We start from the raw sequence: 62,750 nt of genomic DNA on the forward strand, positions 1-62,750 counted from the left end.
ACAAAGTTACATGAGGGCTATCCACAGTCTCCGTCCCTAATTTAGTGGTAAAAGACTAGAGGGAAGGAAACTAGTCATCATCACCTACCACCATAGTTTTGGCTACTTTTCAGCAACGAATAATAGGATTGAATGTAACATTATAACGTCCCTACGGCTGAAAGGACGAGCATGTTTGGTAAGAGGTGGACTCAACCCGCGGTCTGCAGATTGCGAGTCACAAAAAAAACAATGCTCAATTATTACAATGGGCACAGAACATAAGTTCATTCTTAAACTTTATGCTTTGACAACGAACAATTTTATATTAATGTGAGACGTTGTTTATAAACATCTAGTTTAAACGATAAACAAAGGAAAAAAGAATGTATTACTCACTTTAAAACTGTTTAACAAATAGGCCTAAGTAGACAAAGGAAATTTTATGTATTTGTTTCCTGATACCAAAATCAAATTAGGTTATCTACTGTGTCCACCGAGGGGAATCGAATCCCTGATTTTAGTCTTGTAAATCTGAAGACTTACTGCGGTACCAGAGAAGGACGTATGCACTAATAATTTTGTAGAAACATCATATGTAGGAGTTTTTCTACTTATTGATACTACAGACATTATTTATAATTGTTTTCACATTTACCACCATAATGTCAGTACATTTTCAAACAGAAGAATTTATTTCAAACGCTTTTGAAGGAAGTGCATAAAAATCATTATCTCTCAATTGTAATTTATTGCGAGGTCTGTTTTTCATCACAAAGCCACGTAATAGGTTATCTGTGCTGCGCCCTGCACGGGTATCGAAACCAGATTCTTAGAGTATCAAACCTTACGGTTGAGACACTGGGGAGTATCATTGCGAGGCAAATGCGATCGTAAAAAATTGTTAATAATTTTAATGGAATTTTCTAAAACACGACGTATATTTTTAGGAGTAATTAAAAAGATAGTTTTGGGGATTTAAAACGGGTAACTTCAAGATTTCAAGTAGTTGAATAAAATCAATTAAACTAAAAGTGATAAAAATCACTATTTTAATAAATCTTCTTATTGTTGTTGAAATTATTTCATTGTTAGTTTGGTTTGTTTTGAATTTCGGTAGGTCAGCAGTAAATTTATGGACTTACAACGGTAGAATACGAGGTTTGATTCCCTCAGTGGGCAGGGCGCATATAATTCGTTACGTAGCTTTAGACTGAAACATACAAATGAAGTATATAAAAGATAAATCAATTACTCTTATCTTATTCATTATATTCAATTAATTATGTGTAAATAAATAAATATATTTGTGAGAGAACTAGTTTAAAATAAAACAACTCCGAAATTTATTGTTCTGGGACAAACCAGTTTTTCTGAATAAAATTTGGATTATAAATGTTATAATTATTCCAACCCTCTACACATAATATTTATTATTAACATTTATTGGTATCGATTTGAAATAAAATAATATCGTCTTGGCGATCCCTCAAAGTCGAGGATGATACAAGTTCATACATGGGTCCGGAGATGGCTAATGAAGCCAATTCTTGCTGCACAGGTCTTCTGGCGGTGAGGGCAAGGCAGGTCGGTTCAAAGGGTTGGTTGGTTGACTTAGTGTTTTATAGCACAAAGCAGCTAGGCTATCTGTACCAAACGTCAGGTAAAAAGATAAAATTAAATGTAGTAAACTACATAAAAGGAAATGAAGGTAAAACAAAACAGCATTGAAAAACATAAATAGCATAAAACCAATGTTGACATCTAGTCTACAATGTTAAGAGAAAAACCACAGAAAGAGAAGTTATAGAGGACTTTCTGCAGCATAATGGTAATTATCATAACCCACCAGGAAGACTAACAGGTACGTACAAGAACCACCGTCAGTCACCTGAAGTTGGTCTTTCCAGTCCTGGTTCCGGGTTATGTGTCATTATGGCCATTATCAAAGGGTAAAGTAATAAAAGTGTTTCAAAAGACATGCAGCAAAATTGTAAAAACAACTCGCCAGGACGACTAACGGGTAGTTCAAACAGCAGCGTTAGTCACCTGAAGTTGGCCTTTCCAGTCCTGGTATCGAGTTATTTAATGTCATGGCCATTTTCTAGTTTTAAATCGAACTAGAGAGATTGCGACTCTTAAAAGGGAACCACAATAAAAAAGTTTAATGAAGAAATATAAAACACTTAAATGACATTAAAAAGATTAATGACCATTAAAAAACTAAAAGCTATATCAAGGTGGACAGTGTCACCATCACCAATAAATAACACTGTCCAATGTTACAGACAAACCCTGGGACAGAACATGTTTAAAATATTGCCGTCGTTGAGAATTGTAACGATGGCAAGAAAGTAAAATGTGGCTGATAGTGATTTAAGTGTTACACAGACTACACACTGGTGCATCAGTTCCAGATAAAAGAAAACGATGAGTTAAAAAACTGTGACCAATGTGTAGTCTAGTTAGAACAACTTCCCCCTTCCGAACCTTACGGAAGCAAGATGGCCAAAGTCCAATACAGGGTTTTATTTGGAAAAGCTTGTTTTCGCATTGCTCACTCCAAGTCGACTGCCAACTGGCACTGAGCCGAGCCTTGAATACACGACCATAGTCCATGTACGGAACAGGCACAGTGGTGATAGTACCAGAGCAGATAGACTTAGCTACCATGTCTGCAAGCTCGTTCCCGCGAATACCAACGTGGCCTGGTATCCAGAGAAACTGGATAGAAGTAAATGTCAATGATAAATGGGCCAGTCGGTTTTAAATATCAGCGAGAACAGGGTGTGAACCAACGTGAAGCGATTCCAGGGCCAGTAGAGAACTAAGCGAGTCAGTATAAATAGTGCAGACAAGAGGGAAGGCAGCTACTCATCACCACCAACCACCAATTATTGGCTACTTTTTTACCAACGAATAATGGGATTTACCGTAACATTACAACGCCCCCACGGCTGAAAGAGCGAGCATATTTGGTGCAATGGGGATTCGACCCCACGAGTCGAACACCTTAACCCACCTGACCATGCCGGGCCTAATAGTAAAGTTAACGTTATAGAAGTAGAAACGCTGTTTTATGGTGATGACATCAAATATATAATTAAACGTATATTTATAATTATATTTCAGTCATCAACAGAGCTTTTTTTAAATTTGTATCAAAATTACAATGACTTAAATGTGTGTGTTCTTCTTATAGCAAAGCCACATTGGGCTATCTGCTGAGCCCACTTAGGGGAATCAAACCCCTGATTTTAGCATTGAAAGTCCGTAGCTTTACCGCTGTTAACTTGGATTTATAATCAAACTATATACCAGCATAAAATCATTGAAAGTTCAGCTTTAAGAAGTTGATGTACACTTAAGATAATTTAATTTTCCTTCGTTAACAGAACCAATTACAAAATTATGTTATGTTCAAACTGTATTTTTCATTTACTGTCATAAGTGACTTATTACTTGGTGTTCAACCTGCTCATTTTGTGGTATTAATGATTTATTTTCAACAAATGGATCATTGTATCCTGAAAGTGTAACGAAACGCCACCAATTAACGTTCTCACACAAGACTACAGGAGGCTGAACTTACCAATGTCCAGAAGTTGAGTCTTCAAAATCATTTAACATCTGTGTTAAGTCGGATCACTGTGGCAGGGTTGTTGTTGTTTGTTTGAATTTCACGCAAAGCTACACGAGGACTATCTGCGCTGCCCGTCTCTAATTTGAAAGTATAAGACTAAAGAGAAGGCAGCAAGTCTTCACTGCCCACCGCCAGCTCTTGGACTACTTTTTTACCAATGAAAAGTGAGATTGGTTGAACATTATAACGCTCCACGGCTGAAAGAGTGATCATGTTTCTTTGTACAGAGTATTGTGTCAGGAAGCATACCACATCTAAGTACTAGAAAATCAGAAGGAGAAAAAAAAGATATTGAGGCAAAAGTGAAAAGTTGAAGGCAGTTCATTTATGATCAAAACTTTTTTTTTGCATAACTGGAAGTAAAACTCTGTAACCGACGTAATCGCAATAGTAACTAAGATTCTGTCTTCTAAGATATTTCTTTAGAGACAGTGAACAAGGAATGTAACACACTGGACACCAAAGTTAGTAAGTAGACGTAGACTGTTCTAATGACGTGAAGACTAAAAATATTATTTTCCAGTTGCTAACAAGGCTTACAAGGCGCTGGTCATATGTAAGCCTTTATAATAGTCTTGCAAATGTTATTTCAACACTTGCTTCAGTAGAGACTTTTAAAAACTGCAAAACTAGCAACTAGCAGAAAAAATATGACTTGTTTCCCAGATCAAAGGACAACAAGAAGCACTTGTACCTCTTCAGCATTCGACTCTCATATGGTGTTAAATAAATATTCGTGTAATGTACCCACATCTTATCGGGTCTGTTTATCCCAGACTACAATATATTGTTAAAGGCCATCCCGATCACAAAAGTAACAACACTGGTTTAACATAGGAATGATCAGTTATTGTTGTTGTTTTCCTGCGGAAGAATTTTCTACAGCCAACGATCAGTCAAAATAACACCAAAGGAAATGTCTCTGACTAAGTCAGGTGAGAGATACCACGTGGTCTTCACCGTGAAATATAAACATTTGAAATCATTTGTGCTGTGTTCCAAAGTCACTATTAGAAGGCTATAGAAGAATCATCTAGAGCGTAAACTTTGGAGTTCAATGAAATTAACTTGTCTTTTAAAACTGGTCATTAAGATCAAAACTCATTAAGGAGGGACTGTGGAAATTCATAAGGATATTAATAATAGTGAAATCTTGAAACCTAACTTTAATGGAAGAAACTACCAAAGAACTCAGAGAGGTTGATATGGTATACTCTTGAGCAAGTCTCTGATCCAAAGAACTTAGATTGGTATGAGATACTCTCAAGCAACACTTTAATATTAAAAAATTAGAAGGGTTTGTATTTAATATTATTACACAACTCTAATCTACAAGACACGAGTGGGACACATAGACTGCTGAATAATAAGTGAAGTAGCTATGACGTACATATGGCACTGACATTTCATACCAGTTATATGACATCATTGTAAAACTGGCTGCCATCAATAACGTGCCAAAAGGTGATTTTAATGAACAGATATTTTAAGATTTTGTTTCTACTTACATTTAGTATCAGAAAAATTATACTTGTATTTCACTCACACGCTTGTACTTTGTGTTAAGTATTACAATGTTGAATAGCCTAAAAATGAGTGAAATTGTAATTTAGATTTAGAAGTTAAATAAATTTTTATATGTATCTAATTTATGATACTTACGAACCAGACTGATACACGCAGTTTTCTTTTGTAATATAAATGTATTTTAATATACAAACAATTACACAATTTACTCTAACGGTTATTACAAATAATAATCTATGTACAAAGGTGTTAGCGCAGATAGTCCTCGTGTAGCTTTACACGAAGCTATAAAAACAACAACAAAAGTATTACAAGCTAACAAACAGTGTTGAGTATATCTGGTTTGGAACTGGATATCTTATCGAGCGTTTTCGACGAGCAAATTCATCTTGAGTTGATGTGAATAAAATTCACTTAATAGAGAAATAGTTAGCCCTGCATTCTTCGTTGATCACACGTCAAGTTTATCACCGCTGAAGTTATATAATGTCTTCGTAAAAATAGTGATGTTTGAAGTGAATCTGTTGATGTTAAATGATTTGTAATGTTTGAAATTTATAGACGTTCCTGGTCAAATATCTGAAATTCACGATTTCTAACCTTTAATCACTACAACAAACCAGTGATATGTGCTGTCTTTTCCCACGTCACGTGAGCTATATTTATAGACGTGAGAAGAATTTCTAGAAATTTCAGCATGCACAACAATGTAGACGATACACTAGTGTTTACGTATACACACATATATTGTTGATTTTGAAGCTCGAGAATATTGTAAACTTTAGTGAATAGGCGGAAATTTCGCAATACAGATTTAACATTATAAGTTATGTACATTTCTATATGTGGATTAAACTTAAACAAATATTAATAGTAAAATAAAATATATGATAATAAATTCGTCACTTTGTCGTTTAGCGTCTTGATTTTATATACATCTAATTGTTTTTTAAAATTTCTTATTTACTACTTAGATTTTTTGTGATACGTCAACTATATATATATATTTTTTAATGCCTGTCCATTACGTTATTTGTAAAAATTTCTGTTAACTTACTTTCGATGTCTTTTTCACTTACTGTATTAACCTTAACATGGTTAAAAGTGTTGGTTGTATGAAATTTATATAAAACGTAAACGTAATTCCTGTTATAGTTCAACGCGTTTAAAAAACAAAAATATCAAACGAAACGTCAGTATATATAGCTGATATGAAGAAAACTTGTTTTGTGTTCTATTGATTGCAATCTACATTGGTATTAACTCAGCTTCACAAACAGTACACCATCAATTTCTCTTGTGACGACACCCATAACATGCTCTTATCTGACCGACTCGTGAGATTTAAATGTCATTCTTATGTCCACAGTCCCAAATTGCTAAGCTTTATTAGTAAAACTTGTATTTACGTAAAAATTCATTACTCTCTCATTTTTACTGTGTATATTTGTTACTTTATGCTAATCTCTAAATACACCCTCGCGCAAATTAATTGAAACAAATGGTGAATTTACAATATTTTCTGCATGGCGGCCGGTGTAGGCTCGCTGGACCCGCTGATTTCCTTTAATAGTCATTTTTTCACACAGATGGCGTCATTAGCTGTGTTTTGCAGTACGGTCGATCTATTTTTGGTATATATGACGAAATTTTGTGGAATATTATGTCATTCGAAAATGCGTTAAAAGGGCAAGGAGACCAGTCAAAAAATAACTTCTTACCAACTCAATGAAGAAAAAACGGTATCAATAGGGTCTGAAATACAAAAATTGGACGCTATAACAATGGAGGAAGATGTTATTCAGTGATGAGACTCATTTCTTCATACAGGGTCAAAGAAGTCTGCATGTTCGAAGATCTCCAGGTGAAAAACTTCGAGAATCTCGCATCAATCAGTTCATAAAACATCTCTTGAAGATGTTTAGGGGCTTTTTCAGCTACTGTGGCGTCGGAGGCTTACATATCGTAGAAGGTATGATGCGAGGACCACAGTACATTGAAATTTTGCAGAGAAGCGTTATTCCAGAATTGAAAAAGATTTCTAGATGGATCTTGCATTTTTCAGCAAGATCTGGCTCCGTGCCACACATCGAAACTTGTGAAAAATTTTATGACTACAACGCGAATAAAGGTGCTGGACTGACCTGGAAACTCTCTTACGGACTTAAATCCTATTGAAAATCTTTGGGCGATTTGCAAAGAAAGATTTCGGGGAAAAACACTGTACTACGAAAGATCAGCTAATTGAGATCAGAATTGAGGTTTGCCGCGATTTAAAAATTAGTAACAATTGCAGTCAACTCGTGGTCTCGAAGCCAAAGCGGATTAATAATCTTCTGAAAAATAAAGGCGTTCATACTATGTATTAATTTGTGAGTAATTTTTGGATTCTCAGAAATAAAACGCAAAAAATTGAAAAAAATAGTAATTTTCCCGTCTTGTTTCAATTAATTTGCACAAGGGTGTACTGTGGTATAACAAAACGGTGAGTATAGAGAAGCTATTACAACACTCGTTAACGTAAGAAAAAGATACGTGAACCAAACGAAAAAGTGTGTTTTCTTAAAACAAAGCCACATAAGCTATCTGTTGAGCCTACTGAGGGGAATCGAAACCCTGATTTTAGCGCTGTAAATCCGGAGACATACCGCTGTACTAGCGGGAGGCCGAAACGAAGCAAAACTTCAGTTTATAATGATCGAGTTTAATTAGAAGAATAATGCTTGGTTTAACAGTGCTTAATCTTTGGAGGATTAATGTGACCATACAATGCCAATGTTTCTATTCAAAGAAATGTGTCTTGTGTTACTGATGTTTGAGTGAATTTAGAGAAACTGTAATAATAAGAAACTTATTTTTAAATGTAAATCACTGGAATTCATTTGTTGTTCTATAGTCTCAGTATGAAATAAAGCAACTTTTTTTTTCATTTGCTGTGTTTTTATAATTTATTGGCACTCTCCAGTAATTACTGCCAATCACAAATATTTGCTCTGCGAATAGGTATTACTACAGACAAAATAAGAGTTAAGAATTCACCACTGGCTATCTAACATAAAACTCTAGTATCACACTTTTAGTTTATAAAAGCACTTTTAGTAGCGGAAAAAGTGAATAAAACGCAAAATGAACTTTGATTTAGTTATTTTAGTTCGCTGATTTTGCAATATACTTTCCCATTACTTCAGAATCTTTGAAAACATAAATAATCACCGGACTGTTGGAGACAAATTAAAACCGTTTGCATGAGTTTGTGTGTATTTGAAGGGAGAGTGGGCAAGGTTTATTTGCCCAAAAGGAGCGAAAGAATATATGTCAAAGGCACACGCATTACGAAAGTTTCTGAAACTCGCCTTAGGGTCCTGTAAGTTTCTTGGGTTCTGGAATAACTTTTGTGCATTTTCCTTCTTTTCCTAATGTTATGTATCTTACTGGGATAAACTGAAAGGTATGTGCATGTCCATTCTGCTTCCTACGTCACTGAATTAAAAAACATAGATGGCGAATAGGTTGGTCAGCAGCAGTCCATTTCATCCTCCGACCACTTGAGACGCCCATGTATCAGTTGTTGGACAGAAAATGAAACACGGGTATTTGTAACTTAAAAAGCAGATGTTAAGCATATATGGCCAAATTGCGTCTTCATTACAGAATACTTTCAAAACCCCTGGTGGTTCTGTATGTAGTTTTACTAAAGAAAAGCGTCACTTTAAAACACTGTATTCTTCGAACACTGTGAAAAATGGCAGTTCTTCAAACATACGAGTTGTACTTTTCTCACAATTAACCAAAAACTGGATATTCTGTGTTTCAATCTCTTGTCGGCTGAGGCCTGGCATGGCCTAGCGCGTTAAGGCGTGCGCTTCGTAATCTGAGGGTCGTGGGTTCGCGCCCGAATCTCGCCAAACATGCTCGTCCTCCCAGCCGTGGGGGCGTTATAATGTGACAATCAATCCCACTTTTCGTTGGTAAAAGAGTAGCCCAAGAGTTGGCGGTGGGTGGTGATGACTAGCTGCCTTCCCTCTAGTCTTACACTGCTAAATTAGGAACGGCTAGCACAGATAGCCCTCGAGTAGCTTTATGCGAAATTCCAAAACAAACAAACAAACAAAACAAACTTGTCGGCTGACACTTTCGACTCTTCACTGGAGTGCTCTGACGTATTAGCTATTTTTCATTAAAACGTTTATCACCTCACCGAGTTATGGTTGCATTATTCGTGATATCTTCAAGAAGTTGAGGTCTGTTTGATAGCTTCTTTCTCTTCAATAACAGCGTTTATTACTAGTTCCAGAACTTCCTGACTAAATGGATTCTCACTCACTTGTTCTTTACCTATTTCGTTCTTAAGAGTTAACCTCATTACTGACAGCTGAAGTGGACTTCTTGGCGTTACACATTTGGACAGAATTAACCATTATCACATTTCTACACTCCTGAAATACAGTTAATTCACTCGTGTTAAACAGTTTCACATTTGTTTGAAGCCAAATGTCCAACAAATGTTCCACGCGAACACAACCACGTTATACCACAGTAACTAAATACCAACCTGAATTGTTCACCATGGGACAAAATGGATACTAGTTTAAACATATCTATCTTACCATTGCGTACGGTACTGCAGATTTTTGAAGCACTGAGATTTCACAAACAAGATATTCTTGTTTTTGGCCATACAAAGAGAAAGCAGTAAAACAAATTCGTTTGACATTTTGTAAGGAAGTGGCGAAACGTGTACCCATTAAGAATTACTTGTGGCTAAAGTAAATACTCAAATTTGATCCTTAAAATGCATGTAACAAAGTTTCAAGATTGTGTTGGTAAAATTAACAACACTAAAAGTACAAAACATTTTATACATTCTCTCCCCATCTTCCCCCGTGTAGTCACAGATACTCAACTGTCTCTTCAGCCATTTGTTCATGAATGACCTCATAACCGTCGAAAAGTAGAGAGGCCACAGTAATCGTCAAAAAGATGAATATTTTCCGAACAATGTCTGTGCTGCATTACAATGCACAATTGTAGCGAAGGCAGAAGTCAAATTTATATCATTGGTAAACATGATTACTCTCTCGGTGGGTCAGAGGCGAAATAAGAGATTTTCAACGTTAAAGCGCAAATAATGCAACATGTAGCACTTTACTAAAACAAGCAATCTGAATAACGTATACTTAGATAGACCTAACTGCACAATTACAAAAAGTACTTGTGGGTTTAGCAAAGACTGTAAAACTAGTTAATGAAAGACCGATAAATCAAATAAAAAGTCCAAAGTTAACGTTTGTCAGGGTCTAAACCTTTTTGCTTCTTTGTTTTCCAGCACTTTCTTTTGCTGGCTCAGCATGGCCAGGTGGTTAAGGCGCTCGACTCATAATTTGAGGGTCGCAGGTTCGAATCCCCGTCATACCAAGCATGCTCGCCCCTTCAGCCGTGGGGACGTTATAATGTGGCGGTCAGTTCCCCTATTCGTAGGTAAAGGAGTAGCCCAAGAATTGGCGGTGATGACTAGCTGCCTTCCCTCTTGTCTTACACTGCTAAATTAGGGACGGCTAGCGCAGATAGCCCTCGAGTAGCTTTGCGCGAGATACAAAAGAAACCAAACTTTCTTTTGCTTACTTCTATTGCTCTGACACAAATAAAATTGTGTTCTCACTTGCAGAAACCGCAAAACGTAGTATATCTATTGCGACAGCACTTCTTTAAATACAGGATTTCAAGAATGCTTGTTTGTTTGTTTTTGAATTTCGCCTAAAGCTACTCAATGGCTATTTGTGTTAGCCGTTCCTAATTTTACAGTGTAAGATTTCATGTTCAAAACTCCATTTAAGTGGTGCTGAAGAATAACTTGAAATTATGTTGTGTTTATTTGTTAAATACTTTCTGATCAAAGAAAATTACTTATCCAGATATAAACTAAGAATTAAAAATAATTCATCTTTTACGTACAATAAACAGAACGCTTTGTCGTGTGTGAGCGTAGCATTGTTGTGTGATTATTACATATCATACCATCTCTGAAACAATTCCACCGTTTTCTTTACCGGCTAAGTGCACTTGTGTAATTAGGTTCTAAGTAAGTTGGAATTAAACTTTTAGTGTACTTTTATAGAAATGTATTAGGTAAAAAGACTTGAAATACAGTATTTAAGTAATAAATTAATATTTATAGAAAAAGTAAGGTTTACTTTCTTTTCTACGATTCTTAAGTTCAAACAATCGGTCAGGTAAATGCAACTTTAGGCCTAACTCTATAATTTATATTGATTATACATGGGGAACAGTTTACAAATTTGTGTATTTTCTGTTTATACGTAACGCTATTTTGAAAGTTAAATTGAATAATAAGGCAATTAAACAACAACAACAAAAGTTTATGTATACAACAAAGTAACTAGTAGTAGCACATAAATGAGTAACGAAATTCGCGTGCCAAAAATTATTAAATGGGGAATGGGTGAAAACTAAACCAAAGAAAATGTTGCCGGACGGACGACTGAAATAACTCCGATAGAGTTTAAAAATTATAAATTTTTCTCCATTATACTTTATAACAAATATGAGTTCTTTTTTATAAATATATTACCAGACTAACAAAAGTTTCTGGACAGGGTGCTAAAATGTATCTGTTCGTCTAATCTATCTCGCATCATTATTCTTTCTCCAATATGCACAAATTGAAAAGTTATTAACGTATCTCATTGTTTCTTCATAATTATTGTGTGACCAACACAAATTTGACCGAACAGGGTGCTAAAATGTGTCTGTTTCTCTCCCAGTCTATTTCGCATCATTACTCATTTCTTTACGTTTACAAAGGAAAAAATAATTATTTGTCTATATTTTTTCCATTTTTTTAATAATTAAAAATGTTTCAAGATCCACACAAAAGGTGCACAATTTTATGTTGTTTTTGTGGACAGAAGTCGGAAAAGCATTTGGTGTGGTTTACAGTGTGATCAAAGTTGCCAGTCTGGACACTTTTGTGTTTGGCAACATTTTTATAAGGTATAGAAATATAAAATATGTTTTCACAACAATGTTTTGTATGTGTAAGAGAAAGCATTTCGTGTGGTTTTTGCCTTTTCAATGAGGCTGGAACATGTTATCTTTCAGTGTACTGGGAAATATACATTTGAGCTACAGTGAAAGGGTTTAGGTGACTGGAGTTGATTAAATGATTGGTCTGGGTTGTATCAAGTCTCTAAAAATATAAGTTCATTTGGACCAACCGTTTAACCTACAACAGTAAAATAATTAAACTACTGGAGTCTAAGAATAAGATTTCCAATCAAACGTCAAACGTAGCTGTCAAATCCATATGAATATGATGATACGATGTAATTGGTGTATGTGGCTCATAAGTTTTTGGAAATGTTAAATTAATAGAGCTAACTATATGTATATAATTAGTTACTTATTTAGTACTGCAACTAAAAATAATGTTATTAGTGGCCTTTCTTTTAAAGAAATCAAGATATGGCTTTTTAGTTTTATACTTGAAGCTATTACTACCAATATAAGCCATTAACAGTTTTAAAAGTCTGAATCAGGTTTTAAGTCAAGGGAATTTTGTATTTTAAGAACAAGAAGTCAACTTGAGTATGACACCACATTATGCTAATAAATAAGCTAATAAACAGTGATATATAAGCATCATAATGTGATTTATTTTTGAGGAAACATACTGGTCTGTCTTCGGAAGAAAAAGACAAACAACAAAGATAGTGTTCTGTCAAAATATGTAGTATGTTCCATCAAAAATAAATCACATCATTATGCCTGTAAGCTATTGTTTGTCACTTTTATTAAAAAATAAGTTTCTTTTAACATTATACAAAACTGATAGGGCCTTGTACAGAGTATTTTAGGAAATTTTGCAATTGTCTTCATTTTACAAGAATATCAGTGTTGTAGAAAGAGTACAGCAACAATCTGTTGTATTAGAATAGTTTGTTTTAAGTCATTTAAGTAACAAGTTCAAATTTGAGAGTTTTGGGTCTGTTTTTTATTGGATGTGTAAGAATTAAGAGAGACTTGATTGAAGCATTTGAAATTGTGTCAAGTATATTTGAATGAAATGTCTTAATGGTAGAAGGTAAGGGTAAGAAATATGAAGTTAACTGTTTAGAGTAATAACATTAATAACAGACTAAGCAGCAGAAATCAAGATTTAGGCTTGTTCTCAGAAAATAAAAATTCCAATGATGAATTATTTTTGTTATTACAAGAAATAAAATAAATTTTCCAAAATGGGATGGCACCCCCCCCCCCAAAGTACAGATGAATACACAAAGCCATACAAAACTCTCGACATTCTAAAAGTAACAGTGTCAGATATTTGTACTTTTTTGTACTCCAGGTCTGTTTGTGACATTGAGTAGCTTTAAAAGTGACGGTCACTTGGTAATCAGTCTGTCTCAACATAATAGTGGTCTTGAGCACTATTCCTAGTCAGAGAAAGATTGTTTTTAATCTATATCGTATGATTAGGAAAAAAAATCAGTAACCTTCCTGATCCTTAATTATTGTATTTGTATAAACAGATTTTAGAACTGTTAATATAACATGCATATACAACAAGGGTCCATTTGTCTTTCAAGGCTTTCAAAGCTTCCCACCATCTTGCATATTTTAAGAATTCATCAGCTGTGTTCCCTGAACTCCAGGAAAATGTTGATTTCCAATATTACCAGTGACCGTTTATCACCCTGTTTGAAAAACAAGTTTGTTGTAGAGGGAGCCTCATTTTGTTTTTTTCCAAATCTTATTCTATTATTTTCAGGATATAACACAATGAAATCAGATAACACTTATCAGTTATGTGGATAAACGTATAACCTTCAGTAAGATAGCTTACACCCACGAAATAACTTTGGTCCCTGGAATCCAAACTGGCAATTATATGTTCTTATAGATAAAGAAGCCAAACTGTACACAGTATTTTGGGTTTAATTTAATGGGCTGTATAGGTAGAGACCTTCCCATTGACTCGTAATCAGTGTTCCTGCAACTTAAAACCAAATTAGATAGACAACGAGAAACAAGCATTGCTTTGATGTTCAGAATGACTGGATCATCATAGTGGCAAACACTTTCTTCATAAAGGCTGTGCAGTGAGTTCCAGTTTCTATTAAATATGTAACCCAAATTTTGATTACCCCAGTGCTTTACCTTATACTTGTATATACAACTTATGAATAATTGTATTTACATCCTGTTGAATTTCCACTGATCTTTGTTTTCTAAGGTGTGCTTCAAGTTTCTTTTCTGTTCTCATTCTCTAAGTGCATAAATTTACACTTCTGAATATTAAACTACTTTTCAATGTCCTTTCCTAGTCAGTTATGCCACATAATCTTTTTTTCATTGAGTAAAATATATCCAATAAGATAAACCCTTATCAGCATCTTAGAATTATCAGAAAGGTGTAAATGTGTATGTATTGAGTACCCCAGATCAGTTTCATAATGAATAAAGAGGTATCTCCCCTCTACACACACAAGACTGTCAAATGTACTCCACTAGTTACATTAATTGATGTAATACTAATTTATTACTTTTTGTCACATTTCTAGTGCAACTCTGTTTTCTCTTTCCACTTATCCTTTCCAGTAATTTCTATGTATCCAGTGTGCTAATAATCCTCTTGTGAATAACCTTATCAGTGATAATCTAATTTAAAAGTTGTGGACAATTAGTGAAAAAAAACCCTCATTCTGAAACTAGTAAAATCAAGTTGAGTTTTATTTATTAACTGTTAGTTTTCATAATGTTTTTCTGTTTTAGTCCCAGGGTTGAGACAAGTGAAACATGCCAGATTCTACTTCCGTTTCCAAACCGTTTGAACGACTGCCTGTAAATGTACTTCCAGTTCACTACAACATCAGTTTCAGACCTGATTTGCAGAAACTTGTGTTTGAAGGTCATGAAACCATCAAAGTTGAGGTGAAAAAATTATTATTATTTCTTTAACCTGTAATTATGGTATTCAAATCAAGAAGTCCAAATTTACTGCTGTATATCTTCCATCCCATAACTTTGAATATTCCTTTGAATCTAAATGGTTGAAACATTTGCAACTGCTATTCTGGGATGCATGGCATGGTCTCTTACAGCTGATGATGACTAGAGTGCAAAGATATGTAGTTATATAATGTTACATGACTGTGAGGTGTTTGAATGGAATACTGTGTTAATTAAACAAGAAAGTGAGGAACATAAAAGATTGTGATATTCTAGTACATGTGACAATAATGAAATATTCTGTTAGTAAGGGAAATTTTGATACACAATTATTAGAAAATTTTATTTGAATAGTAAATTAGTGGAAGCATCAAACATTGGCACTGACATATAGTGTAACATTTTAAAAATATTTTCACATCTTTGATTTCATTCTCTGAAGAAGAAATGTTTTCATACAGATTTATGTCAAGGTGAGCACACTATTTTTTGGAAAGACAAGATAAAACTAGTGATAATAATTTAGCTGAACAATATGGGAACATTTTACTTTTTTCTGAGTTTTAAATTTTTTCCACTTTTGATAATAGTTTTGGCACTAGTTACATACCTAAAAGTAACATTTTATAAATGCTGATTTTATAATTTCATGTTTGAAGTATGTATGTATGTTGATGGAGTGAAAGTTTACTGGGAGAGAGTCAAGATTTTTAATTTCGTTCAGTAAATTTTCCAGTTCTGTCATTTTGAGGCTACAATAACGTGCTTGCTCATCATGTTTTTGTTGCTTTTATTGAATACCCTGAACTGAACTAACTTACATTGGATATAGTGGTAGACTTGTGGTAATGAAAGATTTTACACTAAGTAAAAGGCTGATTAAATTGTAGAGATAATTAATGTAGATAATATAAAATGTATCTTAGGTTTTAGAGGTGACTGTGGAAGTCAGACCCACATTGTGGTGGGGATACACCGTCTATCAGTGTGTTTGTGTGTATTGATCATGAAGAATACCTGTAAATTTAAAAACATGGATAGCATTTTGCTGTAACCAACATGATATTTTCCCCAATTAAATTTGGCCCATATGTTTCAAGCAGATTTTCCATCTAATAATTTTCCTAAAACTAATATATGTTAAAAAAAGTGACAACTACCAATATAACTTAAACAAAAAGTATTTTTTTTGAAGAAAAGAATGGAGTAGTTATAAATGAAGAACTTCATAATAATGTGTTTATAAATAATAATAATTGTGATGTTCATAAATTGAAAGTGTGGATATAATAAAATATTTAAAAATTGATATAAATTTAAGCTGAATACAGTAGGTTAAGGTTTTGAAAAAAAATGAAATTTATGTTAATTAAAACCTATCATTTGAAAAACTGTTAGTTGTACAGTCATTAAGAATATTTTATTTACCATTAATAAATTCAGCACTGAGGTACAGAATTGTTGTTTAGGAGACTTGCGTAACTACACAGAAACCTGTTGTTTCAGTAGAAAATAATATAAAAAATGAAACTTTTTAAAAGGTGTACTATATCTCAAATATTTTCTTTGAAATATTTATTACAACATGAAATATTATTTATAAATAATTCAAATAATATTACCATTCAAAAATGATGTTTATGTTAATGGTATACAGGGATAATAAAATATAAAATTATAGTTGTTAAAAGGAATTTATGCATAGAGATTTTGATAATGTAACAAGAAAAATATTAAATAATTTATCTTTAATTAAAAAAAAATTGAAAATGATATAACTCAGTTACCTGTAGCATTCAGGAAGTTTGTTTAAATATTTTTAAAAATATTACAACTTATTGTTGGTTAAGTTAAAAGTAATTTAGTACTGTGAAAATAATGCCAAAATTAATCGTAACAACGTATGTGAAATAGCGTTATGTGTATCTAAACTTGAGAGAGCTCAACGTACCGACAGCAGATTAGAATACAATGTAAGGTTGATAATAATTAACAAAACTGAAGAAATTATATCTTACAAAAATACTTAGGTATGAGCATGAATACTATCTGATCTTTAATACATTTTGTTATGTTTAACATTCTAATGAAGGTAAAGAATGAAACATCTGTGGTGGTTTTAAATGTTTTGGAACTCCAAGTGAAGTTGGCATGCTTTACTAGAGAAGGTGGATTAGGTGAGTGTTTCTTGAATGTACTTTGAACTAAGTGTTTGAACTAAGATTGTACTTGTATGTTGTGTGAGAGAATATACAAGTGTGATGAAATAAATGGTCACAAAAACATAATCAATGTTGTTATAATGAAGAAGTTTTTCACATTTAGTTTTATTCTGATATGAATAAAATTAGAGATTGCCTCTTATTAAAATTTTCTGCATATAAATTAACTAGGAGAAACGAAATGTTAGTGTTTATTAAACATTTTAGTAGTAATGTAGTGTTCAATTTCAATTTAATGTGACTTTTAGTGATTCTAGCTCAGAATTAGTTTCATAGTTTATGATCATTGTATAATTAAACATCTTTCTATTTTACAGCAGTTTAGGAAGTTTGTCTTGCTTAATAATATGGCAGAGATAATAACCTCAAGCTGTTGAAATAATATGTTTTCAGACAAATAAAATTGAATTAAACTTAATCTATATTTTAATTTAAATTAGGAAAAATGGAAAAATTATGAAACAAAAACTCGTGAATATAATCCTGTGAGAAATGTTTGCTTGTAGAAAATAAGATGAAACAATCTGATTGAAGTTCGATGGGCATTTATATTCAGGTTTTCATTATTATTCTATTTCTCTCTTTTTTTTTTTTTGGGGAGTATATTAGCACTGCCTTTTCCTACCAGGAAATATTTACAAATGGATAACTGTTGAATTTTTTAATTTGCTGCTTAGAAGATTTATGTGTTATTGGTGTACTTGTTTTACTGAAGATAGGTTTTAGATATTATCATTCAGCACAAATAACAATTTCATATTTATCCCTCATATGTTATGTTGGTCATCATCAGGATGATTTTAGTCTTCAGTGATATTGGTTAAAGGCTATATTGTATGAACTCAGTATTTACGAGTTTGAATATGATTTTATTATTTGTGGACATTTTCCTGTTCTTGATAAAGATTGACTGACACCATCTTAGAGTTCAACACAAGAAGGATGAAGGAGCTGAAAATATTGTTTATTTGTAACAATGAACTAACCTCCACTTTTAATTTTTATAAAATGTATATTTCTTTTTTTCATCAAGAACAAAATGCCACAAATATTGAAGTATCTCAAGACGATGAAAGACTGATACTGACCTTTGGTCAACCTTTGACTGTTGGTAAAGGTGAATTGTATTTGGAGTTTTCTGGAGTTCTTAACGAAAAAATGAAAGGGTTTTACCGCAGCAAATACATGTCCCTTGAGGGTGAAGTACGTTATGCAGCAGTGACCCAGTTTGAGGTATGAAGGTTTAACAAAAGTTTTATTTAAGTCTTGTATGTAAGATAAGAACAAAGGCTGACATCATTTGCAGAAGTACAAATTGTGATTTTTAAATATCTTTGAAAAATCATCAAAATGTTATTTAATTTTTCTTACTTGCTGTTCTGTATTTTAATTACTATACGTGCCAAGCTGGATAAGGTAAATCAAAACTAGTGAATTATTTTAACCTAACAAATGTAAGAGAAATCACTAGGTAATAGATTAAACAAACTAATATCAGGATAAGGTGTGGCTTATCCTCATTGGAAGACAACCATTTTTGAATGATAATTTGCAATTTTCTTGGTATAATAAGAAAAAATGATAGAAGTTGTATTTACAAACGAGCATGTTATATTCCTGTTTAAGTTAAATTTTCAGTTATATGTGTAACAAAATTGAGAAGAATTAGTTCTCACCTCTAAGTAAGGAAACATAATATAGGAAACACTTTAATCTACATTAGAAAGATATATGTATAAATGATTCATGATAAAAAATTCTTTATAAAGTTTAATAATTAGGATAATGATAACATTAACTAATCATCAGTGTAATTGCATCTTTTTTTAAATCATAAACATAATTCAGAAAATAAAAAAAATTCCTAATGACTTACATTGTATTTTGTTGGTTGAAGTTTGTAATATCTTTTAAAAAGTATTCAGTTTTGAATCAAAGCATGGTTGGCAAAAATGTTCAGCTTTTCTTTTGGGTTATTTGTGGATAATAATATATCCTTAGTTATCTTTTAGTATTTTAACTATGAGAATACATTTTGAAGGAAGAAACTGTTTTTCCTTATAGAATTCAAGACTTTTACACACATTAACAGTGTATTTAATTAACATGTTAATTAGAAAATCTGTCGTGTGATCTTATTTCTATGTAGGTGTTGAAGTCATTGGTAATAATATTTCATTTTTAGTCCCAAGAAATTATCATGAATATCCTTATTACAAAATGAAAATGTTCATGTAATTCTGTTATCTAATTGAAAAATTGTATTTTTAACAGGAATAACCTGATCATAAGTTAGAGGTTTGTAAGTACAGAGTATTAAACAATATTTAGATACTGACATATGAATTGTTTTACTGTAATTCTATACGACTTAGCCAACTGATGCTAGACGTGCGTTTCCATGCTGGGATGAACCTGCTTTGAAAGCAACCTTTGATATTTCACTCATATCTCCAAAAGATCTGGTTACTCTTTCAAACATGGTAAGTTTTTAAGGAAAATGTTTTGTAGATATCAGATATATTATTGTTTTACCAAACATTTATCTTTGTACGTTATAAATTCATGTAGTTATGGCCCCCAGCACAGAAATAAATCATGAAAATTATGAAGAGATCAAAGTTTTAGGTTACTCCTTGTGATAGATTATGGTGAAATTTTGTTTGAATAGGATATATATGGAGACAACAGAAGGTATGTAAAACTAGTTGATATTGCAAGTGGTCAAGGCAGAATGTCCAAACTCTTTATGAGGACCAATGCAATTATGGGCTGCATATCATCCAGTATTGTTGGAAATCTACCTGAAATTTATAGTACTCTGAATGCTAATAATTACAAGCACATCCTTGTCCACCAGGAATGACCTCCACTCAGCCATTGGTACAGCAGATATGTCTGTGGATTTGTATTGCTAGAAACTGGGTTTCAGTACATGTGGTGGTGAGAAGAGCTCAGATAGCTCTTTGTGTTGAGCTTTGTGCTTAATAACAGAGAACAATAAGAACCATCAGGAATGAAAACTGCTGGCTCAAGTTTGCTTAATGTGTTGGTGCAATACCAAGAAAAAAGCTGATTGAACAATTGTAAGTGTTTTATGTGGAGTCCCATGCGAGATTTATAGGCTTAGGTAGCAACTGAAAGAGTCAAATAGTATCCAAACAGCTTTGCTGAATATTAAGTGAAATTACTTAGCATATTGAATAATTTTTCTCAATCATGTATGTATATATAAAACACACTACTCTGTTCAAAGCAATATAATATATTATTTCTTTCATATTTTATGTAATAACACATTTTATCAATTGGTCGATTTTAGGTAATGTATGTTATGAAGGCTACTTAATGCTCAGTAGCAAATGAGCCATCAAAATATTATTCATAATGGATCATTGAAAGTGGATACATACAATATAATTATTATTTATAATGCTTCAGGTTTTGCTTCAAATATTTAATGGATTAATACAACCTAAAGTCATTTTTGCTTCAATCTTTTTAAGTTCCCCTCAGTTTGAAATTTTGTACTGGTGAGGGGACCTCCCAGAGAAGGGTTTGTTCTTTCAGTTTACCTCCTCTGTGATATAGAGATCCTCTTGCATGTTTGCCATGTGTGGCAACCTGAGAAGGGCAGGAGAGGATCCTGGTGGTTGAGGGGTCCAACCCAAACACCACTTTGATCTTGAATTCCTGTAGATGGGCAGCCTTGGGGTGGACCCCATGGTCAGTCAGCTGGTCCACTTTGGTTAGGATCAACCAAGTACCAGTGTTGGAAGTTCTCAACAGATGTTGTGGACATTGTGTCTGATGCTGGTGTTTGAGAATAGTAGTCACAAAACCCTGCCATTGCTGCATCATACTTGTTTGGCATTGTAATGCGTCCACTCATAGGGCTCTATGGTAGGTGGGGTTAGTGGGCACCAAAATGTTCTTTCTTCATTATAGATCCCCCAAATGAAAATAAACAGTGAAAAAACAGAGCAAACGTAAATGACCACTTTTTGAAGATTCTGAGCAGCAATCTTCAACTTCTTCAACACCTTTAACTCATTTTCTGACACTACATTCTTTATCAGACAAATCTTTAGGGCAAATATTTGCAGTTGTTTTTATTCAGAAGGAACTAGAGGGGCTTGCTGGCTCTCTTAAGTCAGTCAAAAAGCTTCATTTTGGTGACATGTGGATGGAAACATCCACTCCTAAACACAGTGAACTCCTCTTGCATTCAAAGACTATTGGGGATATACCAATTGAGGTTACTTCCCATGTTACTTTGAATTTTTCAGAAGGAATTATTGTTGAGAGGGATTTGAAGAACATCCCAAAGTCATAGATCCTCACTGGTTTCTCCACCCTGAGAATTTCTGGAGTGAGGCATCTCTCCACTCATAAAGATGGAATTATGATGCAAACCAGTGTACTATTTTTGACATTTACATCACCACATCCACTTGCCACCATTAAGGTAGGTTATCTAAATTTAAAGGTACAACCATATATTCCAAACCAACCCTCTTGGATGTTTCCAGTGTTAACAGTTAGGTCACTCAAAGACATTATGGTTCTTTATTGTGTCATTTGTAGTGGATCTCACCCATCCTTACTTTCATTCATGCCCCAGATGGGTGGAGAAAAAGAGGTACAGCATTTGAAAATGATTCACAACACGCCTTGTTCCTTAGCTCGGAAGTTACTGTCCACTACTCCATTTCAGATATATGTTGCTGCACTTTGTTTTACTGCTGCAGTGGGAGTGCAGATGTATCTCTCTGTGCCTTTAAAAAAATCATTCTCAAACCATGTGACCATAGTGCCATTTTAGACATGTTTTGTCCACAGGTTTGCCTCTGATGCTGGACAGTCATTGGCAATGGTAATGCTGTCCACCTCACAAATGTTTTTAGTTTTTTGAAGGTCATTGGCCTTTTTAAAGCTATTTAAGTTTTTGATTCATAAATTAGACTTTGTTTTGGTTAAACATGATTCCATTTTACAAATTTTAATAATTTTACTTTCAATTTTTTACCAGTTGTTTAGCACAGATAGCCTGGTTACTTTGTGCCATAAAATGTTAAACAACTAACTTTTTAAGATTTAAAAGTGATAAGAGCATCGTATGTGGAAATTTTATTAATCTTTGGTAATTAAATTATTATTTCATCATATTTTATTCAATTATGATTTTGTATCAGTTTTTGCTTTTAATAATTTGAAACACCTTTTGTTGGATGTTTTCTGTAAAATGAGCCTTTTCTAGTAATCAAACTCTGACTTTATTTTAATATATATATATGAATTTTATTTTAAAAGAGGATCCTTTGTAAGAGTATTACTGGAATCTATTGATATTTTATAAATCAGAAGTTAGTAACTTGTAGCACCCCTGGTTTTGTACCATAATATTAACTAATGTATGACACAATAATATAGAGTAAAAATTAAAATATTCATTAGGTATTGTTCTGTAATAAATGTCTCCTAGAGGGCAGCACTAAGTTTATGTACTTACAATGCTAAAATTCAGGGTTTAATTCCCACGGTGGACACTGCAGTTAGCTCAATATGGTTTTGCTCTAAAATGGTAAACATATTTATTGTAGAAGTTTGGAATTTATAAATCATATTTTACAAACTTGGAAAGTATAATTCATAAAGTTTGTCTTAAAATGGTAACTGTTTAAACAAGGGAATTGAAAAATAAGTAAAACCATTAATTATTGCAACATTCCATGTTGTTGATTAAAGCATGGTTAAGTCCCTAATTTATTGTTTTCATTTAAACCTCTTTATTTGTATTATTCTCTCTACTGTTATCCACAGAACATTGTTAGCTGTAAACCTATAGCCACAAATCCTGAACTGAAAGAAGTACAGTTTGCAACATCTCCAGTTATGTCTACATATCTAGTGGCTGTAGTGGTGGGTGAGTTTGATTATGTGGAAGAACAGTCTGGTGACGGAGTGCAAGTGCGAGTGTATACACCGGTTGGGAAACAGGAGCAGGGAAGATTTGCTTTAGAGGTCAGTTTTAAGCACTTGTTTCTCAACTGTTTGTCTACAAGTTCTTGTTCACCAGGGGTGAACAATGTAAATAAACAGTGAGGAGGATAAAGAGTGTAATTTTGTGACTTTTTTTGTTTCATACAGCCTCATTCTAAATCAAGAAATTAATTTCTTGTGAAATGTGAAGAGCGTTTGATTTATCGAAAAAGATTGAATTTGTTCTCAATTTCTTCAAGGTAGTAACAGTTAGGAAATTTCACAAGTTACACAATCAAATATCTGTTTCAGTTTTAATGTGAAATAATTGGAAGATTTTAATTATATTCATGAATTAGCTCACATTCTTACTTTGTTAGCACTTACGAGCTGTTTGTTGAAATTTAAATACCATACATGACCACCAGGTGCACTCTAGTCATTAAGATTTACTGACGAGACCCATTGTTGATACAGTTTGAATAATATAGAAAAAATGAAAACAAGTATATTGGTTACATGTTACTACAAATTATACTAAGGCTAAGTAGTGAGTAGGCCCAGCATGGCCAGGTGGGTTAAGGCGTTCAGCTCGTAATCTGAGGGTTGCAGGTTCGAATCCCTGTTGCACCAAACATGCTCGCCCTTTCAGCCTATGGGGTGTTATAATGTGAGGGTCAATCCCACTATTCGTTGGTAAAAGAGTAGCCCAAGAGTTGGCAGTGGGTGGTGATGACTAGCTGCCTTCCCTCTAGTCTTACACTGCTAAATTTGGGATGGCTAATGCAGATGGCCCTCGTGTAGCTTTGTGTGAAATTCCAAAACAAACCAAAGAAGTGAGTACTTCATAATCTCTCTTCACTATTAATATTTCTGAACTTTGCTCACCATCACATACTTTTCTATTTAATCATTAAATATAACAATTAATATATAATTTTTTTCTAATGTTCAGTTCTTTATTTTCTTATAGCTTCATTAAAACGTTTAGTATTAGTATTTGTACTTTCTGATTAAGGTCAGAATTTCTTAAAATGTCCATTTTCTGTTTTGATTTTGAACCCAGTTTGTTAATCCTAAATAATTAAATAAAATTACCTAAGGAATTAGGTGAAATAATGGGGTAATTTTACAGAGACGTTTTAACAAGAAATTTGTTCAGCATGTAATAAATTGCATGGTGGGATTGCAGTGTGTAACTGAAGTCCCATAATATATAACTGATATGTTTATGCCCATTGTTATCTCCTATACAATACTGATAAAGAGTTAAACTTTTAATACAGATATTTTCTTTAAACATTTCTTAATGGTTTAGTGTTGTGAAAATTATTTGAGATCATTTATTAACTACAGTTTTAGTTAAGGCGTATGACCCTGAGTTTGATTTTAATTTATTTTATTTTTTCTGTCTTCAAGTTAAATCATAGGAATAAAGTTCACTTTGATGACATTAATGAGCGTTTCAATATTGTAAAGTTAAATCACAGGACATTGTGCTATTGTCATGTTAAATAATGGGAACCAAATTACATTCATATGACTTTCACTGTATTTACTTTTAAAATGTCTTTATACATCAATATTAAACTGAACTGCTAGTCCTATCCTACATGTAGATAAGCCCATTATCAATGAAAATGTTTATATGAATATTTCTATGAATTTTTATTTCTTGGACATCTCTCTCTTTCCAAGTTGAACCAAACTAGCCTCGTACAACTTGTCTTTGTACCTTGTGATGTTACTAACAGTGAGAGTTACTACCCTACAAGCACTTGGTTAAGTTGTGTTTTGAACATTCATACTGAAGTCTTTAACCTGGGATTTCAAGTAATTCTTAATAGAGTAAAACGAAAATTTTAGTTGAATCACCAGAAGTGTGAATACATGATGAACACAAACATAGCTTACATATTAAGATTAGTGTCTGTGACTATGGCTGTTTCCCACTAAACTTTACTTTCTACTTCAAGTTTTTCAAGTAAGCCTAAGTAAATATTGCTATATTAAGCCTACCAACTGTGAGTTTATATTGTATAGATATTGAATAAAACTTCATTATGTAATTAATTTTAAAGCAAAAAGTCAAAGTTTTTCTTTAGTTGTGAAAAAAAGTATTCAAAAATTGTACTTATTTCTCAGTACTCTGTTAACTTTAAATGCTTTCACTCTTTAAGTGTGTAAGAGTTTTTGACAGTTAAGGTCTGTTATGATTATTGTTTGTTTTTAGGAAGTGCAGAAATGTCAGAGAATATTAAATAATTTTTTGTATTAAAATCCTAAGGATAGTAACATCTTCTACTACTGAACTTAAGCACCTTTGGAATTATTGGCAGAATATTAATGTTTCATGAAAATGACTTATCTGTATACCTAAATAAGTTTAGCTATTTTTGACAATTTATGAAGTACATCATTTCTATGACAGCAGGTTTCACATTGAGAATCGTTGTGGTTAATTTTGGAATATTTTTTTTATTTTGAACCAGGTTGCTTGTAAAGCTCTACCATTCTACAAACAGTATTTCAACATAGCTTACCCACTACCAAAAATGGATTTGATAGCAATATCAGATTTTTCAGCTGGTAAGACCTCTGAAACGGAAATTATAATGTGAACTGAAGAGTTAACATATTATAATGTGAACTGAAGAGTTAACATATTATAATGTGAACTGAAGAGTTAACATATTATAATGTGAACTGAAGAGTTAACATATTATAATGTGAACTGAAGAGTTAACATATTATAATGTGAACTGAAGAGTTAACATATTATAATGTGAACTGAAGAGTTAACATATTATAATGTGAACTGAAGAGTTAACATATTCTTGGATTTTTTTTATTAAAACATCAAAGTGTTAGACAGTCAGATTATCTGTCCAAGAATTTGATGTCACATTATGTAAATATATTAGCTTCATAATAGAAGTTATATAGCAGATAGTATAGATTGAATTATATTCATTCAGTAATGATTAATTTGAAAGTCCTGCTTGCATATCATGCAAAGTGTGTGTGTGTGTGTGTTTGGTGTTTGGTGTTAAGAAGTGGTGTTATCCAATCATATATGACTTTTTTTTTGCACATATTATCTTAGTTTCAGATTCACAGTTTAACTGAATGACTGTTATTGTCAAACAATTGGTATAAGGAGATGTAGTTTATATTCCAAATTTTTCCATTATCTAAGTTTTAATTTTAAAAGGAAGTGTGTAAAAGATTTTCAGTCTTTGATTTTGCTTTGTCATGTAGTACATTGAGCTTTTGCCTTTCGCTTACCGAATTTCTTAACATCAAAAACAAGATAGTGTGATTTTTGAACAAAAAAAAATGCAATCTATCCATATTTACAAAACAATAATCAGTAATTAGATTCTTTAACTTTATTGATTTGCTGAGATAACACATGTATCCTACCCACTTGGGACATCCCTTTCCCTCTGTCTGACATTATAGATTGTTTGATATTCAGCTTTACAACATGACTCATCAACATGTTTATAGCTGATGGAAAGAGTAGGTTCTTACATGATTCTTACAAGTCACTCTCTAGTTTTCCTGTCATAAACCATTAGTTTCTGGAATTACTTGGTATTTGGTGACTAAAGTTTGATGCTCTGAATGATAACAAAACAATTTTTAAACTGTTTATAGCTTATCTTGAAAGATGGGAAAATTACATTTGTATTCTAGTTACTTGTATGTTTTTATGTCCTAAAATTCATAAATGACAGCTATTATTATTTTTTTGACACCCACTTGGAAAGATTTACTGAAGAAAGTTAAAATTTCAATCTCAGTAAATTACCTGTTATTGTTCAGTGCTGCCCTCTATGCAAATTTATCCCATCAACTCCCCTAAAAGTAATGTTTACCTTCCACCTGTTTTCTTAGGTATTCTATTTATGTTTAGGATTTTCATGAGATTTCTCCTTCCCACAGTGTCTGGGCATTTGCCATCAGTTCTTTCTCTCTATGTATGGCTTCTTTGTTTCTGGGTTGGACACTAGTGTTTGTTTTCCAACCACTACTAGGATTGACTTAGATTTTTTCTATGAAGTGCTGTTAATAAGAGTGGAGGTAATTCACTGTGTTGGAAGTTGTGATTTTTCTATACTGAAAATGTATAATATTTAATGTAATATATAAAAGTATATAATAGGTACATACCTCTGCTCACATTACCCATTTTCTGCCAAAACTTGAAGTGATAGTTTTTTGTAAAACCATGCAAAGGGAGTTGCATGCTTATTGGTGGTGGGTTATTACATGTGAAATGCATTTGAATCAGTCGATTGTAAAGTACATTGGAGCTCAAGGCTTACAGCATGTGAAAACTTTTTTGCACATAGATGGCAGCACTTAACTAGAATAGTTATTTACATGATAGGAGGTAAGTACCTATTAAAAAATGTTATAAATTTTAGAGAAGTTCAAAAGAATATAAATGAGTATTTTTGTTTAATGTAAATACCTTATTTATTGTTACAAATTTTTTAACAGAAGTAACTGAAATGTAAGTACTAGAAACTAAGCCTAACATCAGCAGAATATAATGTTTGAAACTTCAATTTCAAGTGCTATGTAAAATGTTAACCCAGGAATCACATTAAACTGTGTTCCTTCTGTGATATATTTTTTGTGGCGTTTCATCTGGTAGTGTTTTTCAAACACATGATATACATGTTTTAGGTGCCATGGAAAACTGGGGGCTAGTCACCTACCGTGAAACGTGTCTTCTTGTTGATCCACAGAATACCTCGGCTGATCGGAAGCAGTGGATAGCCCTGGTGGTTGGGCACGAGCTTGCTCACCAGTGGTTTGGTAATCTAGTAACTATGGTAAAAATTAATTGTTATTATTTACACTTTGCATGTTTGTAATTTTAATTTGACATTTCAACAGCTAATCAAATAGGTATTATATATAAGCTGTTTGAAGGGAAAGTTCCTTATTGTTTTTAAAATAACTGTATATATTATATAGTGGGTGTTGCACAGACTAAAGGTTGGGTGGTGCCATTCAATGATTTGGGTGTTTAAACTACAAGAAAAAATGTAAAAAGAAGATTTGTCACATGGTAATATCTTCTACACACATCTTTAAAAAATAACTCATGAAATTAAAGAATAATGTGTCAACTAATATACCTGAGTTTTTATTATTAATTTTAATGGTATTAAAGTAAGATTTAAAATACACATAATACTTGTTTAAAGAAGGTTATTGAAGAGTGTTGCTCTAACATGAAAATAATCACAAGCTACATGTAGTAAGCAGGTATTGTAGTCTTCTGTGGTTAAGTATCATTTATTTAAAATAATCTTGGTCTATTGTGTGTATTTTCTAGTCTATCACATATGTGTTAAGATTTGCCGTTAAAGCATTTTACTTAAAGATGGGTTTTATATCATGAATTTTTCAACTAGTTAAATGAAAGAATATAGCCTGAATGTTTTCACTAAAAGTTTTAATCCTATTCAGATAGCTAGTATTTCATAGAATAAAGAAGATCAGGCTACTTGTATGGCTGTTAAACATGTATATAGTAACGTAATACTGGCTAAGTTCTTTACATTTGTTTTAAATTAACTTTTCACAAATATCAAACGTTAAATATTTCAGGAGTGGTGGACACATCTCTGGTTAAATGAAGGTTTTGCATCATTTATTGAGTTCTTATGTGTCAATCATCTGTTTCCTGAATATGAAATTTGGACTCAGTTTGTGACTGATGTCTATACCCGTGCTCTGGAACTCGATGCTTTGCACAACAGTCATCCAATTGAGGTAAGATGGAATAGCTTTGACAGTAGTCATAATAAATATAGGAAAATAAATGGTGGTACGGTATATGACAACTAACATTTAAACTTAGAACTTGAGTTTTAATCTGTTTCAATAATGGCAGTACCTTATTTCTTATTTTTATTTGAATCAATTTTTCTTTTTTACTTCGGACAGCAGCCACCTTCCCACATCTGTTTCACCCTTGAGCACCCACATCTCACTCTTCTAATTTTATGTAAATTATTACTGTTTTATTTCTTATGCGAGACTGGCGAATGGAGGTCAAGACTAATAGACGGTGTATCCCCGCTGCAATGTGGGTCCTTTTTTTTTCAGTCACCTCCAAAACCTTGGGCACATTTTATAATCTCACATTATAGTTTGTGCCCTGGGACCTTTTCAATTTATATTTATTTTAGCCTGTTTTTTAAGTTATAACAATCTAATTTTTATGTATATACATTATTACTATTTACAAATTAGATTTTAAAATTATTTTTCATAAGCATAGAACAATAAATAAATAAAGCAAACGTTTCTTCTAGTTACGATGTTTGTACTTAGTTGCTGCCTGTTATAAGATACTAAGCCTTAAGGAATTTTGTACGTAGAGGGTGTCAAATGAAATAATTTTGTTTTGGATGGAATAACCAAAAGTAATAAATTATTATATCAATATCATAGAAATCCATTATAATTTATTAGATTTACTAACAGAGCTGTATGTGGGTCAAAAAGGAATGAAATTTTGAACAAGCAAAGACTAGTTACTAGCACGAAGGTTTGTCTCAAAAAAAAAGAACGTCACTGTTATACTTGAAAATGGCTGGGATAACCACTTGTGGGACATTATGAGCTCTGGATTGGTTATTCACATGTCATATATAGAATTAAGTGTATACAAGAGACAATTTCCAAACATTGGAAGAGGTGAATGGGGTCCACTTTGTTTTGTCCAGTACATTAGTGATATCATATAGAAAAGATAGGAAGTTTTTATTTTGTATTCTTTGGTTCCTAATTGATACAAAGCTGTAGACTTTGTATTTCAATCTCACAAATTTCTAATCTAAACCAGTTCTGCATTCAACCATACCATTTGACAAACAAAAATAGATGTTTTAATTGTTTTTCTAAATATTTACTTTTAAATTTATTAATTTATACTATGAAATTCTGAATTATAATCTATAGTTTGATATCAGACTTGAGAAACATTCATAAAATAGTAGTTGAATAAAATTCAGAATATATGAGTTATCAAACACATCGACATGGTCTTTGACCTTTGAACCATTACGATAGGGGTTAATAAGTACAAGACTAATAAACAAATAAAACAGTAACACAGTCTTCTTATAAATATACTTGTTTTTAATTGTTTTATTTTGCAAAAAAATGTTTCACTTAGAAATTTGGATGTGTAAAATTACTTTAACTCAAACTATAATTACTGTAATAATTGGCTTTTGCTTCCACTTTTGTTGCACAAGTAATGTTCATATTAACAATTTAATGTTTGTAAAGAGATTGTTTTATCTGTAGGTTCCAGTTGGTCACCCATCAGAAATTGATGAGATATTTGACGATATTTCCTATAACAAGGGAGCATCGGTCATCAGGATGTTACATCGATTTTTAGGAGATGAGGTAAGAGCTTAGGATGAGATCAAAAGTAAATTTTGTTTTTCCAGTTGTAAATAAATCTGGAATTAAAAGAAGACACAAGATTTCAAGATATTTGTATATTATGATCTAAATCAGAATGTAGGCTTACATCTTTTCGTGATTTTTTTTATTGTAACGTTTTTTTAAAATAGTAAATGAATAAGTTAGCAAATGCAGGGATATCAGACATTCTTTTAATAACATTTTTATGTTTTATCACATGTTCCAGATCAAGAGAGGTAGATTGTATAGATCCATTCATTTATAAGGATTAATTTTAAATGTGATCATGTAAAGATGCATGACAACAAAAAAAATCTAGGTGATTAGAGAATTTGACTCATAATTTGAGGGTCATATGTTCGAATCCCTTTCACACCAAATATGCTTGCCCTTTCAGCCATGGGGGTGTAATAATGTGATGGTCAATCCCACTATTCATTGGTAAAAGAGTATTCCAAGAGTTGGCAGTAGGTGGCGATGACCAACTGCCTTCTCTCTGGTCTGGCACTTCTAAATTAGTCCTTGTGTACCTTTGTGTGAAAATTCAACACAAACAAACAATGAAAAAAAAAAATCTAAATTGCTAACCCTAATTGCAATTTGTACTCCCTGACATATATTTTTTGTTTGGGATGTGGAAGCAGTGAAACTTCTGGATTGAAGAAATAAAGATCTTATCACTTGAAATATAAATGCAAATCTGTTATTTCTAATACAGTACATGCCCTCTATATACAAATATTTGTTCACATATCACAATGCTTGAGCTCCCACATACCCTCACAATCAGCATGTTTCAACTACATCTTGCATATATATCATGCGACAATCCATCCACTGTTCAGAATGACAAGGAATTTGACAACTTTTTTCTTCCATGTGATTTTGTTGTGTTTTCCTGTGTCTAAACTGTGGAATCAGCTAGGCCTAATATGGCTTTTTTGGATATGATTTCTCATGTTTTATACATTTTTGTGATTTCTTATTCTCTTCTTTCTTTCCTGCATGATACATCTCCTCTCAGTAGTTTGTGTTTCCCCTTTCCTCAGATATTAGGGTTCATGTAGAGTATTTGGTTCATTTCAAATGTGTGAGAGTGCTAGCATATGTTGCCCTTCATAGGTTTTGGATATGATTTATTATCTGTGGGAGCTCACTTTACCAGTGTTGTTCCTAATCTTTACCAAACAAAAACATAAGTCAGGTTCAGTATCTGTTTTTGATTCTCAACAGTTGGAATTGTTTTTGCCTGTGTGGGAAGTGGACCCTGATCATTCTGTGTATTTATCCTATGCCCAGTTTTCCACCTTTGTCTCACCTGATCAACTTTTCCATGGTATTTTTTCCACCGTCCACCTCCTTTTCCTAGGTACTACACTGACATCCTTAGGGTTTTTTGAGGAATAACCTTTCTCTCTATCTGATTACCTTCGCATTGGCACATGTATTTTTGGCTTTACATGCACATGTCTAGGCTGTTATGATCTTTCTGGAAAGAGATGAAGTATTGTCCCAAGTTTATTTTCCATATACTTCAGGTCCCTTTTCTCCAGTTGTTTGTTTTCAGTGATATTTCTGGAATTGGTGAGATAGCAATTGACCCTTTCATCTTTGGTTGATCATTTGTTATTCTGAATAAAGACCAATCCTCTTATTACTGTTTTCCATCCCAGTCTTTACCAGTCCCTACCCATAAGGGTTCCTCCACTTGTTGCATTATTCAATACAGATGGAACACATAACCAACAGTACCAGTCACTGACCTGTGGTCCACATTCCAGTGGGAGCTCACTTTACCATTCTTGTTCTTCTGTGTTGGAATTTTGCAGTAGATCTTTGGGTTATTCAGTTATTATCTGTAGGAATTGTTACTCGCATCTTTTCCACTTGTCAGTTATCTCTGGTACCCCTGTCCTTTCCAGTCCTTTGACATCCTGCAACTAGTCATATGTCTGAGGTGGTACAGAATTTTTCCCAGAAAACCATTGAACTTGTACTCTATCCTTATCCAGGTTTTGTTTCCAGGCTGTTTGTGGTACCTAAGGAAATCCATAAATGGCTTCCTGTGATTGATCTGTCCAACCTCAATCCATTTTGATTTGGTCTTGCTTCACCATGAAGTCTTGACTCAGGTGGCTTTTTCTCTACATCTATGGGTATCTGAGGTAGACATTTTGAATACTTATCTTCATTATATCTTGTTGGTCAAGGTTCTGTCTTTGGTTTGATCATCACAAGGTAGTGTATCAATTTTGCAATCTACCCTTCAGGAATGGTCTGCTTTTCAAAATAGGGATTTTGTGGTCATCCATTGCACTGTCTCCAGTGAAAAGCTCACCATTTTATATCTAATTAGGTCATCCATTATTTATTTTGTGCTTGAGCTGGGCTGAGATGTTTTGAGTCCTATTACCAAATATTCTGGGGACACTGGAAGTATGAACAAATAAAATTATTGTGAGCAGTTGTTTCATATATTTATCTGTGTATGTTTATTTGTAAACACTAGTACTTTCTTTAGGTTTTTAGTAAAGGCATGAACACGTACCTAACAAGACACATGTACAAAAATGCTCAAACTGAAGATCTCTGGCAGGCGTTAGAAGATGCTAGTCAGAAACCCGTGGCAGCTATCATGAGCACATGGACAAAACAAAAGGGTTTTCCTGTGATATCAGTAAGTCTTTCTTAAAGTTTTTTTTCATCCATAAAACAATATTTTTGGTAACAATGCCATTCCTTTCCAGTATTGTTTGTTTTCTTTAAGACATGTATACAAAACATATTTTGATATTCTGTGATGCCAAAGTTATAGAAAGAATGAGTGTGATATCCAGTATTATCTTAACTTTTGTAAAAATAACATTTGAAACTGTTCTGTGATGTATTAAGTTTCTATGTGTGCCTTTAATTGTATGTTCACTAAAAGTGTTATTAAAATCCAATGTTTACTGTGTTTTTTGGGGGAGAATTTTAAAATTCCTTTGGTGTAATTTAAGATACTTTGGTTTACAGGTGTCATGCAGGCAAGATGGGAAAAATAAGATCCTTTCCTTGAATCAAGAGAAGTTCTGTGCTGATGGAAACACTGAGGGTAAGGATATTCTCTTTGTGCATGACATCCTTAAATATTTATCTCTGTTTCTTATTTTATGTATCCATACTGCCTTAAAACTTGTACATATGTATATAATAAATAGAATTAATGTGGAAACCATAATATATCACAGTTAGGGAGAACTATTTATCCTTTCACGATGGGTCACAGGTCAAAGGCCATGTCATACCATTTGTTAACTTGCATTCAAAATGTTATTGAACTACTATTTTATGAATTTATGTCAATAACTTTCATATCAAATTGTATATTATAATTCAAACTTTAATATCATATATGAGTTGATATGTTAATTTAAAAGTAAATATTTAAATAATACATTCAAATATAGATTTTAGTAAGTCATGTGGTAAGTTAAATACAACACTGTTTAAAATTAGATGTTTGTGATGTTAAAATACCAAGTCTATAGTTTCATTTAAATTAGGAACTCAAATTACTAATATTAACAAGCTAGATTATAAAATAAGAACCTTGTATTATTTGATTTTGCTGAGATACAGCTTAGCTGCTGAATCAAACACAGTGGCCCTGTTCACTTCTTTCTATTTTTGAAACAGTCCCTTGTATATTCTTACTATAGTATATAATGAAAATAACCAATCAACAGTTTACAATGTCCCCAGAGTGGTTTTCTCAGCCATTTTATTCTGTAAAAAGGACCCCATGTTCTTTAAAATCAAGATTCCAAGAAGGTTGTGTCTTTAGTCTGCTCTAAAGTTTCATTTTTTTTTAAAACTTAAACACGTTATAATTAATAAGCTCAGTAACGTAAATATAGTATAATTGTATAGTATCACTATACTTATGATTTTTTGGTTATTCAACTGTATATATAAAACCTTAAAAATTTTTGTGGTATCCTCCATGTGCTAAATTTGAAAAGGCTTAGCAACCATTTCCAACAGCAGCCAAGTTCAAAGGTCACAGTGAGAAGAAATAATTGTTTGCTTTACTTCTTGATTTATTATTCTATATTTTAAGAAAAATAATGTATTTCTAAATAGTAATAATCTATGTACATATATATATATAATAATTGAAATGGAATACATTACAAAACACTAGTCCACTAAAACACGGCCAAGACAAAGAAAATTAATGGTCACTTTTAGATTATTGAATACGTAACGTCAGTGCATGTGCACTTCTTCGATGCAAGTTATGTGATGTTCGGTAGGCATGACTGGAAAGTCAACATGATACAAAATAATAAATATATAGTGTTATGAGACTTAAACTACTTAGACTAAACATTTGTATTTTCGTATTATAAAATGTAGTCATTCCAGAACAAAAAGAATCATAATTTATATTTATTTCCTAATTTTTTATTATGATTATGAGGTTGGTTAAGTGAGAAGACCCCACATAGTTAGAGTATAGAAAAACAACACAAATTATATTCTTACTGAAAACAAACGGTTGAAATGTATTTGGGAGGTTTTAGAAACTGCACAAACAATACTCGAGATTTTTTTGGTTGAAGAATAATTTTTTTTAAACATAGCATGAAATCAATTTGCACTCAGACTAGCAATGAAACAAACTTGATTTTCATAAACTAATCTTATTAACATTTTGCTAATTCTAATTTTCTGTGCACAAAATACTTGTAAATTTTACTAAAAATCCACCAAATTTTGTGAAGATATACCTACTGCATCAAAGGTTATAGTGCAAATACTTAACGTGTGCAAATGTGTAGATGAACTCGTGCATGTTGTACCGAGCACGTAGCAAAAGGGTTAATCATGTATAAATATGTAACATTTGAGCTAATGGTTAAAACATTCTAATGCAAATCACTCACCTGATTTCACTTTGTTTCTTATAGAGTATATAATTGTGTTATTATTTATGAATTAAAAGCTTTCATAATTTTTATCCTAGGGGATAATCTGAGATGGCTCGTACCCATTAACATTACAACAATGAAGTCTCCAGAACGGATAGTGAAGCAAGTACTTCTAGAAGCTTCAAGTATGGAAGTTCTTGTAGAGAATGTAGAACCTAATGAATGGGTGAAGGTAAGAGTTTATTTTCTTAACTTTACAAAGTGATTATTTAGTACTATTCTATTGTTGTGTATGTTACACGGACTTGTTTTGTAAGACTCTATCTTTGTTTCTGAGTGTATATTTGTAAAAATTACCTTAAAGTCATAATTTTGTAATGAAAAATAATTATCTATTTTAGCTAATGCTTGCAGTCAAACAAATAAAAACAGTTTTAGTTAACAAGCATGTTATAGGTTGAATTTGATACATAATGATGTGGTAAAATATTAAATGAAGAACCCTTAAAGTTTTGAGTTAAAATCTATTGAAAGAATGAAAATAGAATGATTTACAATGAAAAAACAACTTCAGTAAATTATTTTGAATAATACTTTTCTTTGATATAGTAATTCAGATGACAACTGAATTATAAACCTAAAGGACAAGAGTTTATGAAGGCTGTATTTGATTCCATTCAGATATTTAATTATATGATTTAGTCTCTTGTTGGTGGTTCACCAAAGGAAAAGTAATGTGTTTTTGTTTTATAAGCATTTTGTAAAATATAACAAAAAGTTTAAAACAAAATTTGTACAAAAACATGGCATCATTTTCATCAACATAGTTTTACTGAAACTTGTTATAAGTAGGTTTTTCAAACAAGTAAATACTGTATGGTTGTTTCACTAAATACAAGTTAAAATTAAATACAACATTTTAAAACCCAGTAGCATTTGTAGAACAGAAAAACTTGGAACATATTATCATTACAGTTCATTTGTTTTTTCTGTTTTCTGTTAGATGCTGTGACACAATATACATGTGTGTGCTTATCCTGTTTTGAATGTTTTATATTTAATACTAAGTGGATGTATACAGTTAGTTTAGAATCTGGACAGAGGAATGTTTTCTTGTAGGTACTTTTGCTTTTCAAACGCATATTTCTGAAGTGTAAACAAGGCATATATCGTTAACCTTTACTCTGACAGATAAACCCTGGAACTGTGGGTTACTATCGCACTCAGTACACACCAGATATTCTTGCTCAGCTTCAGCCTGCTGTTGAAGATCAAACACTACCTCCATTAGACAGACTTGGATTACAAAATGATCTTTTTGCTTTGGTTTGTTAATCTCCATATTTAATTCTAGATCATTAAATATTAGAAAGATTGTACTTAAAATTTACACAAGTACTTCTGTTATTCTAGACCATTAAATATTAGAAAATCTGTTTTTAAAATTCATTCAAGTAATTGTCTAACTTTAGACCATTTATTATTAGAACTGTGTTTTAAAAATCCAACTAAGTAATTGTGTAATTCTAGATTATTAAACATTAGAAAGAACTGTTTTTAAAATTAAAACAAATAATTGTTATTCTAGTAAACTCTTTGTTCAACCTTTTCCATTTTTTTAATTAATAAACATTTCAACAAATTCAGGGTTATGTTTTTTTTTTTATATATTATAAAGCCATATAGTGAAAAAGTTTGAGGGGATCAGATCAGAACATGAAGTTATTTTATTAGTTTATTCATATGTTTTACTTCATAAGAGAGAGACAAAATCATGATCTCCATTAAACATAAAAGCAATTTAAAAAACACAATAGAAATAAAGCCAGATTTTGAGAATTTATACAGGGTGTTTGGAAAGTCACTGTGCACTTATATATTTATTAACAGACACGTTTCAATATAGAATACAGGAGGTAAATGTGAATGACAGTTATAAACAATGTTGAAAGTGACCCCCGTTGGCATCAATACAGGCTTGGATCCTTCTTATTTTGTTTCTAAACACAGCTAATCAGTTGCTGGCTTGAAATAGACTGAATAAAATATGATTACAAAACTGCACAGTGACTCTCCGAACACCCTGTACAACAGAAGTGAATTGAGAGTAATTGTGTTTATTTATGGTTGACATTTTTAATATTTGTGATATACATGGTTCTATATTAATTAAGATTTAGCATACAAATTAGTGTAATGTAATTGAAGGGTGATTATTTAATTTAAAATTTATAAATTATGCAGAACTTTATATAAGTGGGAAATATTGTGAAAGTGTATTTTTAATAATTATTGTAATAAACTGTATGAAGTGGGTTTTGGGGGTTAGCAGTTTCTCAAACCAAACAAACAACATCAAATCATACTGAGTAACATTCTCAGCTTTAGTAATATGTTTGATCACTTGGGAATCAAATCAGTATTGTTTAACTGTTGTAACATTTTTCTTTATAGTGTTCATTGGTTTTTAGAGGTTGTAATCCTGCAATTTTTCACAATTAAGTTACTGTACTTGTAAAGGGTCATAGTTTTATCTTATCTGTTACAATTTCAAATAGCCTGAAACTGGGTTAAATTGAAACTTAGATATAGAAATGAAATAAATGTGTGTGTACCTATTTTATTATATTTGTCAACTATATTGATACACACAGTATTTTGTTTTGTAATTAAAATTTATTTTAAGGTACAGACTGTAGTGTAATTTACAATAATGGTTTTTACAACTAATGGTTTATGTATAAAAGTTTTACAAAGTTTCAAACAGTATTGAGTCTTCTGTCTAGTTTTGGACTTTCGTTATATCATATTGAGGTTTCACAATGATCGAGTTAATTCTAAGTTGAGGAAGGAAAAATTCACTTAACAGGGAGCTAGCTAGCTCTTTGTTGATCACATGTGAGTTTTTCACCTGTTGAAGTTATATATTGTCTTTATAAAAAGACTAATATTTGGTGTAAATCTAATGAAGTTAAATGATTTGTTATGTTCAAAATGTATAAACATTCCTGATCACATATCTGAATTTCCCGACTAATAAGTGTTAATCACATTTCAACATACAACATGATTATTTATATACATGTGTTAATAATAGTAGATCAGGTCTTGTCCCTAGAATTTTTAGAACTAGATTGTTTGACATAATATACTAAATTGCAAGTACTTGCAAAATATTTGAGATTGTCTATTTGTGATGCATGGTTTTCTTTTGTTTGATTTTGATGTTCATTTGATAAATTTTTTTTGCACAGGTTCAAGCTGGACGTGCATCTACAACTGAAATTTTGAAACTCATGGAGTCTTTTATCAGTGAAACCAGCTACACTGTTTGGTGTTCCATTAATGCCTGTTTGGCTAAGTTAAACATGCTTTTATCCCACACAGACTTTCATCCTCTGTTTAAAACATATGGCCGACAGCTGCTTGCCAAAATTCATGCAAAACTTGGCTGGGAACCTGTAAAAGGAGAAAGTAAGAATAATAATTTCAAATGAAGACATTTTTTTATTTATTTAGTTTTAAGTTTTTCAGTGTATTATTTTAAAGTGTGTTAAATGTTTGGGCATGTGTCATACAATTTTCAACAACTGTTTTACTTGTCAATTCATATTAATTTAATAAAATTTCAACATTTTGTTTGATGCAATTAGATCACTTGGACACTTTGTTACGTAGCTTAGTAATTGGACGACTTGCTGCTTTTGATGAAGAATCAGTTGTGAATGAAGCTAAGAAGAGATTTGAAGCCCATGCTAATGGAACCAGTATTTTACCTGCAGATTTAAGAAATGCTGTAAGCAATTATAACATTTAATAAACATGTGAGAAAAGTGAAACAGTTTTGAATAATTTTAATTTGGTTTATATTAGAATTCAAAAAATGATGTATTGTTCATAGGCAGTAGGTTCTGTTTTTGTATTCATATGTATTCCATCATTTACCAGTTTCTGGGCTCCCTCTATCTATGTTTTTGTTTACTGAGTTTCATTGTGAAGATGGGCAAGAAAAACAAAGAGAACTGAGATTGTCCTAAAAATTAAGACATAGTTACTGAATAATTAATAAGGATCTACATTATTATTATTTTTATTTTTACTTCTATGAATAAATTAAGAAAAATGTAGGTTGTACTGTGAAATGGTAGCCATTTTGTTTTTAACTAAAGATTTATGAACACATTTTTTTCCTTTCTGGTTTTGGTGGTTTTTTTTAATTTTCATTCTTTTATGTCTGTAAAACTATAGTTTTTTTTAACTTGAGTTATACAAAACTAGGGTTTTTTTCATATGTGTACATACATTGTTTTATCTTAAGCAGGAATCAGAACAAACAGCTGAACTTCTTTATAAAGCATATCTTGTTGGTAATCTTAGTTATGATTCAATACATTTGATCTGAAAACCATAATTTTGCATAGAATATAGCATTAACTTAAAAACTGTTTTAATCTCAAATATATATATGTAAAAACAGCTGGTATGGGTTGACAAAAGTTTTATGTAGAGGAGCGAACAACATTTCGACCTTCTTTGGTCATTGTCAGTACAACAACTCGAGCTCAAAATAAACCAATACAAAGGAACACCTTTATACCTATATTAATAAATACAGGGTGTTCGGAAAGTCACTGTGCACTTATATATTTGTTAACAGACATGTTTCAACATAGAATACAGGAGGTAAATATGAATGACAATTATAAACAATGTTGAAAGTGACCCCCCCTTGGCATCAATACAGGCCTTGATCCTTCTTATTTTGTTTCTAATCACCACTATCAGTTGCTAGCTTTAAATAGACTGAATAAAATATTATTACAAAACTCCACAGTGACTTTCCGAACACCCTGTATAATCAAACATCTAAGTACACCCTCTACATTCCTACACTCAATTACACAACCCCCTTCAAACAAGTGGTCAGCTATCGGTCAGTTACCTCTTTCTTTCTTTCTGAACCTGACAATGACCAAAGAAGGTCAAAACGTTATTTGATCCTCAACGTAGAGCTTTCTCTTCCCATACCAGCTGATTTTTCTCTCCAAGTGGGTTTTCTCATCATCACAGATTTAACCTCAAAAATCTAAACTTTAAACTGCATTCTTGAAAATTATTTATACTTGAAATTTCTCCAAATTAGGTACTTGTCTGAGAATTCTTTACTGTATAGGTATTTTTTACAAAAGCAATTCAGGAGTGTAATATTTATTTGACTTTTATGCCAGATTTCTAGAAGGTCTGGGATAAAGTCAATTTTGAGTTATATATTTTGTATGAAAGCCAAGAATTTTCAGCCCCATTAACTACACTTGGTAGTACCAGTCTCTTCAGTTACTGCAATGATGTTGAATTGGGTTAATAAAAATTGATAATTATGGTGTGTATAGCTTGCAATAAGCAGACATTTCTCTATTTAAGGTTTACAGAGCAGCAGCAAGAAATGGTGATGACCGAACATTTGAAACTATGTTGAAAGTTAGTATTAAATTTAGTTCAATAATATTGTAAATAAGTTTAAGAATATACAAGAAAGATTTTATTCTTTTAATGGGAAATTTCATTTTATTAATGTTATCTGATAATACCTAGAAAACACAAATTTATATTTTAACTTGAATATTTAATTTTCTTCAGTAATGCTTGAAAACAATAATGTTGTTACTCAGGCTAGTTTTAAACTATGATAATTTTAACAGAACAATAATAATGTTGCTACTTAGTCTAGTTTTAAAATGTGATAATTTTAACAGAACAGTAACAATGTTGTTACTTCGTCTAGTTTTAAAATGTGACAATTTTAACAGAACAGTAACAATGTTGTTACTTAGGCTAGTTTTAAAATGTGATAATTCTAGCAGAACAGTAACAATGTTACATTGGTTAGGTTTTTAAAATGTTATAATTGTAACAGAATAGTTACAATGTTGCTACTTAGGATAGTTTTAAAGTGTGACAATTCTAACAGAAGAATAACAATGTTACATAGATTAGTTTTTAAAATGTGAATTTTAACAGAACAGTAACAATGTTGTTACTTAGGCTAGTTTTAAAATGTTGTAATTTTAACAGAACAGTAACAATGTTACTTAGTCTAGTTTTAAAATGTGATAATTTTAACAGAACAGTAACAATGTTGTTACTTAGTCTAATTTTAAAATGTGACAATTTTAACAGAACAGTAACAATGTTGTTACTTAGGCTAGTTTTAAAGTGTGATAATTTTAATAGATGTGGTAAGTCACTGCTTATTCAGCCAGATTTTGTGTGTTTTATATTTTATTTGAAGATTTAATTTTTAATTTTCATGTGTATATAACCACACCTTATTCAGGTAATTAATGTTGCTTCAATGTCAGTTATAAATAATAAGAACTTGTTCCCTCTCACATTATTACATTACGAAAACTGAAATTATTATATATAGAATTAAAATATGGTAAACTGTTTTACGCGGACGTAAAAGTAATTTTTAATACAATAAATACACAGTTAATACAAATATATACATCTGCACCTCATTGTCCAGTGAAACTGAAAGTTTTTTTGTAAAATGCTTCTCTTGAATTCTCTGATTATATCAAATATAACTCAGTTTTAAATATTTGTGTTTAATATTTTCCATAGCTGTACAGAGAAGCAGACTTGCATGAAGAGAAGGATCGGTTGTCAAGAGCCCTCGGGGCTGTACAAGATGAAACAAGTATTAGAAGAGTCCTGGAGTTTGCTGTTTCTGTATGTTCTTCTTCAATAAGTTTAGGCTGTTCTTATTTGGTAGAGAGAGTAAAAGTGTAATATTTCACATTTATAAGTTTTGTTTAATAATAGTTTATTTTACTGTTCCTAACAAGTCACTACAGCCAGCCATGTTTGTGATGTTACTTGGCTTCTCTTGATTTTTTTCAGTTTTTGTAGTGAATATTTAAAGCCATGAGAAGTGTACTTTGTAGAAAACTAATTTATTTGTTTTAGTAATTGTTTAAATTAGACATCTAAAAATTAATCTGTTACTATCATTTTATAGATGGTTCTAGAAAATGAGAATGACAATAGTATAGTTTTCTCTAACTTTAATTCTACAGGTGTCAATACACAACACTCAACAAATTACTGAAGTGACAAGTATTCAGTGTAATTTCCCCTGGGTGTGTATTCCTGTATGTGGTAAGGGGACTCCCAGAGAAGGTTCTGTTCTTTCAGAGTATCTCCTCTGGGATCTAAACATCTACCCATGTGTTTGTCTTGCATGGTGACCCGTGAAGGGGAGAAGAGGATCCTGGTGGTTGAGGGGTCCAACCCTAACACACCACTTTGGCCTTGAATTCCTGTAGATGGGTGGCCTTGGGGTGATCCACTTGGGCTAGAGTCAACCAAGTATCAATATTATACCTGATGCTGGTGTTTGAGTATAGTGCTCATGAAACCCTGTTGTTGCTGCAGTGTCTTTGTTTGTCATTGTAGTGTGTCCTCTAACAGGGCTCCATGGTAGGTGTGGTCAGTGGGCACCTAAAAATTCTTTTTTAATTATGGGTCCTCCAAATAAAAACTTAAATAAAATAGTGAAATAATAGTCCATAGGTAAAGGACTACATCTTAAAGGTCCTGAGCAGCAATATTCAACATCTCTAACAACTGTACCTTATTTTCTTGTACTACATTCTCTTTCAGACAAACTTTTTGGGACTAGAGGGACTTGCTGGCAGTCAAAAAGCTTCGCTCTGGTAAGATATTGGTGGAAACATCCACATCTCAACACAGCAAACTCCTTTTGCATTCAAAGATGATTGGGGATATACCTATTGAGGTTACACCTCATGCTGCTCTGAATTCATCACAAGGAGTTATTGTTGAGAGGGATTTGAAGAACATCCCAGAGTTGGAGATTCTCCCTGGTTTCACCATCGAAGGAGTTTCTGCAGTGAGGTGTATTTCCACATACAAAGATGAGATTATGATGCCAACCAGTGCCCTCCTTTTAAAATTTACATCATTGTGTCCACCTGCCATCATCAAGGCAGGTTATCTTAATTGCAAGGGATGGCTATACATTCCAAACCCTCTTGGATGTTTTCAGTATCAGCAGTTTGGTCACTCAAAGACATCAAGGCATGGTTCCATGATATCAAGCTAGTTGTGGTGACAAGGACCACAATGCCTATCAGTGTAAAACAGACCCTTGTTGTATCAACTGCAATGGCTCTCACTCATCCTACTTTCCTTCTTTCCATCAATGGGTGGAAGAAAAAGAGGTGCAGTATTTGAAGACAATTCAAAACATTACTCACCCTGAGGCTCAAAAGTTGCTGTCCACCATTTCATCTTGGACGTATGCTGTTGCACTTCATTCTACTACTACAGTGTGAATGCAGACAGATATCTCTGTGCCTCCAAAAGAATCATTCTCAAACCATATGAAAAGTCTTTTGACCTCCATGATTAAAAAAATTGATGAATCAATGTCCACACACATCTCTGTCCCTAACACTCATTCCAACAAACCCCAAGATCCACTTCCTTTGGTTTTGGGTACGGCCATTTCCTCGGGTACATCTTCATCTCTCAGCCCAAGATGCAAAACAATCATTTGTTCACGTCTTCAGTCACTGGAATCCTCTTCCAACAACAAACACCTGTTCAATCAACCCAAAACAGGATCCATGGAGGTTGACAGACCTCTCTCGAATAAAAACAATAAAGAAAAAAGATGTAGTCATAAACGGAAGGGCTTTCCACCCAATTTGCCTACACATAAATAAAAATGGCTACCTTGATTCAGTGGAACTGTCAAGTTTACGTTCTACTCTGGATGACATCAAAGTACTGATTGCTTCCTACCCTCCTGTATGTCATTTTCACAGGAACACATTTCTGAAACCTGCCGATACAGTCACCTTTTGGCAGTTTTATTTGTACAGAAATGACAGGTTATGTGATGGATGAGTGCATGGATAGATGGCACTGTTGGTTGATCAGCATATGCCCACCCTGTCTTTGCCACTCAACACATCCTTGGAGGCCATAGCCATCCATCTTTCCTTTGATCATACCATCATTGTTTGTTCTCTTTTCCTGTTGCCTGGAGAGACCTATGATCAGTCTGCCCTTAATGCTTTCATTGAACAGTTGCCATCTCCCTTTTTAATCCTGGGGAACTTTAATGGACATCATCTCCTTTGGGGAAGTGCTGATACTGATGGGAGGGGTTGCTCCATAGAATGTATGCTCTCAGATCACAACCTTCCTTTTTTCAATAGTGGTTCTTATACATATTTTCATGCACCTAGTGAGTCTTTTACTGCTATTGATCTCTCAGTTTGCTCCACTTCACTATTCTCCCACTTTTCATGGAGGGTTGACAATAATCCACGAGGCAGTGATCATTTTCTTATGATTTTGAGAGAGACTGGCTGTGGTAGATGCCACCCAACCCATGTGTCCTAATGGAAGTTGGATCAATCAAACTGACCCTCTTTCACTGCTCTCGCAGAACTTGATTCTGCCATCATTTGTAAGCCATCAACAGGTGACTGTGGCAGCAGTAACTGATTGTATTATACAATTTGTATTCCTAAAGCTGCAACACATTTTTCATGATATTCTCATCCATGATGGAATCCTGCCTGCCACATGGTACAGAAGGTTCAAAAACGGGTCTGGGATACTTTTCATAGGTATCCCCCACTCTTGAACTGCATCACTTTCCAGCAGGTTTGTGTGCATGCTTGATGGGTAAGACATCAAGGCCAGAAGGAATCTTGGATTAAGTTCACAACCAGCATATCTTCTATCACAAGTTCCAAAGTCATATAGAACAAGTTTCAAAAGGTCAGGGGCAATATAATTTTATCCCCCTCTTGATCTTGCTCTGTGATGGCCAGGAAGTAGCTGATACCTGGATCATCGCAGATATTCAAGATGAAAGCTTTTGCCAGATATCTAGCACTTATACTTCATCCTCCACCTTCTTAGCTATCACCTCTTTCCTTTTGAGCTGATTATCTCTGTGACTGCAATCACCCTTTACACTGGTGAAATTCAAATTGGCCCTTCCTCAGTCTGGCAGTACATCAATCAGACTTTATGATGTACACTACGAAATGCTGTGCCATTTGCATCCTGCTTCTCTTGCTATTCTTCTGATTGTTTTTGACTGGATCTGGCAGGAGAACATTTTTCCGGATGCCTGGCACCAAGCTATTGTCCTACCTTTCTCTCAGTCTGGGAAGGATCCCAAGATTCCTTCAAACTGCTGTCCAGATACTTTGATGAGCTGTCTCTGTAAGACTTTAGAGAGGATGGTTAATGCTCCTCTTGTTTAGTTCCTGAAATCAAACAACCTCCTCTCGCCTACTCAGTGTGGGCTCTGACGAAAGCACTCCACCAGGGACCACCTGATTCGGCTTGAAACATCAATCCAGAGAGGCCTTTCTCTAACAACAACATCTTGTATCAATATTAATTGACATTAAGAAGGCTTTTGATACAACATGGAGACATTGCATTTTGCAAGACCTCCATTTTGTGGGCTAAAGGATTATTTGCTCATTTTTGTTAAGAATTTTTTAATGGACAGATGATTCCAGGTTTGTGTGGGTTCAACACTTTTCTGTTTTTCTTCAAAAATTTGTTGTCCCTCAGGACTGTGTTTTGAGTGCCACACATTTCAGTATCAAGATTAATGCCATCACTGAACAATTTCCTCTTACTGTTGCAAACGGACTCTATGTTGACGACTTTTGCATCTCATGTCAGTCATTGAACATGTATATTGAGCGACAGCTACAGACTGCCCTCAGTTGCTTACTGAAGTGGACCACAGCAAACGGTTTTAACTTTTTTTTCTCTAAAACTGTTTGCATGAATATTTGCTGCCAATGAGGTACTCACCCTGATCCTGAACTCTGTATTGGTGAAGTTGGTCCCTGAGACAAAGTAGTTGGGGCTTATGTTTGATCATAAGCTGACCTTTATACCACACATCAAGCAACTATGAATCAAGTGTAGAAGGGCACTAACCATTCTCCTTGTCCTCTTTTTCACCTCTTGTGCAGTGGATTGATGTTCTATATCATGTTCTTATTCAATCGAAACTAGACTATGGATCACTAATCTATGGCTCTGGATGGGGGATTTCAGCACTACCTCAGTCCAGAGTTTGTACACGTGAACCTTCCTTACACCTTCACCATTTGCAACTGTCTTTAATATATGCTTCAAAACTTTGATCTTTACCACAGCATCCCACCTGAGGTTGTGTTTTCCTTCTTCATTGAGCTATGCTTTTCATAATGGATGATCTGCCATTGCTTCTTTTGGCCTTTCATATCCAGGTGCAGTTGGATGAATTGAGTCTGTCCTTGGATAACATTGCTGATCCATTGGTCACCCTATTCCACCATGGCTTATTATAGTCCCCAAATGTGACCTTTCTTATAGTCATGTGAGAAAAGCAGATACTCCCAATTGGAAATACTGTGTTTTATTTGCTGACCATCTTTCGAATCATCCTCCCATTCCAATTTATACAGATGGTTCGAAATCAGATGACTGTGTGGGCTCTGCCATGGTTTGTTGTGGTTCGGTGGTTGCACGCAGAATCCCCTCTGCAGTTTTTGTGTTCACTGCTGAAATGTACACCATTTTTCTTGCCCTGGATCACATAGAAGCTAAGCAGTACTCAAATTGCACTCTATATATTGACTTGCTTAGTTCTCTACTTGCCCTGGAATTGTTTCATGTTAGTTCTTACCCTGTTCTAGCCAATATTCAAAATGGACTGGCCCATTTCTCTTTAACATCTACTTCTGTCCAGTTTTTCTGGATACTGGTCCACATTGATATTTGTGGAAATGGGCTCTCCAACTCTGCAGCTAAATCTATTTGCTCTGGCACTATCATTGTGGTTCTGTATTCAAGTTGGCAGTCTACTTGGAGTGAGCAATATGAAAACAATCTTTTCTAAATAAAACTCTCTGTTGGACTTTGACTGTCTTTTGTGCAGATCGGAAAGAGGAAGTTGTCCTAACTAGACTACGCATTGGTCACAGTTTTTAACTCATCGTTTTCTTTCATCTAGGGCTGATGTGCCAATGTTTTGTCTGTGTAACACTCAGGTCACAATAAACCACATTTTACTGTCTTGCCATCGTTATGACTTTCAATGAAGGCACCATTTTAAACATATTCTGCCCCAAGGTTTATCTGTAACCTCAGACAGTGTTATTGGTGATGGTGACACTGTCCACCTTGGTAAAGTTTTTAGTTTTTTTAAAGGCCATTAATCTTTTTTAATGCTGGTTAAGTTTTTAAAATGTATACATTAGACCTTTTTTTAATGTGATTCCCTTTTAAGAATCAAAGTACATCTAGTTCGATTTGAAACTAGAAAATGGTTGTAACGTCAAATAACTCGGTACCAGGACTGGAAAGGCCAACTTCAGGTGACTAACGCTGATTTTTGAAATTACTCGTTAGTCATCTTGATGAGTTATGATACTTACAGTTATGCTGCAGAAAGTCCTTTACAACTTGCATTACTGTAGTTTTTTTCTTACCGTTGTAGACTAGATATAAAAGCAGGATTTAATGCTGTTTATGTTTTTAATTTAAAAATTAAACTTTGTTTTGTTTTACCTTAATTTCCTTTTATGAATTTACTAATTTTACTTTAATTTTAACTTTTTACCGGATGTTTGGTACAGATAGGCCTAGTTGCTTTGTGCCATAAAAACACCAAACCAACCAACCAGTGTCATTTACCTGATCTTATTTAATTCATGTCAGTGCGAAACTTGTCAAATCCATATACGATGCTTCTTAAGGTGTCAGGTTTTTCTGTCTGACATGTTACCTTCTTTTCTGAAGATTGATAATAAAATGTTTCTGTTTCTCATATTTATTGTAATTATCTCACAAGTATTTGTCAAAAATAGTTGTTACCTTTTAATAATATGTTTTTACTGTTGTGTAACATGTTATGCTAAATTCAACCCTTTAGCTAGCTATCAGTTCAATAAAAAAGAACTGCCACGTAAGTGTGAAAATAAACAATAAATTGAAGGTTTTATTGTAATGTAAATATCCACTTATTTCTAAAAGAAAATACAGTATATTTTGATGAGACACCTGCTTAAACCACATTCTGTATTATGAGAGAGGTTTACTCACAGATTATAAAGTTACCACACCTCCAAGATCTTTACTTTCACATATTAACTTATGTGTCTTTAACTCCAAAAGTTACTTCACCTTCTTAATAAAATCCTTTTATGTTTAAATGTTTATGAATTTCTCAACAGAATACAGAGTTAAACGATGTAATAATTAGAACATTATATGAATTTCTCAACAGAATACAGAGTTAGACAATGTAATAATTAGAACATTATATGAATTTCTCAACAGAATACAGAGTTAGACGATGTAATAATTAGAACATTATATGAATTTCTCAACAGAATACAGAGTTAGACAATGTAATAATTAGAACATTATATGAATTTCTCAACAGAATACAGAGTTAGACAATGTAATAATTAGAACATTATATGAATTTCTCAACAGAATACAGAGTTAGACGATGTAATAATTAGAACATTATATGAATTTCTCAACAGAATACAGAGTTAGACGATGTAATAACTAGAACATTATATGAATTTCTCAACAGAATACAGAGTTAGACAATGTAATAATTAGAACATTATATGAATTTCTCAACAGAATACAGAGTTAGACTATGTAATAATTAGAACATTATATGAATTTCTCAACAGAATACAGAGTTAGACGATGTAATAATTAGAACATTATATGAATTTCTCAACAGAATACAGAGTTAGACAATGTAATAATTAGAACATTATATGAATTTCTCAACAGAATACAGAGTTAGACAATGTAATAATTAGAACATTATATGAATTTCTCAACAGAATACAGAGTTAGACAATGTAATAATTAGAACATTATATGAATTTCTCAACAGAATACAGAGTTAGATCTATGTAATAATTAGAACATTATATGAATTTCTCAACAGAATACAGAGTTAGACTATGTAATAATTAGAACATTATATGAATTTCTCAACAGAATACAGAGTTAGACAATGTAATAATTAGAACATTATATGAATTTCTCAACAGAATACAGAGTTAGACGATGTAATAATTAGAACATTATATGAATTTCTCAACAGAATACAGAGTTAGACGATGTAATAATTAGAACATTATATGAATTTCTCAACAGAATACAGAGTTAGACAATGTAATAATTAGAACATTATATGAATTTCTCAACAGAATACAGAGTTAGACAATGTAATAATTAGAACATTATATGAATTTCTCAACAGAATACAGAGTTAGACAATGTAATAATTAGAACATTATATGAATTTCTCAACAGAATACAGAGTTAGACGATGTAATAATTAGAACATTATATGAATTTCTCAACAGAATACAGAGTTAGACGATGTAATAATTAGAACATTATATGAATTTCTCAACAGAATACAGAGTTAGACGATGTAATAACTAGAACATTATATGAATTTCTCAACAGAATACAGAGTTAGACAATGTAATAATTAGAACATTATATGAATTTCTCAACAGAATACAGAGTTAGACGATGTAATAATTAGAACATTATACCTAATTTCTCAACAGAATACAGAGTTAGACTATGTAATAATTAGAACATTATATGAATTTCTCAACAGAATACAGAGTTAGACAATGTAATAATTAGAACATTATATGAATTTCTCAACAGAATACAGAGTTAGACAATGTAATAATTAGAACATTATATGAATTTCTCAACAGAATACAGAGTTAGACGATGTAATAATTAGAACATTATATGAATTTCTCAACAGAATACAGAGTTAGGCGATGTAATAATTAGAACATTATATGAATTTCTCAACAGAATACAGAGTTAGACGATGTAATAATTAGAACATTATATGAATTTCTCAACAGAATACAGAGTTAGACAATGTAATAATTAGAACATTATATGAATTTCTCAACAGAATACAGAGTTAGACGATGTAATAATTAGAACATTATATGAATTTCTCAACAGAATACAGAGTTAGACGATGTAATAATTAGAACATTATATGAATTTCTCAACAGAATACAGAGTTAGACAATGTAATAATTAGAACATTATATGAATTTCTCAACAGAATACAGAGTTAGACGATGTAATAATTAGAACATTATATGAATTTCTCAACAGAATACAGAGTTAGACGATGTAATAATTAGAACATTATATGAATTTCTCAACAGAATACAGAGTTAGACAATGTAATAATTAGAACATTATATGAATTTCTCAACAGAATACAGAGTTAGACGATGTAATAATTAGAACATTATATGAATTTCTCAACAGAATACAGAGTTAGACGATGTAATAATTAGAACATTATATGAATTTCTCAACAGAATACAGAGTTAGACAATGTAATAATTAGAACATTATATGAATTTCTCAACAGAATACAGAGTTAGACGATGTAATAATTAGAACATTATATGAATTTCTCAACAGAATACAGAGTTAGACGATGTAATAATTAGAACATTATATGAATTTCTCAACAGAATACAGAGTTAGACAATGTAATAATTAGAACATTATATGAATTTCTCAACAGAATACAGAGTTAGACAATGTAATAATTAGAACATTATATGAATTTCTCAACAGAATACAGAGTTAGACAATGTAATAATTAGAACATTATATGAATTTCTCAACAGAATACAGAGTTAGACGATGTAATAATTAGAACATTATATGAATTTCTCAACAGAATACAGAGTTAGACGATGTAATAATTAGAACATTATATGAATTTCTCAACAGAATACAGAGTTAGACCATGTAATAATTAGAACATTATATGAATTTCTCAACAGAATACAGAGTTAGACAATGTAATAATTAGAACATTATATGAATTTCTCAACAGAATACAGAGTTAGACAATGTAATAATTAGAACATTATATTACTCACTCCTGCTGTTATCTCTATACATCTCTATAATATGTAGTAATTAGAACATTATATTACTCACTCCTGCTGTTATCTCTATACATCTCTATAATATGTAGTAATTAGAACATTATATTACTCACTCCTGCTGTTATCTCTATACATCTCTATAATATGTAGTAATTAGAACATTATATTACTCACTCCTGCTGTTATCTCTATACATCTCTATAATATGTAGTAATTAGAACATTATATTACTCACTCCTGCTGTTATCTCTATACATCTCTATAATATGTAATAATTAGAACATTATATTACTCACTCCTGCTGTTATCTCTATACATCTCTATAATATGTAATAATTAGAACATTATATTACTCACTCCTGCTGTTATCTCTATACATCTCTATAATATGTAATAATTAGAACATTATATTACTCACTCCTGCTGTTATCTCTATACATCTCTATAATATGTAGTAATTAGAACATTATATTACTCACTCCTGCTGTTATCTCTATACATCTCTATAATATGTAATAATTAGAACATTATATTACTCACTCCTGCTGTTATCTCTATACATCTCTATAATATGTAATAATTAGAACATTATATTACTCACTCCTGCTGTTATCTCTATACATCTCTATAATATGTAATAATTAGAACATTATATTACTCACTCCTGCTGTTATCTCTATACATCTCTATAATATGTAATAATTTGAACATTATATTACTCACTCCTGCTGTTATCTCTATACATCTCTATAATATGTAATAATTAGAACATTATATTACTCACTCCTGCTTTTATCTCTATACATCTCTATAATATGTAATAATTAGAACATTATATTACTCACTCCTGCTGTTATCTCTATACATCTCTATAATATGTAATAATTAGAACATTATATTACTCACTCCTGCTGTTATCTCTATACATCTCTCCACTCTCACAGAATAATGTTTGTCTAGTTATGAAGGGTAATAAATGTAACCTCTCTATTTTACTATAAGATACCCCATTCATCATACCGAGTATTTTCTCAGCTCTGAATGTAATAACAATTACTTCAAGTTCACTTTAACATTCAATAAACAAACCAAAGATCTTGCTATTGTCAGCAATATAGCTGTTGTTTTGACATGTATTTTTGCTTTTTTTTTTTTTAAATCATCAGGTTTTAGGTGATGGAATTTTGAAGTTGGTTTGAAACCAGATAAGTGGTACAGTTATGAATGTCATTCTTGGTATATGTAATCCTGAACTTCCTCTTGTGTTGGAGTTCTTTTAGAATGAAGAATTTGACATAAAGCTGGCACTTTCACATACTGATAATGCACAGAAGTCTACCCTTTCATGGTACCATGGTTACCTCTGAAATCAGCAAATTTGTTCCTACCAAATAGTGTGAAATATAGACCATCCGTTTAATTCATTATTCTACATTACGACTCACTCCATTAATTAGCTATTAAACAGGGAGTCATTATTGGTCAGTTTGAGACAATTGGAGAAATTTGTGACATTACAGATAAGATACGAGACGTGAACTTCATGTCTTCTGGTGTCTAATGGCTATCCATATGTTCACCTTATTGAAGTATTTTTTTAAATTATACTTGAGATTTTTTATGAATGATAACACAAATATTCCATACAAAAACAGTTTTATAGGTTGTCACTTTTAGAAATAAACCTTTAACTACAGTAAAGATCAGTAGTGATTCATTACAGTATCAGCATTATAAATAAACCTGATTTAAAACCCAGAGGATATACCCACACATCCAGCTTTTGGTAACACAAACCATATAATTCTGAAAATTTCTTTGCTAAGCCCAATGGCTTAGAAAAATGCTGCACATACAAAAATCATTTTACATAAAATTACATGTACACAGTGTTCAGCAATGTATATTGGTTAATCTAGCCATCCACCCAATGTATGAATGTTTCAAACATATTCATGTTACTACTAATCTTGTTAACAAAGATTCCATTGCAGAACATGCATCATCATGCATGGTGTAATTTATAGGATACAATATAATATACAGTTTTAGAGAAATGTGATGAGTTTCGTGGTAGAAAATTTGAGGAACCTGTCCTGATCCAGTCAAAATATCCTTCTATAAACAGATAGAATGTCTTACTCTGTAGTGTAATTTATAGGATACAATATAATATACAGTTTTAGAGAAATGTGATGAGTTTCATGGTAGAAAATTTGAGGAACCTTTTCTCATTCAGTCCATATATTCTTCTATTAACAGATAGAATGTCTTACTTGTATATAATTATTATTTCACTGTAAGAACTGTTATTTACATATATTATGGTAATCAGCAATGGTTTCTTGTTTAACAGTAATTTTAGGACTCTTCAGTGTGTATTGCTTTATTCTGATTTGATGAATTTTTAATATTACTTAAAATCAGATGTTTAATTTTTGATGTCCAAAGACTTTGTTACAAACAAGGTGAAAGCCAAAACATAAAAAATATTTCTATCAAGTTGTTTGTAACTTGTTTTGAATATGTGTAAATATTTCTATGTCTTACCGGAAACTTGATTCTCTTAAGATTGAAGTATTAAAAAAAAACATATTAGAGTCATGTTACAATGTTTTTTACACTTTCTAGACTAGTTTAAAACTTAATTTGGTTACATTTGTATTTTAGTCTTCTATAAATAACCTTATTAATGTATTCCATTTTTCTATAGGATGAAGTAAGATCACAGGATACAGTGTTTGTGATCATTTCTGCAGCCATGACAAAAGCTGGCCGCGAACTTGCCTGGCAGTTCTTTAAAGAGAAAAAGGATGAACTACAAAGGCGATATGAAGGAGGGTTTCTAATATCACGATTAGTTAAGGTAGATAAAGTAAAAACTTATTTTGAATAAGTTTTTAAACTAAAACCTATAGTGAAGTGAGTTGAGATAAACAGAAGAAATTTCATTATTATGTTATATTAAAGTACCCATCTTTTATAGAAGTTTGTGAGACGTTTGGTTTTGAATTTTATGCAAAGCTACACAAGGGCAATCTGCTTTGTGGAATTTGCATGGCAGTTCAGATGGTTTAAGTATGTTACATAGACACAATATTAAATATGCAAATCAGTAAGTCACAACCAGTATAAAACTGTGGTGAAATTGTATGCACTATAACTACATTTTAAACATGTTTCATAAATAATATGATGCCACCAAAAATTAATCATTTTTGGGAGGGGTTTATAAGAGAGCCCTCTCTGACACAAAATATTTATGTTCTCTAACTGTCCCTAATTCTGCAGTTTAAGACTAGAGGGAAAGCAGCTAGTCATCACCACTCACTGCAAACTCTTGGGCTACTCTTTTACCAATGTAAAGTGGGATGGATTGCAGCATTACAATACCCCCACAGTTGAAAGGGCAAGTGTGTTTGTGATGTGAGTTTAAACCTGCGACCCTCAGATTACTAGTCAAGCACCCTTGACACCTTGTCATGCTGGGCCTGTTTGTGAGACCCAACAGTAAAAGGTGGCTTATTTTGTTGATTCATATTAGACCCCTTTCAGGTTACATTTTTTATAGGTGTTTTTGATAACAAGGTGCGTGAAACTTATTGACTATGTTAAACAAAACTGTGGCTAGTTTCATATATATGGTTAATCTTCTCGCTCTGGGATCTGTGGACTATACTGACCTCATGACTCCACGATGGTCATCAGAGTTTCCATACTGTAACATTAAGTATGTTGTGTGTAACTTAACAAAATGTGGCAAGCTTTAAGTAAATGTTACAGGTCTTTTGTACCAAAAAAATAATTTTTTATTTATTTTTAATAAAAAAACTTCCATGAATATATCAAGTCAGAGTGTTAATAGCTTTGAATGCAAAGTGAGTTTCATTCTGATATTAAAAAGTACCTTTCTCCATCTTTCATTTGCATAATTTCTGAAACATCCGAAATAAATATTAAATGTTTTTTAGTAAACTTTTATATTTTATATATTATTTCTGTCCTGATACTATACACATTCAGGCAGTTTAACCCTTTTAACCACCATAAAAAAACCTAATAAATCGAAATTAACCTTTTACTTTCTCTAGTGACTTGTATCAAGAAACTAAACTTGTTTATCTTGAAACAGTGTACATCTGTTTATACTTTTGTTGTCCTTTGACCTGCTTTTAACTATTAATTCTGCCACACAGTTTGTAAATGTGTGACTCACATTAACCACATCGAATATCATGACTTATGAACATACGTTGTTGCTATTTTTTCATTATTTTACCTTATTCCAGGCCTAATCCCAAGTGTCCCGCTGTTTGTTAGATCTGGACCAGCCAACACTTGATTCTTCTTGTATAGTATCAGGTTTAGGTAAATAGCACCATCTTCCTGTGGTTAAGACCAGTAGATGCCTTCTTTGTTTTGTTAATTCTGATTGCAGAATGTCTTGTTTTCCTTCTTCTACAGTTGAGCTTGGGAGATTTTGTCTGCCTCACATTACCAGTTTCAGAACTCTGGTAGGCCATTGTTACTGTCGTTGAACGTGCATTTTACGTCCTTCTCGTAATAATGGGTACAGTATGATTCCATGTTCTTATTGTTGAGTTGAGGCTTCGACACAGCCTTGCAAGTCTGCCTTTGGTTCATTATACTTCCCACCTCCTCCAGAGACCATTTGCTTCCTTCCTAATTATAATTCCAGTTACTTGCAGTGTAGCACTGTGTTTACTTATAGGAGAGGTTGGTGTATATATTCCTAATAGTTCACTTGTCCTGGCCATCCATACTCAGTGTATACTGGTGTGAGGTCCTTTTTCTTTTAATACTGAGGAAAGGATAGGGAACCTAGTCTGTAGAGTTGCAGTTAAGTAAATACCTAGTAATGTCTAGATGAATACCTCCATCTTCTTTATTCTGAAAAGTGGCTATTAGCTTTCTGTTTTTTTCCATATGGGTTTCAAGTTACCTACCTGTGTCCATTTTTTTCTTTGTTAGTTGTGACTTTTCCTACCAGAATTGGTAGATGACAGATCACCAGGATGCTGAATCACCATCACTACCGACTATCCCATTCTGGAACTCATTTATACAACTGACATCATTTACGTACCTACAGCCTTGCTTTATGCTCATTTAATTCACACAGAGTTATGAGTGTGTGTTTTCTTATAGCAAAGCCACATTGGACTATCTGCTGAGTCCACCGAGGGGAATCGAACCCCTGATTGTAGCATTGTAAATCTGAAGAGTTACTGCTGTACCAGCAGAGGACACGCAGAGTTACGACACAGAAGATATCAGACGATTTAAGCCCATTGTGTTCACCAGAATCAGCAGTTAAGCCAGCTTAAATTGTTAGCCCCTCATTTCTTCCTTTGCCTTAACTTAATAGGCACTATCTAGCTTCATTGGTGCCAGCTAGTGAAAGTGGGTTTTCCCGGGGTTCTCCCGTTTCCTCCGCACCAAACACTGACATAGGATCTATGTATCCCTGGTATCCTGGTGTACCATAAGTTCAATATTGGCCATTGATTTTGTGTATGATACTTGCACTCATTGCTTGGTGCCTTTCATTGGCTCTCTTTCGCTAACAGTTACTTGCTTTTTGTTTTTTTTCTTCTTAGGTAGCATAAACAGAAACCTAAACCTTGTGCAGGGTAAAGAGAAAGGAATTTTCTGAGCACCCCTGGTTATCTCTGCAATGGTAACAGAGATATTTAAACTGAATTACCTGCCATTATTTTGTTTTGTTACTAAAATGGATTGGTTTCTAGTCACATTGATTATTTACATCTGATACATTATTTTCCAAGATCTTTCATTTACTAGCTCCAGGTCTCAGTGCCACCCATTTCATGATGCTGTACTACACTGAGGACAAAGAGCATGTGAGTTTCAGAATTGGTGCAGTCCCCTTCAGTTAGAGATGACACACAATTCATTTTCTGAAGAGGTTTATTGTTTTCTCTTATACTGGTCCTTTCACCTACTCAGTGTGGGATTCTAGCTGTTGTGTGAGGGGAGATGTGTATAGTGTCAGATGTATTACACTGTAAATAAATTTCTAATGGGTACTTACACCTACTACTCTTTCTTCCCACTTCTGCTGTAGGCCTAATCTTGAAAGGGAGGTTCTCATAAAGTAGTAAAGAAGGAACCAGTTGCTCTAGGAAAGGGTGATGTATTCCTATTGGAGGAGAGCTGTCACTTGCTCTATGCATACTAAATAAGCAGCTTAGATAATGCACCTAAGAATATATGACTCAAAACCAATAGTGTTCTATAATTATCATAAATTACCTTTTTACTGTGGCATAAGACCTTTTACCTCTAACCTTCAGCTTGTAAATTTGACTGTAAAGAAAGAAACTTTCAAAGTGAAGACAAAATAGACGATACTTTGTACTGAAAACAACATAAGGTTTCATTTGATATATTAAAACTTTGGCTCTCCATTGGTTATAAATAATATAGTATAAAATGTGAGAGAACTATTTGTAATTTGTGAAAGAGATGGCCTGACAGGGTCTGAAGGCTAGAAAAGTTGTACCTTGTACCACAATCTGACTTGTTAACCACTGGGGCTTGTCCTGCTCAATGAATAAATACATGATACTAGAAAGTTGTTTTTATTATTATTTAATACAAAGCATTTTATTCTACCTGGTACTGTTCTTGTATTAATATTATTTTCCATATACTGTACAGGAAAAGCTGAAAAACATTTGAAGGTATAGTGCATCTATAAGCTTGTTTTGTATCTGTGTTTTGTTTTCTCTCCAACTATTTTGATCAGAAGTTGAAACTGTATACATTTTTTCACTCTAAGTTATGTATAAGTTAAATCTTTTTCTCTTTTAAGTATGTTACAGAAAACTTTGCAACAGAAGAGAAAGCTCAGGAAATTGGGGTGAGTAGTAATTTATGAAACAAACAAGTTACCAATACTATTACAATAAATCTAAGCACGTTGTATAGGGATCTGAAATTTAGAAATATGGAAAATGTTTGGAGAAGACTGATAGAAAATTTATGATAAAAGCTTAAGGACTGTGTAAGTGGTGACAGTTAAAGTTTCTATCTGAAGCTAAAACTTTGTATATCTCTTGTTGTAAACATGTATTTGTTTTAATGACATTAATGGTGACTTACATTGAAACATACATGGTGTGTGAGATGAAGTCCCACCAGATTTATTTGACAAGAACGTTGTGTATGTTAAAATAGTTGGTGATTTTTGATACAGTATGAATCCAAACCCCCCCCCAATCTTTTTTATTTTTTAGCTATAGCATTAGCCTGTCCTCTATGAAATACATTGAGTTTTCCTGCAGATTCTTGCTAAACATTGAACAAATAACACCATGAGACTTTAACCCTTTCATGATGTTAAACGTACTTTAAATTTCAGCTTATGTTTCAGTTAATTATACAGTGCTAGTTGTTACTAGAGAACAAATACTTTTGGTTTTCCTTAATGGCAGTAAACTACTCCTTTCTTTTAGTGGTATCCCAATAATTTATTATTTCAGGTTAAGTATACAATGTTATTAAAGAAAAATGTTACTGAGTTCCATGAATGGTCACACTAGCACCGTGGACAAACTATTATAGTTAATAGTTAACAATATCATTAAAGATATTTATTTGGATATGGTTGTACTTGCTGATTCCTGGGAAAACCTACATATGTGGACAACATAATAAACTACTTGAACATTCACTGCATTTGTTTAGTTAAATTTATCATTTTGTTTGAATTCATGCCATGAAAAAGATACAAATAACATTTGTTACAATGCCAGTTGTTGTATTAAAACAATTTTTTTCAGTAGTTAAATCATTATTACTTTTTACGGTTTGATTTTATTACATGCATAATTATTAGTGTCGGAAACTTGTGTTTATTTCTTGTAATGCATAGTAAGAGTTTATGGTGAAATTCATAAAGTACGTAATCTGTGAATTTCATCGTGTCTTTTCTATCTCATGACATGATTATTCTTTTCTCTTTAACAGGAATTCTTCTCTAAGAATCCATTTCCTGGAACAGAAAGAACCATACAACAATCGCTGGAAACAATTCGTCTTAATGAGAAGTGGTTATCAAGAGATGCAGATGCCATTAAGAGTTATTTAACCAGTCGTCACTGATGTTAAAACTCGTTACAGTGGAGAGAACGGCTGAAAATAATATTATATAACATTAAAATTTAAGTTCAAAACAAATTAATTATTTGATGATGGCTTTAATATAATGAGATCAGCAAATTTTTATTAAAATCATGTCAAAACCTTTCTATCATTGATTTATGATTTTTTACATTGTTTTGACACCATGTCTTTAAACTATGGGTTAAATTTTCTGTTTTTAATATTTGGCTAATTCTCTGGGAGAAATAAAACAAACGTCTTGTTTACATATGAATATGCAATTTTTTCTGCCTTCATTATTAAGGAGTATTAATGATTCTTATGGGGGAACAAACACAGTTTAAAGAACCTTAGAAGAATGTATTTTACCCTCTACATTAGGTAATAATTTCATGCGTCTCCAGAGAAACTGTAGAAACTAAGACACGTTTATCAGTAAATAATAAATATAAACTTTTAGCAAATAATATTTTTGTTACAATTTTTGTGCAAGCGTGAAAAAAAAGTAAAATATAAAATCTTCAAATATGAATACTGGGTTCATGTGTAAGTGCATTCTCCTCACTTAAATATTAAGTTTTGCTCCTTCAGTGTTGAGTACGTTATATTGAAACAGTTTTGAAAATGCACAGCTGTGGAAACAGGCAATGTAAAGTCATGGTGGAGTGGTATGTATCAGAACAACAATGTAGCAATTTTTTGCATTACAGAACTGATGTGACATCTTCGAAAATGGTTGCTTTTGGGAAGGATGAAATCTAACAGTTCTTTTCAATTCAAAATATTAATATTCATACCATCAAAATGTCTCGCATTGGGGATGTAGAATTTTGAAGACGTGGATATCTCTTGTACTTAAACAAAAGAATATGGATCAGCATGGGAAACCAGAACCCCTCCAAGAAGTGACTGCAATAGGCCATAACCTGTCCATGGTAAATAAAGTGTAGTTTCTTGAAACTGTAAAGTATCTACAACCACAAAGGTCGGTAGCGAAAGCCATCCATTCATCTCAGGAAATAGTAATAGCATAATCACTAAGGATATCATCTAAAAGCTAAACAAACAGGATATGGATGATGCTTTCAGTCATACTTTCCTGTTCATTTGTTACATACCTACAACAGCTAGAGAATGGTATTCTCTATAAGGACGTATTGTTTAAATCCCTAGATGCAGTCCCTATATGTTTGTTTAATGAGGTTGTTGAAATAGGCACTGTCATCCTTATGATATTAGATAGGTTAAAAAAAATAATGTATATATGGAATGTGAGTTTTAACGTAACAGTGTTTTGATGGAACCTTATGAAATAGAAACAAAATGGGAACTGTGACCATAACATATATTGCTATATTAATAAAGAATAATGCATACATAGTTTTAACAGTTCAACTATTTATAGAGGGCATCTTGTAACGTTTGCATTATTATCAATTCAGGTGTTTCATTATTAAATAATTAAAAGGTTCAAAGGGAACTATTGAATGCTTCATTTTTCTACTGGGTAATCATTCATGTCAAGTACTAATTTAGGGTTAGAAAAATGTTCGTTGTATTGATGGCTGAGACTTCAGCAAAAATAATTTTACCTAACATATAAACAGGCTTCTTCTCAAACATTTTGTAATGCTACTCAAACGAAAAAAAAAATTACGTGCAGAATATTTGTAGGTGATATTAAATAGATTGTGTGATATGCTAACCAACTGTAATTGTTCTTGTAAGATAGACTATATTACATGATAACCAACATGAGTTTTGATTGTGAGCGGCTCATTTCTGTCCGCTGGGTATATAAAATTGACTTTGATATAGTACCAACCTGATAGTGGACGTCTAATGACACTGAGATAAGGCCCAACGACAGACCTTGTTTGTGAGAAGGGAAAATAATATGGTAGTTTACAATAATAGAAACTACCTTAATAACAATTCCTATTGAATTACCACTTTAACTCTGGTGGTAAAGTACTAGCAGAGCCAAGAAGACAAAACAAACTTGAAACTAAATTACTGCAAGGTAGACAAAACACGAGTTAATAACTGTAACCCCTTCTTCCTTGTGACTCAGCATAAATTCTGAAGGCTTGCAACCCTAAAAATCAGGATTCATTATTCTTAACATAGTTCAGACAACCTAATGTTTTGTTTTGAATTGAACAATAAAACAGCCGTGAAACGTTTCGAAGGTGTGCAATTGTATAAAAACAATCTACACGTAAAAAAAACAAAACTTATTGCAGTTTAAGATACTTGATTCACCCAGAATAGGGAAAATTTACATTCCTAAATGTTTGGATTATAGGTTTCTTGAAACATAATTTTTATATTAATTTTTTATTTAATTGGGTTGCTATCTGTTGCTCACGTATGTCTACAGACATTTTTCCAGGGTGAAAAGATGGACCTGCCTCCAAAGTTTCCCATTACAGTCAGATTTGGTGGGTTTTATATTTGTAAGGTTGTTTAAACCATATTGCAGACTTCTAATTTTATACGTTCGGGGGGGCCTGGGGAATTGCCCAGTTTGTTCAATAGGTGAGACTGTCAATAGGCCCGATATCTCTTTCCTTTAGGTAATTTACAGGTACAGCTCAACATCTCTGTTTTGGGTGATTTATCCCCACACAATCATTAAATACGGGTAACTTTGAAAGGTAAATTTAATACCAAAGTCGCAAAACGTAATTTTAACTGACGTTGCAAATGTGAACACTCCCCCTCTTAGCAAGTAGCAACAACCAACACTGTAATACAAAACAAGTTTGAGACGTAATAAATTGAGTTTGTGAGTTAAAACAGCGGACTACAGAAAGGCAAATAAGGAATA

General features: G+C 32.6%; 1 protein-coding gene across 3 annotated transcripts; it reads left to right on the forward strand.

The window, feature by feature from the left end:
• Nucleotides 1-11,097: 11,097 nt before the first annotated feature.
• Psa (puromycin-sensitive aminopeptidase) lies at nt 11,098-60,191 on the forward strand. 3 transcript variants are annotated; one of them, XM_076513770.1, is made up of 21 exons: nt 11,098-11,228; nt 14,942-15,100; nt 17,211-17,295; nt 18,374-18,573; nt 19,716-19,823; nt 23,164-23,364; nt 25,815-25,911; nt 28,024-28,172; nt 28,957-29,121; nt 30,667-30,771; nt 33,314-33,469; nt 33,808-33,886; nt 35,804-35,940; nt 36,900-37,034; nt 38,963-39,182; nt 39,362-39,504; nt 41,130-41,186; nt 42,336-42,443; nt 54,480-54,632; nt 58,626-58,673; nt 59,783-60,191. In XM_076513770.1, the coding sequence occupies exons 2-21, from the start codon at nt 14,966-14,968 to the stop codon at nt 59,915-59,917; spliced, it is 2,616 nt and encodes an 871-aa protein (XP_076369885.1). In that variant the 5' UTR covers nt 11,098-11,228; nt 14,942-14,965; the 3' UTR covers nt 59,918-60,191. The 3 variants fall into 3 exon arrangements, with proteins under 3 accessions (XP_076369885.1, XP_076369888.1, XP_076369887.1); XM_076513773.1 differs by having other exon boundaries at nt 11,156-11,379; XM_076513772.1 differs by lacking the exon at nt 11,098-11,228 and adding an exon at nt 14,063-14,268.
• Nucleotides 60,192-62,750: the final 2,559 nt, after the last annotated feature.

This window comes from Tachypleus tridentatus, chromosome 7 (assembly GCF_004210375.1).
Source record: "Tachypleus tridentatus isolate NWPU-2018 chromosome 7, ASM421037v1, whole genome shotgun sequence".
Classification (NCBI taxonomy): domain Eukaryota; kingdom Metazoa; phylum Arthropoda; class Merostomata; order Xiphosura; family Limulidae; genus Tachypleus; species Tachypleus tridentatus.

What these genes read in the sequence shown, in the direction of transcription:
- Psa (XM_076513770.1), top strand. Translation starts at nt 14,966, where the DNA reads ATGCCAGATTCTACTTCCGTTTCCAAACCGTTTGAACGACTGCCTGTA. An exon ending in TTGGTAATCTAGTAACTATG is followed by an intron (nt 28,173 to 28,956) that starts GTAAAAATTAAT and finishes TAAATATTTCAG; the next exon opens with GAGTGGTGGACACATCTCTG. An exon ending in ATCGATTTTTAGGAGATGAG is followed by an intron (nt 30,772 to 33,313) that starts GTAAGAGCTTAG and finishes TACTTTCTTTAG; the next exon opens with GTTTTTAGTAAAGGCATGAA.